The sequence below is a fragment of the Agelaius tricolor genome, unplaced genomic scaffold (assembly GCF_023055355.1).
Source record: "Agelaius tricolor isolate 1412-34295 unplaced genomic scaffold, bAgeTri1.0.p SCAF_34, whole genome shotgun sequence".
In the NCBI taxonomy this organism is placed as follows: Eukaryota; Metazoa; Chordata; class Aves; order Passeriformes; family Icteridae; genus Agelaius; species Agelaius tricolor.
Window position 1 is genome coordinate 820,435 of NW_027269294.1, and position 72,089 is coordinate 892,523.

A 72,089-nucleotide genomic window follows, 5' to 3' on the forward strand; every position below is an offset into this window, starting at 1 on the left:
TGCACAGTCACTCCCAGCAGATGTTGGCCAGCCTGGAAAGATCAGGCAGGCAAGGATAATCAGGAATTCTCCTGTCAGAGTTCCAGCTGGGAATGACTGGGTATGGTGTCAGTCATCTGTGCTCCTGAAACCGGTAGCTTTGTAAAAATAAGTATATAAACAGATCAATGAATAAATTCCCGGAAGCTGGATCCCTTCTGAACAGCCCATCTTCAAAAGTATTACCCAGGGTCTCTGATAGCAACCAAGCCCTAACAGCTTTTCCCTGAGGATGTGGAGATGCTCTGCAGGCTCTCCTCACATCACCAGCACAACTTTTTCCTCCTTGGTGCTGGTGGCTTGCCCCAGGTGCAAATGTGGTGAGAGAACACACAGTGGGAGACCTTGGGAAAGCACCCTAGGTGATATCCTGGCACGAGGGATGATACCTGACAAGATATTTGCTGTCCATAAATATTTAAGCAAGTACTGTAGGAAGGCGGCTTGGGGTTTCTTGCAATGTTCTATTTCCTTTAATTGTCAGTATCTCCTTATCAGCTGGTAGATGTGGTAGGTGTACTGTTATTGTCAAGAAAAACTGATCAAAATATGGGGGAATTTACATACAAATAAAAGCTGCTGGAAATGAACTCTAGTAATCCCAGTGCTCTGGTTTACCTCATCAAATTTCCTCTCCTCGCCAGTCTGAGCAGAGATGAAGAGATGTGGAATTGCATTCACACCTCCTTCAAGGCAGGAAGAAAAGCAGAGTGAATTCATCCCTTTTTCTCTTGGATGGAGCCACTTTTACCCAAGTCTGCAGCACCCAGGGAACAACTGCATTAAAAAAAAAAGACTTGTAAGAACAATGAAGAATTGGAAGGAAGGTTCAGCCACTGAAATGGAGGCCAGCCCACTGTGAAATGTCAGGGTTTATATTTTACTTTTCTTCCAGTAGCTGCTGCTTTTCTCTTGGGATATTTTTTCCCTTCTTTTTAATAAATTCTCTTCCCTGCCTCACTTGAGCCCTGGAGCTTTCTCTGGGGTTTTATTAAGTGGTACTGGAGAGGAAAAATACTTGGGGACATAACACCTCCACACCCCAGACCTTTCCCCTGTATTTGCACACCGGTACCTACCGTGGCCTAGACAGAGCTCTGGAGGGAGAATGGAGAAAATCCTCCCTTGCTGTAGCTGCTGGTGTGCAGGTAGAACTCTTTATCCAAAGTCTGCAGAATTCTGATGCTCTGCAGCAACATGCCAGGATCAGGCTTGGGTTAATGAAGCAATGAAACCAGCACTTAGCTTCCAAATTGATTTCCATGGAGACACCTACCCAGTAATAGTGTTTGGGCTTTTTTATTCAATAAAAGTTTGAGATATAAATATTCTCCATTTGCTTAATAGTTACAGTTGTAAAATATTTTAGGATAGCCTACCCGTCACCTGTCATTCAGCATCTCTATAAATGTCGTGAAAACATCATGGTGAAATAAAAACTTCTTATTTCCAGCCCACAAACCCTATTTCCACACACTCACAAAATCAAATCAGAGACAAAAAGGGGAGAGAAGGAGCTGGGGGGACGGGGAGCGGGAGGGATACAGTACAGCAGGCGACAATGCAGTACTTGCTACACAGTAGCAAAAGAAATGGGTACAAAATTTAGTCTGCTATAATGACAAGCTTCTCAGGACATTTGTTATGGACCAGCGTTGTCCAGTGCACTTCTGAAGGACCACTTGAAATCCAAATTCATTTTCATTGCTCTCCTGCAATTCCAGGCAGCGCTTGGATTTTCGGTTCTGGATAGGACCTCCCTGTAGAGATTGGGGCAAAAAGAAGAAGAAAAAGAAAAAGAGGGGTTTGTGTTAAACACTGACCTTGTTGCATTGCTCCTGCGGGGTAACAGAAGTTATAGAACATTCCAGTGTCCATCTACTGTGAAAACCTTTACAGTTAGAGACAAGGTGAGGATTTGCTGGATTTGGAATGAAGGTTCCTTTGTTGCAGGCTGGTTTAATCTCTGATGCAGTTTGCAATAGTCTCAATTGCCTGGTTTCCATTTCAGCAAATGGGATTTCTGGAATGGAGCTGTGTTTCTACCCATGCATTTTAACCATAAAAAAGCCAAAAGCTTTCCTGTTTGCTTGAGTTCCCTGATTTTGTGGTTCTGCTGCACTTCTGAACACCAAAATAAGGCAAAACACAGCCATGGTATGCTGCATAAATGATCAAATGCAAAAACTGTTTTTTCCTTGAATACTGAAATGTCTTTTATAATCTTTTCTTGCTAATTCTCAGTATTGATTCTGTTCAATTCCCAGCTTAATGCTGCCTTATTAAAGCCTTGCCTTCATTGTTGAGTTGCATCAAGCTTTAAATCTCTGCTATCGCACAAAAACCTATAGACCTCAATTACAATTAAATTGTCATGCAGGTGACATAAATTACATTTCCCCCTCTTGAAATCTATTTTCAGTTGGTTCTCTCCTCCTCTCTCCTGTCTAAGGAAGGCAACAGATAACGTGTACACATCAGGGTCTGGGAGGTTTCTGCCAAGATACATGGAGATAGAGTAGGGTAAATTGCACACAGGTCTGAAAGTGGCTTTCTCTAAAAAGGACCTTGGGCTTGTGTAGAGAATCACTGGCTGAATCTGTAAATCAAAGAAAGGATTTGGTGCAGATTAGTACACCTGAAGTATGGAAGGAGCAGAAGCATTCAAATCGCTTATAGGTACGATGGGAAAAAAGAGTTTCTGTAAAAAACCCAAACTGAATACCCAATTCCATACAAAAGCCCACCACCTCATAGCTCTGTTCAAGTCTGTGTTGTCCCTTGTATTATAAAGTCATTACAAAGTGGAAGGACATTGGCACAAACCCCACAGAAAGGCTGTGTGCTGTTCCCCAGCCAGGGGCAGCTTGTGCCACTCAGGGCAGGTTCTGCTTCATGCACACAGGTGGCTCAGGGTCCCCTCCTATCCCACCAGTAATGCTTAGCGAGAACTTTCTCTGAGATGGGACTTCTAAAATACCATTTTGGACCTGGTTAATGAAATACAGAATTAGGTTTGAAAGCTCCACATTTTAAATATAGCTTTGGACAAGAGGGACATTTCTAGAATAATCCACAAAAATTTGAAACGTGTGGCTCCCATAAATCCTCCTGGTAGGCCTATGTGCAGCCTTGATAAAACTCCCACTGATTACTTTGCCAGACAGACAGGCTTGCAGAGGCATTTAATACGCCTCCATAATGAAATGCTGAATGAACTGTATTTTCCCATTGCTGTGTAACTGTTATTGACATTTGTATTAATAACAGTAGTTAAATTTGGCTGCCTGGTGGGAAAATAAACTCCAAACTATCCAAAAGTAATAACACTGCATGACATACAAGAAATTTGAAGAAACTAGGATGAAAATTTTTTCAGTTCTGTATTATATGCCATTTCTTGTCTTATCCTAGACACTCACACTTTATCCCCTCCACCAATCTCATTGCCCCATTCCCTTTGTTACTTTGGCCTTCTGGAGATCACTGTAGTGAGGTTGATTTTTTTTTCTCCAAGTTAATTTAATGAGCTCTGAACCAGATTATTCACATGTGAAACTCTGAGGTAATGGATATTTTCTCATTGTGAAAGGAACAGTTATCCTGTTTTCTTCCAGAATAACATTTCTATCCTTGATGAAAGCTGTAGAGTGTGGTTTTCCACTGGGGAGACTCAGGGTTGCATGGCACCCAGGCTCAGCTCTCTTGGCTTAAACTGGCAATTGGGAATTACACCTTACAAGTGTTTCTGCCTAAAGCCAAAATCAAGATGAACTTCCCTGTGTTCTCAGCTGATGCTGGAGGTGCTTGTGTCGCTGTTAGCTATGTAAAGCAGTTTTGCATCTTCCATTTATTGGTTGTCTCTCATCCGACTTCTGGTGCTTGAGACATTCTCAGCTCGGAACCTGCACTGAAGCTGAGGAAAGTTGTCCCACTTTGTCTTGTTAGAAAACTGCCTTAGTTGGGGTCCATTATTTGCCTGATTTCTGGACTTGGGATATGACTCTGTGCATGGCACTCTTAGGCTTCTCCTGTCATTTCTAATTTACTGGCATAAGAACAGGAACAGAATTCCCTCTCTCCATTTTTTTGTGAAGTACAGCACTTGGAGCTCTGTTAGGTAGAGGAAGGCACAGGGTTAAAACTTAAAGACTGCCATGAGGACTTAGAATCTTTCTGCTTAATTCCCATTTGTGTCAGTGGTTAAGGGTTTCTTTCACTTGAATGGGCTGAAATGCCATGTGGATTTGGGGGCGGAGGAAGGAGGATGTTCACTGTGGAGACAACGTTTTTTCCTTTTTTCTAAATTTTGTAGAGCAGACCTAGGTGTTATAGTAAATGTGTTCATGAGAAACACTAATACAGGCAGCTACACAAACTAAGTGTAAACCATTCCTAAGGAAAAACAAAACAAACAAGCAACCAAAAAACCATATTAAAAGCCCCCTCACACTCCTTCACTCTCTCTGAAGTGCCCTCATGTAAAATCTGGCTTTTATTTAACAGAAACAAGGGAGTTGGGAGATAAAAAGCCAAGGAAGCTCTTTTTGATGTGGGGAAAGTGCTCTGCATTGGCTACTGAAAACCAGCCAGCTGAGTACATTGGAGCTGCTGTATGGAATACAAAGAGACACCAAAATTAAGTAGTGGTTCATGTGTGTGAATTGAGTATTGCAGGGAGCACAGATGCTTCTAGCAAGATGTGCTTTTTTTAACCACAAAAGGGAAATGTGAAGGCTCAAGCCCTGTGAGGAGCTAAGCTGTTCTGTTTCCAAGAGATGAGAGGCCTGTGCAGAGCCACTGCTTCAGCCTTCAGAGTGGGTGCAGTGCACACTTTACTCAGAGTCATTAAGAAAATTAAATCCTCCCCAAAGAGTTAGGCCCAAACATTCTGCAAGTGTTTTGAAAGCCAGTGGCTGCACTCTGCCCCGGGGGCTCTGGTGAAATCCAGCTGTGGTGATCGTGTGAGGACGGGGCTGCAGCACAGCTGGATGAGCACTCCCAGCTCACCTGCACAGCAGCTCTTCAGGGCACTGGGCAGATCATTTAAACCCCCACAGAGCCACTTGTTCTCCTCTGCACAGGGCCTTGAATGTGTCCTACAGCAATGGCCTGGGGTGCAGCAAGGAAGAAAGGCAGGATGAGCACGGCTGGCTCTCAGATCCACACAGACAGGGAGGAACAAGAGCAGTGCCTGGTTCAGCTCTGCCTCTGCTTTGGCTTTAGAACTGCTCTGAAGTACAGGGAGGAAGGTTTCTATACTCAATTCACACACATTACTTAAAATTTCCTGTTATTTTTCTACTTACTGTGTCTGTTTTCACCCCTTCATATGCCCAATCCAAGCCTGGGACAGTGGTACTGTCCTGTCAGCTCTGGACTGCTGACAGTGCACCTAATACAGGCTGCAAAGCCTGAACTAGTGAGCTGTGTAAGGATTAAAGCACACAAACTGAGTAACTCCAGGAAAAAAATGAGCAGGCAGGACTGAGGCATCAAAAGCTAACACTGTCTTGTGCTCCTCTAACTGGCCTGGCCTCCAAATTCCAGCATTCCTGAATGGTTTCTGCAGTCTGTTGCCATCATTAGCATTTGGAACCCTAAAGCCAAATGCAAGCAAAGGTGCCCTTTAAGTGAATTATTTTTTGCCTTTTTTTATAGTAAGCAGTTATCCAAACTTGTATAAAACTCTCATAATTGGATTTACTGCATGCTTGGCAAAAGGCTTTATTGTGTTACTACACTTCATGCTCACTGAAAGGAGAGATGCCCATCTGGGTTCCTTCCCCCATTCTAGGCAAGATCTCTACTTTCCAATTTAAAGGCAAAACTTGATAGCCTAGAGTAATGTCTTTAAGCATGAAACATTAAACATAATTCTGTAGACTGAAAGAAGTTTCAAGAGGCATTGTGGGCAATTGAACAGAATTAGGATTAAGAGCACTGATGATGAGAGACAGCTCAATGGCAGAAGGAGTCTCAAGAGGATAAATAAGCATCCAGGTCAACTCTTCTGTAAAAAATGGACTGAACGTGTCAGCACTAACAGGTTTGACTGGGAACTGCATGGTTTTTGCAAAGCAAATTGAAGCAATTCCTGTGAGAAACACAAATGTTCTCAGCTCCTGCTGGTACCCAGACACACAGAAGGCTGACTGGGTGATTTGTAAGTGTACTGTTAATGCTAACACTGTCCCAAGTCAACATCCTGTACACAGAGTGGAAAGCAACGCTTCTGACTTCCTTCAGAGTTACTGCACTTTCTGCATTTCTACTGGATGGAAGGGGGTTCCTTCCCAGTCCTTCACTAAAGCAGAATTTATCCAGTGCCATGGCATTTAAGGACACCATCTGCTGTGCCTGCAAACCCTTGCAGTACAAAGTTGTGCAAAGCAATCAGACAGTTTAGACAGGCTAGTTTTTGCTGAACTGTTCTATGGGATCTGTTTTGGTTTACTGGGGGTGGCAGATGCACAGGTACCAAACCTGATCACTCTGTAAGGCCCGGTCACTTGCAGAGAAGAAGGATGAGGGCTGGAGGTTGTCAGCATTACTGCAAATCAGACTGATGGCTGTTTTTAAGGACTTACTCTAAAGGGAACACTTTTCCTTTCAGAGTTTACACCTGCTTTTTGCTCATCATATTAAAGATCCTGTTATTCTGCCTGAAAGAGAAAAAACATGCTTGCCTAAACCTGGATTTTTCAGAAAAAGGTCCTTAAAGGTTAATAAGTATATCCAGCCTCCTATCACATACACTGTATAGATCACTGCATTCTCCAGTCTATTAATTTTCTATGTGGACCTCAACCAGTGACCTCAAATATTTACATGTTCACTCTGCCTTTGAGGCAGAAACTCTAATCTTTGCTGTTGCTTTGATACATTTGAATCAAAGAATTATGGTGAGGTGTATGAGACAATCTCCACTTCAAACAGAACACTTGAGCTCCTTGTGCATTTCCCAGGAATACTGGGCTACATTTTCAGTGACTCTTAGTACACCAAATTTAAACCTAAAGAAAATTACTCAAATTATACAAAAAAGATATATATTTTTTTCCTCCGTGTGATTCACCTCTGTATGGATGTGGAAGCAATAAAAAAATGTTCACAGGAAGAAGGGAATAATTTATCCCATCCAGTAATTTATGCATTTTCAGTATTGCCCATTTCTTAGAAATATTGGTGATGTTATTCAGTTTAAATTTTCTGCTTTTTAGCTGTATAAAGGACACAGATATATATAACATAGAGGAAATGAATTAACTTCTTCTTGAATGCAAAGAAGTATGACAAATTTTACAACTCTTTGTCTAACAGGTGTGCTGGAAGTAAAGCAGGCTCTTTAACATATCTTTTCCTGTTCAAATGTTTCATCAATTAACTTGAACTATTTTAATTCAAATATTTCTCACTGAAGTATACTGATAGCTGCCCTTACTCAAACACATGCTTCCTAATATATTTTAGATGAGTACTGTGAAAATGAGGTGCATTTAACTGCTTTTATGTATATGAAGTATCATATACAGCAGGTTTATATATTAAAAATATATTGTTATCTGTTCAGCTATTTGGATCTTTGTTTAAAGGGTAGCTAAGCACATGAGAATTTTTACAAGACTCACTTAAAATCTGAATTCATTTTTCCAGTACTAAACAAAACTAATTATGATGTACAATGTAAACTTAAGTAGTGCTATAGTAGGGATCAGCCAAACCATTTCTTAAGGGAAATGTAAACTCTTTCCCTCCTCCTGCACTCCAGTTCTGTTGTCAGGTAGCCACCCAAGCACTGGCATCCACTTGCTGGTACTCAGTGTGTAAACACTGTGAAACATCCTCTGACAGAGGGATCAGGCACACCATTCAACAGTTACACAGCTTCAATGTCTGCATCACAATTTTGTCTCATTCCTTTCCCAAGACATCTGAGTGTTCAGGTTTTACATGATCATAAATGCTACATTTTCCTAATGCTGCACTAAATTTTTAATACTGCAGCTGTGACAAATCAAATGAAGCAGCCTCATCTGCATGTCCAGAGCAGGATTTAATAACTAGACATCTGTGCAATCATTTTCTGTTTTCTTTACTCTAGACTGGATGGTCTGATTTGCTTACTCTCTCCAGGATGTAGAAATACACTATACTGTTAATTAAGGTTTTAAAATAAAAGCAATTAAACCTGGCACAAGGAAATGCAGCTTCATTCAGAGAATGTAATTGGAATAGAAAAGAAATTAGAGAGATGCAGCATAAAAATCAGAAATGGAACACGTGGATCTATACCTATCACTAACATTTCTCCACATATAAAAAAAATTATCACAGATTTATAACAGGTTGCAGTCCTGGTAATAGCAAGATTAAGAAAAATAATAACTTGAAAATAATTAAATTCAAGCCTTTACTGAAATACCAAGAAGCTCTTCAGGATATCACAGCTGGAAATGTGTTTCACTACAGAAAATTGGGATAAGACTACAAAACCAGAACTTTTGGAGAAGAATACATGAGCCAGACTAAGATATTTTACAGAAAGTAAACATGAATTATTACTCAATCAGCAGGGGCCAGGAAATCTTCCTGACATGCTAGAAAAACACGCAGAAACAGCTATTCTAGGTGTATGATGAGATTTTTGTAATTAATTACTGAACACTGTCTCAGGGCTGGGGGGTGGCTGTGGCAGAGTGGAAAGCAGATTAAAAAGGGAATCCTTTATCCCTACATGGCCCTGATAATGATGGGAAATGCAGAACTTAGAGCTGCATGCATTGTTGGTTTTTATGTGGCAGCAAACCCAGATGATGCTGGGTTGTGTTGATGCTCTGAGAGCCAGGGTTGCCTAGCAAGCCGTTTGTGAAAAGGAAGGACTGGCTCCATGCCCTGCAGCTGAGGATGCTGTGCTGGGCTTTTCTGACCACAGCTGTCCTGAGCAACCCCTACCAGCACTCAGCAAGAACTGCCTGGTTGGGAACTTGAAGGAGTAAGCTGCAGAGATGCATGCTGATAGGGGATGATTCACAGATGGGTATTTCTGATTTTATTTTCCTCATCACTAAAGGGGATGATGTTCACACTTGTCTTTTGTGTTTTCCCTTGCCCTAATCTGCCTGCTTATGCTACTGGGCAGCACTCAGAAACCTCCATATGCAGAACCCACCACATTCAGTGCTCACTGGCTACTCTGTGCTCCAACTCTGATACTCAAGCACTAAATTAGAACTTAAGATGTGTTTCTAAACTATGTCAGTTCACAGCAACAACTGCTACATTTTATACTCCCTCTAGTAGAAGAGTTGGATATAGGCAAATCCTGCATTTTAAACACTTCTGGAGTCATATGTGAGACTCAACCTATGGAAAATATCCAAAGTTAATGCTTTGCCCAATGTTTTCTGCAGGGTAATTCTTCTCTAACTAAACCCAGAATTCTTTCCTATCTTTTCATTTATTGTGCCATGCAACAGCTGCTTCTGTAGTGAAACAATACCTTGATACAACCAAGAAAAAAACAGGAGTGCTGGAGACATTTGCTTTATTTGTTTTAGCACTGCATTTTGTGAAACTCTCAGAAAAGTTACCTTTTTCATTCTGAGATTACATAAATTATTTCTGCAAACAACTCAGGCTTGATTTATCTGCTGTGATCTAGGCCTGCTTCAAGATGTTCAAAGTGTAAGACAGAGGAAGGCAACAAAGCTGTTTTGAAGTGTGATGGACTGTTCAGATGGTGGGGAATTACAAAATACAGTAACATGAAATAAAACCAGGACTTTGCTTAGTAGGGGAATGGACATCAGTGGGACCTGCCTTTAGCATTCCAAAGGATGCATACCTGTGAATAGCAGTGAGGAGCTGGTGAACAAAGCTTCTAAGGAAAAAATAAGTGTTAGGTTAAAAATTTGCTACAGCTATTGGTGATTTATCAGAGTACAGGAAACCTGTTGAATTCCCTGTCTCAGACATCAGTGTTCAGTGACTGACTAGATGTTTCTGATGGCTGAGTTAATTTTAAGAGTGCTGATAGCTCTTTTTAGGCATGCTGAGATGATCATTCAGACAAATCAAGCCTCAATCTTCTCCAAGAGAGCAAATCAGGGGTCAAGAAGGAAATCCTCCTCCTGGACTTACAGTGAATTGCTGGCTCACAACAGCTCATTTCTGTGAAACTGCAAGCACTGCCCATTGCCTGGGACAGTCTTCTGGATTAGGTAAATAATCCACTTCATTAATTTTGTGATCTGTGATGCAGCAAATTGTATATTCCTAGGTTTTGCCTTCCTATTTGGTTTTAATAAAAGTAATATCACTGTGGTACATAGAATTACAGAAGTGTCCTTTTAGATCATTGAGTTCAACTATTAATTCAACACTATCAATTTCATAACCAAACCAAACCATGTCCCTAAGTGCCACTTTTAGGTGTCTTTTCAATATCCAGGAATGGGGACTGCACCACTTCCCTGGGCAGCCTATTCCCCTGCCTGACAACCCTTCCCTGATATCCAATCTAAACCTCCTCTGGCACAGCTCGAGGCCATTTCCTCTCCTCCTAGCTCTGAGAAAAGATACCAACACCCACCTGGCTACAGCCTCCCCTCACAAAGAGCAATGAGGGCCCCAGGAGCCTCCTTTTCTTCTGACTATACACCCCCTGCCACCATGGCATTTTCTGAAAAATCCTCTTTGCCCAGGATTTTCTCCTGGGAAGCTGAGAAGCCTCAGGGAGGAAGGAAAACAATAATTATCTGATGGCTGCTCCTGTGTTTGCTGCTTTGGAATGTGGCTTGGGCATTGTTTACCAACAGGTGAATGTTTGATTGGTTCCACGTGAATTGTTTTAATTTAACGGCCAATCATGGTCCAGCTGTGCTGAGGCTCTGAGGAGTCTCAAGTTTTTATTATTATTCATTCTTGTGAAGCCTTCTGATGTATCCTTTCTCTTTCTTTAGTATAGTTTTAGTATAGCATTCTAGAATAGAATAGAATAGAATAGAATAACAGCATAGCCTATCATAATAAATCAGCCCTCTGGGAACATGGAGTCAGATTTTCATCTCTCACCTCGTCCTGGGGACCCTCACAAACACCACATCCCCATCTCCCTCAGCCTCGTGCTCCAGACCTGTCACCAGCTCTGCTGCCCTGCTCTGGGCACCTCCCAGCATCTCCATGTCCTGCTGACAGTGAGGGGTCCAAACCTATACACATTCACATCCTGCAGCTGCAGCTCATGCCTAGGAGCACCTCACTGCCTTGCTCTTTCTCTTTTTCTCTCCAAGGATGAAAATATTGTCCTAATATAGCACAAGTGATGTGAGGAACACAACTTCACATTGCTATTTACCAGCCTTAGCATAGGTTATACCTAGGTACTCTTCTTCAGCCAGATAAATGAGAAACTCCTTTCAGCACAACTAGGAAACCCAAGATTTTTATCTCTTTCCCAGACATGTTAACAGACTTCCAAAGGTTTATGGGGTTTAGATGAGATTATTTGTGAGAAATAACTCCCTTGGAAAACAAAAATACTGAATGATGATTTTATTTCGTTTGTGTGTGTGTTGTATTTAAGTAATCTAAGTTTTCTAATCTGAATGCTTCATAAGAAGGAGGCTTCATGCATTTTAACCCAGAAACTGAACTACTTGCATTATCATTATATGCTTATGATTAAACCAGTCTCTAGGGCCTAAGAAATAAATTGAGTGCAAAGTGAAGAAAATTAGGAAATGAATTTGCACCAGTATTTCAATTGATCTGCATATTCTAACATGGAATTTAGGCTGAGCTCCCTGGGACTCTGATCATAGTGTCTAGTTATTGAAAATGGCTTTTTCACCACTAACCACCACAAATCTGCTTGCCAGCACCTGACATGGCAAAGTTCCACTGTGTTAAACTTACCTTGGGAAAAACTCATCTTTCTTTGAAAAACAGAATTTGACTGTCTTTGGCTTCCAACCATTGGAACCTGTTTTGTCCTCAGGGTATAGGTTAGCCTGAAGCCAAAACAGGTTCCAGTGGTTGGAAGTGTTCCACTGTGGAAGCACTGAGATGCCTTGAGTCACCCTGCTGTTTCCTCTTAGCTAAACCAGAGTGATCTCCCTAAGTGTTGGAGCACCTTTTCCAGCCCCAGAACTTGTGTGGATTCTTTACTCTCCCTCATGTTTCTAAATCAGTTAGGAATGCAGACACCAGGCCTGGCCTTAGTGTCCTATCAGCATTCTCATCCCTGTGAAAGCACCTCCCAGCCTTTCCTCGAGCCTCTTTCTGCCTCTCTCACACTCATGTGTAAAAGCCTGAGCCTTTTTACAAAAGAAACTGCAGAACTAGCTCATTATGAGGCTGTTAGCACCAATGAGCCACTACCACCATTTGTGACAGCTACTTCTAAAAGAAAACCAAACAGATTTCTGTTCCTCTTTCCTAAATAGGTTACTTTGCATTTGACTCCACTGAAATAACCTTTTTTTCCACTCCCCATAACAGTGCTGTGCCTTAGGAGTTATTAATGGTGAACTCAGAAAATATAATACAAGTTTTGTACCCTACTGAGGTAGCTGACATTGGGATCAAAACGAAACCTGCACAGAGCTTCCTGGCTCTGTGCAAAGCAAGCGAGGATAAATCTGGTTCTGTTCTGCTAATAAACAGATTACTCACACTTCAACACAGAAACAGAGCTTCAAAACTTTCTGAAATGGCTGCTGGGCAAAAATTACCTGAGTAAATTGCCAGTAAAGCTTCATTCTCTTGGCTTTGGCATAATTGCATTCCATGAGCCTGGGCCTGCTGCTGACATCCACCAGGCATCTGTTGTCATCGTCGTCGATGGTGGGGCTCAGAACACCCACGTGGAGCTGCTGACTGCTCGTGTAATGAACATTCTGCAACAGGAAGCACAAACAGGATTTGTGGCCTCTACACAGAAGCAGCACTTTCACCCAAAAGCTAATGGCAAAGATAAATATGCTGAATAGGCTGACCCCATGGTGGCTTTGAAAGGATCTCCTTTCATGCAGGAAGCAAGACAACATTTTAAAAGTTGGTCTAAATTAACAATTAACTGCTTAAATATTGGTTAAGTATTTAAGAGGAAATATGCAAATACAACTGATTATTGTCTCATCATGGGACTTTTTCCTTCTGTTTCTGAGGGTCTTCAAAGAGGAAGATAGAGCCCCTGGGACTGGCTTGAATATGGCCATCAGCTCTGATTAGACTGTTTCATCTGAGGATAACACCTCACTGGAGAGGTAAAAAAAGAGAACAGCAGCACAGGAGTTCAGAGCATCTCCGTCTTTTATAGGACAGATACAAAGATAAATTAAGGTTTTCTGCAAACAAATGCTAAAATCCACACTTGAAGCAGATACTATAGAAAGAAGATATATATCTATAGATACTATAGAAAGAAAAAGTTGTTAGCAACTGGTGACAGATACAGGCATGAGAGAGAACAGAATGGCCACATTTCAAGGCATTTGTTCTCATTTGACATTTTCTAAGACAATACACACAGATACAAGAGACAAGGACAAGGGACAGACACTGGCTGCTCTGTATTTCTAGCAAAGAAGGGCCCTCAAAGGCCTCGGGGATTACACCTGGGACCAAAGACATGAGTTCATTATGTTATACAAATTCTTTCTACTCTGTTTGACTACAAAGATATGTGGAAGGTTTCTCTGGAAGAAAGGAAAGAAGGGGAAGGATGGAGGGGATATGTCCCCTTTCAGATTGGCAGGTTACGTGTAAGCCCAGGAAGGTAACACAGGATTATACCAGGACTGCCTGATTGCTAATCACAAATAGAATTTATTTTGCTACAATCAGACCTTTTTCTTGGAAGGACCATGAGAAAGATTAAAGGGAAACATCGTGCTCCAGGTTTTAAGTCTGTGGTAACTCAGTGGTGGCAGAGTCACAACAGACAAGAGTGGACAGAAGCACCAAATTAATGCCCCTGCCATTTACTGTAACTATTCTATTTGTCTGTAACAAAAGGGAAACTGGAAATTCTGCTGGGTGTAATTGGGAATCGTTTTGGTGCCCAGATTTTCCTGGTATTTGTTCATTGTTGGTGTTGTGAACTGTTTTATGTGTGAGTGTTCTCCTTTGTGAACACTCTGGTAAAATAAGAGAGAAAGCAGAAAAGCAGAACAAGCCAGGTCTGATGAAAGATTTCGGAGCTTCATGTAATAAATAAAATAAAATTAAAAAAAAAATGGAATGCTGTAAGTAGTCAATTCAGGGATTGAATACAACCACAACAAATGGTGGTGTTCTGGGCAAGACTGTGTGCCCAGTTTACCCTCCTGTAGCACTGCCAGGGCAGATGTAACCTGCCAGAGCTGCACTAAAGTTAATTACGTTACCATTAATGGTTTAGACTAAGCCCAGGTTTTGCCCCCTTAATGAAGTTTCATTGTTTTCACCCCACAGAAACAGTAACAAGCTTGAGCTGGCTGAAGTGAGGTGAGTGGAAGTTTTAAGAGGTTGAACAGAGAAAAGCTGAATAGTTTAGTTATGCCCTACAGGAGGAGAGCAGGGTAATAAAGGAACTGGCAGAGCACATTTCCAGAATGGATGGTTATGACTGAAGTAAACTCTAAGAACTATAACAAGATCACTCTGCATCCACAACTCAGGTTATTAACATTCCTGCAAACAAAACTGATGCCTTAGAAAACTGTTAAACATGAAGAATGCACTTTCTAGACAGGCCCAGAGCAACTATTTTAGACATGTATATGATCTATTTAGACATTTTTTTTTTTTGAGAAACTGAGGTAGTGACCGAGCAAGGCTAAAAGGTCAAGATGATCTTACAAAGGGATTGTTAGGACACCCTACAGATGAACTTTTTCTTGCAGCTCGTTTACCTCTTACCTGAAATTACTACTAGAAAACATAAAGGGAAATTGTTGGTTATTTAAATTTTTAACTAACAGGAAGGGATATTCCATTTCCGCATGTTGTCACTACAGAAAACATGATGTAAGAACATAAAGGGGGGTTGCATTGTTTTCTTAATTACACATATCAGTTGCTGGAAACAGATGAGCAGGCTTGGCTGTAACTCTGAGAAGTGCATTCTGTGGCCTGAGGTCTGCACAGAGAAGGCAGCGTGCCTGCAAACCCTCGTGGCTGAGCTGCTTTTATCAGATTACAAAATTAGAAGTACTCATTAAAGATGCCCCAAAGTTAAAAAAACAGTCAGTGTAAATTAATTACTACTGTGGATACAAACTAATTAGTTACCAGTATCTTTGAAATATATTTTTGGGAACAATTTATTGTAAAATCTTGTCATCCTTTGTCATTACCATTAATTGTTTACTGATAAAAGTAATGAGCCTGATGTTCTACAGACAAGTAGGAATAAGCTATGTGCATTTAATACCATAATCATTTTGAATCTGCATTTTTATTTTGGTATCTGGACAGGTGACTGCAGAAAGGACAGAGAGAGTGTCAGACACAAAGATCACTGAAATCAAGGCTCATATTTCTAGTTGCTATCAGTGGCTTTTCCATCACACCCTGGAAGTTTTTGGATTGTCGTGCACATTTGTTACTGGGTATCTGCCTCTGCAGAGCTAGAAACTATACCCACTGGATGGAATATGTTAATATTTATTTAGGTAATATCTCCACTGAATTCAGTTAACCTTTATTAATATGTCTGATCATCACACAATCCTGTCATACTTACTTTCAGGTAAACTTATTTATTTGTATGGAAGAACAGCCTTTTTTCATAACCAAGCTGACAGATTAATGTGAAACTCTAAGTAACCGACAAAAACACCCCCTCACAATCTAAAAGGCTTTTTAAAAGAAAAATAAAAGACTTTAACATAACTAGAGCTGCTCTTCAGTTTTAATATGTAAATTATCCCTTAAATCTAACTTTTGAAGTCATCATTAATTGCCTCACAGGCCTCATTTTACATTAATTGTGCCTTCATAGAACACTCTTATTGAAAACCTAATCCATGTAAGGATTCTTCACAAATTAAATGGTCATTACTTGTCTTCCTCTTTTAGCTAATTGCTTCCTTATGTACTTTTTCAATTGTTTTGTTCTGCAGGGATTAATTTTGCATGTATCTTCATGAGCTGTGAAACTGTTAGAGTGTACTGTTAAACTATGCATGGTGTGCTGCTGCTTGGAACTGCAGGAACCACTCTCCACCTGTGTTACTTGGAGGTAACACATGGCAAGGGTCACTTAGGGCCCCATCCAGTTCTCTGCCAAGTGTGTCCATCTCATTGCCAGGCACAGTCAAGAACCCACACATCAATCACTGCGTTGCCAAGTTGATGTTAGCAACAGGAAGTAAAAGAAATCACTTTTTGTCTTAAAAAGCACAAAAGGAGACTGAAAAACAGGATTGCCACTGGTTTAGTATTCATGGAGCAATGTACTGTGCTGGCCATCTTTTATGGCTTTACCTTTCTCTCCTTACCACAGCTACACTTAGCCTGATCAGTCTTGTTCATCTTGCACTGTGCCTAAAGCCTGATCATCGAATACAACATGCTGGGGTGGGAGGGACCCACAAGGATCATCAAAGTTCAATCACTGGCCCTGCACAGGACACCACAAGAGTCACACCACGTGTCTGAGAGCATGGCCCAAACACTTCCTCAACTCTGTCAGACTCGCTGTGGTGGCCACTTCCCTGGGGAGCCTGTTCCAGTGCCCAGCCACCTCTGTTGTCACGGTTATATTTTATGAAAAATCCCTTCACCAGGATTTTCTCTTGAGAAGCTGAGAAGCCTCAGAAAAGAAATGCAAACAATAATTATCTGATTGCTTGGAATGGGGTCTGGAGGTTGCTTACCAACAAGTGCATCTTTGATTGCTGCCATGTGAATTGTTTTTAATTAATGACCAATCACAGCCAGCTGTGTCAAGACTCTAGTCAGTCATGGGTTTTTATTATTCATTCTTTGCTAGCCTTCTGATGTCTTTCTCTTTCTTTAGTATAGTTTTATTATATCATTTTCATATCATATAACATAACATCATAATATAATAAATCAACCTTCTAAAATATATAGAGTCAGATTAATGTCTCACCTCATCCTGGAAACCCTCACACCTGATGTCCCCAGGCCAGGCCTGGCCCTCCTGGCTGGGCCTGATGCCCTCAGGACAGGCCTGGCCCTCCTGGCTGTGCCTCAGGACAGGCCTGGCTCTCCTGGCTGTGCCTCAGGACAGGCCTGGCCCTCCTGGCTGGGCCTGATGCCCTCAGGACAGGCCTGGCCCTCCTGGCTGCAGGGCACTGCTGACCCACATTCAGTTTGCCATTGGCAGGAGCCCCAGGTCCCTTTCCACAGCACAGTAGCCCAAATTCTATCAGTACTATTAAAGACTGAGGCAAGAGCTCCTGAAGAATTCCCTGTTCAGCCAGGCTGGTCTTTTGCCTCACTGCCTTGCCTTACAACATAAGGTGCTGTCACACACATAAAGGTGTCTGGCCTTCACACCTGTGACCTGAACATGCTGCATCCATCCTGGTGAACCCATCTCAGTCATCTACTCACTTCTGTACTACCACAACAACCCCTTGCTCTCCCTCACTGGTCTTCCTCTAATCTTTGTTAGATTACTAAATCAGTCTTGCAATATTAAAATATCTCAATGAAATTAAATTCTAGAGGAAAGCCACAAATATGGAATCTTCCCAGCTTAGGCCATGAAGACGTGGAATATAAGAAGGTACAATGGCAATTACACTATGACTTGAAAGTGCAGGAGAGCATTAAACATGAGGCTAATAATGCACTAATTAACTTGCATCTCACCTGAGTCCATTGATGTGTAAGTGTATATTGAGTTAAACTGTTTTACTATTTCCCATACTGCTATAAATAACACTTTCCTCTCATAAAACATAAATATATCTATATTACTTCCCAGTTGGTAATGTGCAACTACACATGCACAGTTGGTGAAAAAACACTTGTGAGAAATCTCCAAGTGCCTCCTCATCCTTCCTTGTAGGGTATAGTGATGTCCCATGTTAGCTGCTGCTGTAATACTTTTCTTTCCTGTGGGAGCAGCTAATAACATGTTCTCTCCCCAGAAACAGCAAAACCACAAAACTGATTCACTGGTAATGTATAATTACACATGCTGTAGCTGCAGATTACCTGCTGAGGCATTCATAAGAACAGAGGGAAAAACAATTATTCCAATGTAGGAGTGACTGAAACCAGAGCAAGCCAAAAAGCTCAGTAGTGTCATGACTGGCAGAATTTGGAGGCATGGTAATTACTTGTTTTGTTCTCAATAGAGCCTTTCTTTTTTTAACCTGTTGGCATTACAATCCTGTAAAGAGAGAATTTTAGTCTGTGTCATCTTGGGATTCAAATTGTTGACACAGTGAGGTACTTTGCAAAACAAAATTAACCTCAGGAATAATCCTGTGCACACAGATAAGCCACTGCTGGTTACACAGGGTGCTAGGCAAGTGCTTATGCCACACTTGCACTGCTAAGGAATTCTTTTTGTCTTGGTGAAAGTGTGAGCTATGAAAAGCATTGGCTACATCTTGTAAGAAGCAACATTTGGTCAATCTTTACCATCTTTTTCTTTCAGGCTTCAATCTAGAAATAGTCTCCTCTTAATTCACAAAATGGATAAAAGCAAAATAAACTTCTCTCTATTTAAAGCTTTAACGAAAATTTAAAGAGAATCATTATATGAAAAAGCAGTATTTAAAAGTTATCTCAGAGTAACAACTAAGGATATTTCTATTTTTGGACTTCTCAGCCCTTTGCCTTTACACATCACCAACCTTGTACTGTTGGCAGCACTTGTGATCACGTACTGAGGATGTTTTCTGTAGAGCAAATCATTCCCTAGTGGCAAAGGATATTGGCCTTCTTACTGAAAACAAGCTAAAAACATGGCTTTAAGACTACAAGAAGTGATGATAGCTGCAAGTGCAAAAATGGGGAACATCTTGATTAATTTTCCTGAGGCATATTTGGGGAAGATCTCCATTGCTCAGTGGAGTGCAATGGAGGTAGGCCCAGCAGCAAGGACAGAAAGGGACACCAGGCACACATGGCACAGCCCACTACTCCCTCTCCATGCAAACAGTCCCACAACACAGCAGTTGGGTGAAAAATCCCTTCAATCTTCTTGGTTCCTTTCCTGACATTTCTACCTCTTGGTGTGAGAAATGAAACCCTGGAGATGAGAGCTCTTTTTTAGAGAAGTAATTGCTAGTTGATGTTAATGAAGTGGATAGGGTCTTAATTTGAAGTGTTGGTCTGTTGTTAAACATCGAATGTCAGAGTTCTAGGACTTGCCTTGAGTTGCTGTTGTTCTATGTTACCATTTTACCCTGTATTTGTACCTCTCTCAGTCATACTCTGCATTTGTGCCCCTTTCCATCTCACCTTAGATTTGTATCCATTCCTGTCAGGAACCACTTCCCCTGCTCCCCTGCTCCCCGGCCTTGCACCCGGACTGAATTCAAATGAGAGGCTGTGGGAACTATATGAACCCTCTCAAAACAACAAACCAGCACATGAACTCTGACTTTAACCCCCCCAGAACCACACTAAATCACCCACCCTTGACCAGAGCCGGATTCCGTCCTGCCACCATAACTTTAATAGTGCTCAGCTTGGGTGATACCCCTGGACTACAAGCCAACATCATCTTCCGAAGGATTCTCTTGAGGGTGGAAGCCCCAGCTCTGCCGAGAGACAAAGCTGCACGCACCCTCCTGCTGCACTCCTCCTCCTCCTCCTCCTCAGCACCGTGCTGTGGGAGCAGCGGCGCTGTGTGTGACCCCTCGGGTAATAAAGGCCTTTTTAAAGGAGTCTCCTGGCCATATTTATCACACTGGCACGCCAGCCCGTCAATCTGCCTAACAAAACAGTTTGTGAGGCAGCAGGGCAAATCACGAGCTGATTAGCATTACAATTAACCCTGTATCTGAAAGAAAATAAAAGTTTACTGAAGCAGAGGTGTTCAGAGGCAGCAGTGTGGGGCAGACCACTGTGCTGGCAGGCCCAAAGCACTGGTGAGCTGCTGCAGGAACTAGAACAAGAGCATGGCAAGGAGAAGGAGAAAATGTAACCCAGTGTAGCCTATGTGCTGTGAAACTTCACTTGAGCTTGAACACTGTTGGTGCAGTTTAACATTATCCTCATCCTAAACCCAAAACACAGCACTGTACCAGCTTCTAGGAACAAAATTATCTCCACCCCAGCCATGGCCAGGACAGCTGTGCAAAGGCTTTCCTTAATAAAGTCAGACATCTATTTACATGCAATATAGTCACAGTTTCGTGTCATTTATGGCCTGTGTTAGGAACACCGACAGGTAAAATTGCTGGAAACTTCCAGGTAAAGAGGAAAAAGGGTGACATGTTTCCCCACAAATATGGGGATTTGGGGCCAAGTGTAAGTACCTTCACTTGCCTGTGATTAACAAAAAGAACACTAGCCCAAGGGCAATATTGTAAGAAAGATCTCAGGTGAGAAACAATCAGGATACACACACACTGTGGACTGGAAATGGCTGGAACATGTAAGCAGCCATCAGTTTCTAGGCACCAAATGGGAGAGACTCACTTAACTAAGAAGCAATGAAAAAAGCAATGAAAAATCACGATCCCAGAAGCATGTTGTGGGGAGGGGGTTAAAGAAAAGACAAGATAGGTAAGACCCAAAGACCCAGCCCAAAACTAACAAACAAATATTAACTTCTGGAATTCCAAAACAATAGATCAGAGAGAGCCATGACAGACTTCACATCTGCTTGCTTTGCCACAGAGGGACCCTCATGTATGGAAAATACCCCAAAGAACCCTGGGACTATTTTTTGCTCAAGTAACTAATTTCTCCATCTCTATTCATTAACTGCATTCCTCCAGTTCTCCAACATCAGAAACAGCACGAGATTCACAAAAGGTCTGCAGACAAACCACCCGACTAGCAAGAAATGAAGCAATTAATTTCACTACAGAAATATACTACACAAAAGTAGTGCGCCACACTCAGTCTAACTATAAATGCAATTTTCCTCCTGGGTCACCTGATGTAAAGTCCTGATATAGCATTTAGTTGGAACAAGACCCAATCCCTTAAAGAGCTTTTACCTTCTAATAAATTTTCCTCTTACCCACTTAAGAGGGCCATTATATCCTAGTGAACACGAATTCATCTGCAAGCACAAAGTCTTTGTGACACACAGAATTACTCTAAGTCAAAGCCTGGGCTTGCATTCCCAGGACTCTGATGATGACTTAGTCTGGGACCTGAGGTAGATCACGGAGTATTTGTTAGGGCATCCCTAAAAGTGGCACAAATAACTTCTTGTAACAGATATTCCAGAGCTTTATCAAGTATGTAGGCTGCTTTAAAAGACAAAAGAATTGCTACAGGGTTGCTTTTGATAGAAAATCTTCTTCTGACTTCAGTAGGAATTGGAAGAGGCCTTTAAGAAGCCTACTGCAAACCAGACATGAACCATGCAAAGCAGAACCTGGCTGAATGAATGCAATTGATGGCAGAGGATTTGTAGGGTCTCCCACGGCCACAAGAACTGCTTGTGCAGGCCCAAGCCAGAAGCTGAGCCCAAATGACACTGAGAAACACCAGCCTTACACTCACATTCTTTTAAGGCAGTTACCAACACAGTTCCTGCTTGGGCACATGGATGAAAATGTGATTCCAATCTGCCCTCCAAATGCAACCTGGTAATTTAAAAGCACACTTAAGTCCATTCAATTGGGAATGATTGAACAAAAAAGAAGCACCACTCATTCTAACTTGATTTTATAAATATGATGCTTCTTGACAGTAAATGAATCTTTCTAAACCCCAGTTAAAATGATTGAATTGCTCAAAGAGGATTCTATTAAGTCTTGCATCAACCAGCCTGCCTTTTTTTGTCTTATGAGGCAAATAAACAGATTTACAAGAAAACATTTGGTTGAAGAGTAAAGAGTTTCTTCTAAGAATCAAATCCATTCATGTTTTGAACTCATCTGCCAGCTTCTAGCTCAAGGCAAAAGATTTCTATTAATATTTATTTAATAATATATGTTTAGTATTTTACAAATGCTGTTGCAAATCCATAGACAAGGGTAAAAATCTTAGTCGTTAAAACAGTATTCCAAATCAGAGACCAACAGAGCTGAGTAGCAGCTCTGAAGCAAATTCAGAATCAAGAGAACAATCCTCCAAAGTCCTGCTCTCTGTGGCTTGTAATGGTTTGCCAGCAATGGATCCTTCAAATACAGTTTCCAATAGTTGGTGATTTTCTTGCACTCCTATAACATAAATAACTAGATATTTGTGCAGATGATGAGGTGACAAACATAACTCCTGGGTGAGGATAGTGGGAAAAGTCTCCATTTGTCAGGGTCTAATTCCTCACAGAAGTTTTACATCCTCTGGAACAAAATCAGTGATATATGGACATGGGACCATGTTCTACCCACTGTGTTTAAGATAAACAGGTAGCTCAAATGATTCTAACATGTGCTATTTCTGCAGTCAAAAATAAACTCTCCAGTTCTTCCTCTAGATGTTTGCTCTTACAAGCTTTTGCATAAAATTTCCCTAGCAGGCCATTTTGGACAGACAGTGTCTGCTTGTCCATTATCCTGAATGATAATGCTTTTCACACAGCAGAATACTAAAAAAATCTAGATACTTCTTTAAAAAAAGGAAAACGACAATGAAAGAGGAGGTGCAGTGAGCCTACATAGTCACAGATTGGAGAGCAGCATTTTAAAAGGGAAACATTATTTATTGCACTAATACTGTAATTACAATGTCGTTTTTGTAGAACAATGACTATTTTGATTAAGGCACTCATCAGCAGCCCCACAGCTGAAAGCACCACAAGTAATGTAGAGATGTTCCAGTGCCCAACCACCCCTGTGAGTGAAAAACCTTTTCCTGATATCCAACCTAAACCTTCTGTGACACAGCTGGAGGCCATTCCCTTGGGTCCTGCCCCTGGCCACGCGAGTGAAGAGATCAGTGCCTGCACCTCCACCTCCCCTGGTGAGGATATTGAAGACCACACTGAGGTCTCCCCTCACTGAGTCTCACCCTTGTATGATCTCAGACACACTGAGGATTGTCAGAAGAGCATTAATAAACTGTTAAACAATCTGTAATTTATTACAGCTCTGGAATTTGTTTTCATACAGGCAGATCCAAGCCAGCATAAATTCAGATAAGGAAGCACGTATTATGTTACCTTGCACACTACACTCTGTTACAGATGAGAGTATTTTATGTAGGTCAGGCACTGCTTCCCTGGAGACAGAGAAAAAGCCATAAGGAAATCAGAGCAGTGTCAGGCCTTATTTCAGTGATCCAGCATACTCCAAAATTTCAATTATGCAGAGATTGTGTCTCTCTGGCCTTGTCTACCAACATACCAACATCAACTCCTCCAAGGCTAAGTGCTGCAGCCCAGACAGGAGACATCTCATGATGCAAACCCAGAGACAACTCCTTGCACTCATGAGGAAACAATAATGTTTTGTCAGTTGGAAAAAGAACAGAAAAACCAAAGTGATGGTAATTTTCAACTCATTGCAACACTGAGCTGCAAAATAAGTTTTTGGGAGCAGAAGGCAGCTCTCTGGCCCTTACAGTGAGAAGAACAATGTTATTAAAAGAAGCAGCCTTGCATTTCTCTCTCCCTTTCCTTGAAAAAGTGAAAGAGGGAGAGAGAAAGCTGAAAGAGGGTCTGTGCTTCACTCTGGCTGAAAAACCTCTTTATCTCTAACAGGCGGAAGAAAAACAATTTCAAGAAGCCAGAAATAAAAATGAGTATTTTGTGTTCTATCTTGCTGTCTCAGGAGATAATTATCTATTCTTACAGTAAGTTCCCCTTTTTTTGCTATTGTACAACGGTATGCTGATATTCTGGCAGCTAAAAGGCTCAAAACACAATGTTACCTCTCCCTTACCTTTCCTAGCAGGGCTCAGAATTTATTTTTATAATACACCACCCCATTTTTCACTACCATTATCTACCTAGGAATTCCACCCTTATCAAAAACCTGAGAGATTCTCAAAGAGAACAGAAAGGTGTTAAACTGTGAAGAGATACAGAAAGAAGTACACAAATCACACACAATACTGCATTATAGTAAACAGGTGAAGAGTGTACAATGGAAAAAGAAAATATATGCACTCACAATATATTCACATTATGAATACCTTAATTCCCTTCTGTCTGGAAGGCAGCATAAATGCCCCTATATTCTACTTTGCTCCACAGTGATTTTGCTAATTTAAATAAACCAAGTAATCTAGAAAGGTTTTTCTCATCACACCTGTGAGAAACTGTTCTTACTGAGTCTGGGACCACAGGTAAGCAGGGAAATTTAGCTATCAACTCTGCAAAACTCTGTTGAAAGAACAATCCCAAATTCTACACATCTACCCTTGTCCCAGATTAAGTTCTGTAAAGAGAGCTATTGCTCTTTTTTCCCTCCTCTCTCCTCAAATAAATGTACATGTCTGCAGAGCTGTGGATCTCCTTTCCATGCCATCATCCATGGTTTGGACTGCTTTCCCCCTCTGCAATAAGAAGTAAGCTATATTTTAAATGTAAGCCACCAGTATGGGCTAATTGTTTGCCTTCCTTACCCTGATTCCAAGCTCCACATTCTCTCCTCCATATACTTCCATGCCTTCATCCAGCAATCCAATCTCTTGGAAGTATTCTCTGTCCACTATGAAGCATCCAAGCAGTGCAGGACTTCTGGAAGAATAAATCATCAGCAACCAAAATTAGCAGATAAATTATGAAGAATTTTATTTTTCAGGCACAGATTGTATTTATCATTGCTAGGTAAAATGATGCAGCAAAACAGATTCTTAAGAAAGTATTTCTCAAAGAGCTTTATTGAGCCTTGCCTTCTGACATTCCTAATTCTAAAGTGAAATGAGCACCATTGAAGGAAATTAGAGTCAAATTATTGGACATAAATATTCACCAGAGCAGTAAGGATTTCAGTGCTAGTAGTGTGAGATCCAGGTGCCCCAGTTTTGTTTCTGGGGCACCAGCCAGTGTAGCCTCTGTCCTTGCTAAGTCCTCAAGGCTCTTGTCTGTGACAATTGCAAATCATGTGCAGTTCTGTGTGTTTAGCTAGAAGCCAGGTTCAGCTAGAGCTAAAAACTTGTGTCTGTAAGCTTACCTAAAGAAAGAGATTATTTCTTGAATAGGACCATCCAGATACATTTTTTTAATACAGAATCAAGCAAAGCCTGCCTTTACCAGCATAACATTAGTCCATTACCCTGAGCCAAACCTAAACAAATCACATAGCTTTACTGGATCAGTAAACTCTACTTATGTCATGGTGGGAACCAACCAATTTTTGCTACACAGAGCAAATTTTAGTCAGGTAAGAGTTCAGCCACAGAGGGTACAATTTCACCTTATGAGTAGAGAAGGATACAGAGTCATTTAGCCTTTTCATTTTTCTCCTACCTTATAATCCACAATTGCAAGAAATAAATATGTGTTTTCAGATTATTATGCTGGCACTCTGGTAATGACAAGATATTAATTAGCAGTACAGAAGAAATCACCCTGCTTTTATGGAGAACACTCAAGCTACAGCTAGTGGACACATCTGCTTTCAAACAGATCATAGGCTGTCTTAATCACAAATTCTACAGTTCTACAGAAATCTATATATGCCTCCAAGTGCTATAGTACCCGTTTTATAACAATGAAAGACCATCTTTGATGTATTTATTAATGAAGAAAATAGCAGTTAACATCAATACAAAACTTATGCTTCATTTATGATAGGTACTTTTGCCTTTGTTGTTGTTTTTAAGTGTTTCTCAGTGCACCTGCTTCCCTTTGCTATAATTCTAAAAGAATAATGGAGGCAGATAGAAACCATCCATCAAGTCACATGGCTTTGTTTGTTGGTGTGCTTGTTTTAATTATCCAACACACACATGCAGCATATTGCACTGAATTAAAAAATGTGCCAGGGAAAGAGCTAGGGAACAAACCTGAAATTCATAAAGTACATGCACTGCCCAGTCCTCATGTGGAACAGAGTTTGGGGGTAAAATGGAAAAGTCATTACTTTGTGTTTCACTACTTTTAATTTTAAAAATCATAATGGTTACTCCCTATAATTAATCACAGGATCATAGAATGGCTTGGGCTGGAAAGGACTTGAAAGATCATCTCATTCCAAACCCCAGCCATGAGCAGGTACATCTTCAAACAGATGAGGTTGCTCAGAGCCCCCCATTCAGCCTGGCTTTGAACACCTCCATGAATGGACATCCATAACCTCCCTGGCAACCTGTTCCAGTGCCTCACCACACTCACAGAGAGAATTTCATCTCAATATCTAACATAACCCTGCCTTCTGTCAGTTTAGAGCTGTTCCCTCTTGCCCTATCACTACCTACTTCTGTCCCTTACCAGTTTTCTTGGAATCACCATTTAGGTACTGGAAGGTGCTGTAAACCTCCCTGGAGCCTTTTCTTCTCCAGGCTGGACAACCCAAACTCTCTCAACCTGTCTTCACAGGAACATATTTATAGTGTCAACAGAGTTCATTAACAGCAATAACTATTTCTAATGATGTGGAAATTAACCCCTTTTCACGTTTGTCTTTGGCAAACCTGTTAATTTTTATCTCCTGCTTTCCAATTCTAGGTTCTGTTCATAGGTCAGTGCAGTTCAGAGGGTGCTAAACTGACAGAACCTGAGAGAAGTGCCTGCCTGCCAAGATAGCTGCTGGATGAAAAACAGCTGCCAGTGCTGTTTGAGGTTCTGCTTTCAGGAGGTAAGAACAGCATTCACACTTCCTTTCTGCAGGGAGCTGGAGCACAGGTACCAGCGCCCTCCTTGGAATGAATGTGTGTCTACAAGCAAGGCCTGTACTCTCAGCAGAGCTGCTCAGTGGGTTCAGAGGGTACTACTCCCCTCCCTGAGACAAAGGGATTGTTCTGTACCAGGCTGACAACACTCTGGACATGGGAACAAAGTGCAGACCCAGACTGTCCCAAAGCAAGGACCCAATGCAGCCTTTGCTCACAGTGTCACTGACCAGACATTAACTCCTGGGACACAGCACAGCTGTGCACCTACGTGACAACACTATAAAGAACACAGCTGTCAGGTCAGCTCTGCTTATGCAATGTAACTGCAAAGAAAATTCCATTTCTGGCCTGTAAGCACTAAATTAGCAGGCAAGACATTTGGAGAACAGAGTGCTGCTGAGCAGCCCTGCCTACCATTCCACTTGGGCAGGAAACCTATTTAAAAAGACCTACTGAAAACAAAAGTTTCCTTTAAAAACATCTACTGAAAACAGGAGTTTTCTTGATGACTGTGTAGGCATCAAGGACATTTAAGTATTTGAAGTTTACAGTCAGTAAAACCTATCACACAGCTGAGCCCACTTGCCCCCTGTCACACCCAGGAGAGCTTTTAGACACTGTAATTTAGTTATTTATTACCTTATTGGAGCAGTTGTGTTCTCCAGTTTCCACCAGGACTTAGGAGGGTTCAGATACCTGCACCACAGCTCCCAGTCAAAGCCTTGTGCTGAGAGGGGATACTCCTCTATTTCAAAATTATCATACTTAATGTTATCGAATGATGGAGAAATTACTCTTTTCCTGTTTTCTTTTATCCTCGTGAGCACTGGTTCAGCCCTAAAAAAAAAGAAATACACCGTTAAGATTACACCAATGCAAGCATAGCACTGATGGAAATCATGGAGTAGTTTGGTTTGGAAGGAGCCCTTAAAGAGTATTTAGTCCACCACCAAATAAACAATATAGCAGCTAATGCTGTATTTTTCAGAAGGAGCAAAGTCTAGAGCTGTTACCCATTCAGAGCCCTTTCTGCCCCAAAATAATACACTGCAACATATTCTCTAGGAGGCTCTGTTGTTAACCTTGATTTGAGCTGGTGGATGGAAGAAATGAGTATCTGCATATCATAGAGCATTTATACCCTTGCTACCCAGTAATGATAACTTCAGGCTCTCAACACTACCAAGGACATCAGGAGCAGAGTTAATAATAGATCTATCCTAGAGACAGAAGCTCTTGCCATTTTACCTCACTTTTACTTAAGGAGCAAGGGAGATATTAAATCCAGACTGAACACGGTAAAACACATTATTTTAGTTATGTTTACTTTTGCAGAGTGGCCAAAATAACCAAAATAACGCTTCTTTGTTTACACTGCAGAATGTAAAAGAAACATAATATTTTTTAATGAAGATACATTCACCCTCATGGGCAAAGGGCTACATTACTGGAGGAGATTTTTAATGTGCAGTTCTCTAATATGATTTAACTACCTTGTAATTAGATCAGCAGATTACTCAAACCATAAAAATGTATCTAGATCATCTTACACAGCACAAACACATTTTTCCTGCTCGTTATTAAGTATATGAGATAAGTGAAACAATTATCCCTCACACATCAGGTTCACAAGCAGGGTTAACCCTCACCTCCCTGAAAGTGCTCAGCAGAGTATTTTTGCCAGCCTCGGAGACTGACAAGCATAAATGTATGTACACATGTACAGCATATACAGATATATATACAAGTACTTAAAAAATAATAGGCATATATATAAAACCACAAGCAGAAAGGAAAGTATTACCTCACACCTCACCCCGCGCCACAGCCAAAAGCAAAGGAGCCGCAAGGGGAAGCAGCACGGGCGGGCCGTAAACACCCCCTCAGAGACGTTCTCCTCTTAAAACACGAAACATAACTTTCCTGAGAAACAGGACGGAAGAAGCACCTGCCAGCCGCACGCGTTCCCAGACAACAAAGACCCACCAAGCTGCCGGAGCCCGCCAGCACCTTCCGGCAGGCGTGAGGAACGGGGCCCCGGCCACACCCTCACAGTCGAGCAGCACTGAGCAAAGGAGCTAAAAAGCCTCTAAAAGGGACGGAACGCCGCCCGCTCACAGCTGCCGCCCACCCCCTCAGAAGTCCTCAAAAGAACGAGGAACAGCTGCGCCCCACAGCTCCCCACCCTGCTGAGGATTTCTGAGGGCGGGCACCCGTGAGGGGAGGGCTCTTCCCGCCCTCAGAGGCCTGAAAACGGGCGGGAAGCCGTGAGGGGGCGGCGTTTCCGCCCTCAGCCTCGCCTCCGGGTCGGCGAACAGATGGACACGGACCGGCGGAGACTTCCGGGTGTCTGCGCATGGCAAGTTAATTTTTTTTGCTATCTTTTTGTGCGTTTTTTTTCTATGTGTTTGGATTTTTGTTTTGGTTTGTTTTTGAGTTTGGCCCCCAAAGCCTCCTCAGAGCCCTGCGGGGGGAGCCGGGTCCGTCCTGACGGACGTGAGGGTGAACCAACCCTTCCGTGAGGTGCCTCCCTCAGACCCCAAACCAAAATAAAACACCCTCAGAAAGCCTTGTTAAACACAACGAACAGAACGGCCTTTCAGGTGTTCTTAGAATATTTCAGGAGAATCTTTTCCAATATTTCTCAAATATAAGAACTGTTCCTCAAATGGTGAAGGCTAATCAGCACAAAAAAGTGGTTTAAAACCAAGTTGGCATCACTAGATTCTCAGTCTAAGTAAGCTCTGAGAAAATATAAAGAGAGTGATAACAATGATTTGCATTGCTTGTGCAAAGTCCGCTAGAACAAGTGTGAATGGGTTTCTTTGTTGTAGAAAACTGTTGAAATGGAACAGAGAAATACCATGGCAGCATTGGTGTGGAACTTAGGAAAGAAATGGGTTGATTTATAGAATGTGTGCAGGTGTTTATTCTGTGGGGTTTTTCGTAAAGCAAGTTATATTTATAAAGCATGAATTTTATTTTAAAAACTTGAAGAAATGGGGAAAAGCAGAAACTGACAATCTGCTTTAAATCTAACATAGCATCTCCAACACCAAATGCTATCTTATGCAATGTTTGCTTTCCTAAGTAATTTAACCAATACATTTTGACACGTGCTGTCTATTATCCATCTCCTGCACGTTTAATGACTGCTCTATAGTTAGAAGTCTGGAGGATTCTAGGAAATTTCTTCTACATGGTTTACGAATCATCTTACTTAAACCCCAATTGTCCCCATTTTCAGTCTGAACCTGCAGCAGTCTGTGGCAGTTTCATGGCAGAGTTGCTTTGTTGCAGTCTCACAGGCTCTCATCTTTAGTAAAAGACAAGGAATTGGTTTGCATGTCCCATTTTTCTCTGATAGTGTTGCAAGCAAATCCTTTTTACTTCAGTCTGGCTGCTTTTCACATATTTAAAAATGTGCTCTTGCTTTTGATTGCTTCTCAAACATCTCTGTTAGTGTTTTACCCATTATATTCTGCATTTGTGATTTTTCTCCATTCAGACCCAGCTAACTTTACTTTTTAAAGGGGTAGTTTTATTCATGATGATTCCCAGCCAGATGTCATTTCCTGACCTAAGCATTCCCCAGCACCTCTTAGATTTCCCAGATATTAATGAAAGTACTATCTTGGTATATAAAACTGGCACTTGTTTCTAGCAGCTGAGGTATTAATGATAGATGGAGTAGGTTGTTTTACCCCAAGGCGTTGCTCTAATTCCAAATAAATGTGTGCTTTTCTTTTTTGTGCTGTCTCTTCACTTTTGCCCTGAGCTCTTGGTCCAGGTTCAGGAGAATGAGCTGCAGTGCTACACTGATAGATCGTTGTGTCTAACAGCAGATACAAGGAAGCTTTTAGTAACTCTAAAGCTTCCCTGTCGTTCAAGGCATCGTTTTCCTTGTATGTGTCCCAAACATGGGAAACACAGCTGGAAATACCAGTGTAGGAACATGGGAAGCTTCTGCCCAGCCGTTTAACCAGTTCAGTTTAGCTCTGTGCTGATGGAACTGTGAGATGTGTTTTCTTTGCATTCCTAATGAGCACAGAACAGAGGGGAAGGCTGCTAGTTTAAAGCAAAAAGCTTATTTTTAAAAGTCTGTGGTAATTCCTCACTCTTAAAGAAGTTTACTGTGGTCTATGAGTGTGTGTGGAAAAAAGGTTTGGGTTGTTTGGGTTGTTTGTTTGTTTGTTTGTTTTTCTTTGCTTGCATGTTGCTGACCTAACATTCTACATAATTCCAGTGTGTTTTCAAAGGTTCTTGCTAGACTTGAAAAGTTTCCAGAGAAGAAATTGTCTGGTCTAGAGTATGAGTTTCATCTAACTGTAGAGGAAAGATCTTATGAGATTTGTAATACTCTCTCAGGTTCTGAAAAACCTTTAGATCAATTTTATACTGATAACTGGGTTTAATACTCTGCTTTTCATTCACAAAAACAAAAACTTGGGTTAAAATTAACGTGTTGCAAAGTAGGTCTACCTCGGTTTATTGGTTCTGTCAAAAACCTTATTATGTACTAACAGATATGTAATGTCCTTTTGAAACCCTGTCCATGAATTCCATGTTGGAATCCCCTAGTTCAGGAAAGCCTTTTTGGGGAGTCTTGGTGAGACAATTTTGTGTGAAAGCTTAACGTGTAACCATTTCATCCCTCCAGTGTTACCTGTGCAGATCGGCAGTGGCATTGCACTCTAGGTCTGCTGAATCCATTTCCTGTGCACAGAAACCACAGCAGTCACTTGTAGGTGGAGTAGGTCAGGAGTGTGGACATGGGCAGTGCAGGGGGTGGTGCCAAAAGGAGGAGAAGAAGAGAAATGAGGAATGTAAGGAACAGCTCTCTGGCTTTAGCTGTGGGTGTCCCTGAAGGCTGCTCGAGCAGTGCAGCCACACGTGAGGGAAAGGCTTTCCCTGCAGCCACAGCACCCAGGCCATCATCACACAGGAAACTTGGAAGCACTGCTGAACTTGGTTGTGTCAATGCCAAACTGCTGGATCGATTGATGGGCCAGAAGTGGCAGCTTGGGGAAATATTTGGCCATCCTCTAAAGGAGAAAAGTGAGGGCATAAAACTGGCGGTGAGAGGGTGATTGTCTGTTCATTAGAGACTGTGTGATGTAAGAGGTTTAAAAATGGCTTGTTCCTGAGTCAGTGGAGCTTCTCTGAGGCAATCTTCTCACACATGTTCTCTGGTGCTTTTTGGTATAAATGCCATTATTCTCCAATGCAGCATTCAGTTGGGCTGCAGGTTTTAGTATTGCTTAGGTAATCAGAGCTTTGAGAATGTATTTCTGGACTGGAGTAGATCTGCTGGTGTTGACATCTTTGAAAAGGTTGGCTGCTTGAAATTCAGTTTTGCCTGGGTGATCCTGCCATTTTCTAGAGAAAAGGAAAGTGTGATATTAGCCATTTTTAACATTTTGTTACGGAATATTTTATTATAAAATTGTGACCGTGTTCACAGGGGTTCTTGGATGAGGGAAGAGACGAGGATCTGACTCCATGTTTCAGAAGGCTTGATTTATTGTTTTATGATACATATTACATTAAAACTGTACTTAAAGAATAGAAGACAAGGTTTCATCAGAAGGCTGGCTAAGAATAGAAAGGAATGATAACAAAGGCTTCTGTCTTGGACAGAGAGTCTGAGCCAGCTGACTGTGATTGGCCATTAATTAGAAACAACCACATGAGACCACCCACAGATTTACCTGTTGCATTCCACAGCAGCAGAGAATCATTGTTTACATTTTGTTCCTGAGGCCTCTCAGCTTCTCAGGAGGAAAAATCCTAAAGAAAGGGCTTTGCATAAAAGATGACACCTTGAGTATTCTGTATTTCAACCAATTATTACTTGGGATGCATTTTGCTTTTGAATTCACGGGATGATGTTTAATTTAATATTCAGTCAGAAGTACTCGGTGCCGTTTACCATGACAACCAAAAACAATGAATAATATATTTATGTCATCCATTAATAACCATCCAGCCATTTAAAAGTTTCATCCTAATGCATTCTGGAAATCTGCAAATTAATTATGGAAAACCCTGAATGAATATAAAATTGAAATGCTGAAGAATTTAAATGATGCAATTAAATGCTATTGCGTGTAACTCAAAGTTATTTTCTTCTAATACTTACTCATTAATCTTAATTTCAATACCAGCGTTTAGCAACAGAATCAGCTCTTATATCATCTCGAAACATTGGAATTTCAAGTCAAGATTGTGTTCTTTTTCCTTTGGTTGCATTATTTCCAGGCACAAATTGAAAGTCTTTATTTAAACAAAAGTGGTCTTTTTCAAGACAGATTACAATGCTTATCAAATTAAGGAGGTTGAGGTCAGAGGTGTCAATTCTTGTTGTTTAAAAAACCCCAATGAACCCAGTTATGGGAACTGGTCTCCAATCACAGGTACCTAAAAATCCTGATTAAACTCTGTGGTGCTGGCAAATCCATACATAGCTAGTACTAATAAGTAAGATTTGCTGACCAGGCTGCCTGAGAAGTTCATATGTACATAAATATCTTTATCCTTATCACAGTTAATGACCTGACAATAGCCATTGAAGAATAGTTTGTGCCAAAACTAACTTAGACTCAGTAAAATCCTGAATGAACAAGAGGTCATGCAAACTGTATCCCAGTTAAAAACCAGCACAGTGGTGCAGAAAATCAAAGCTGTTGGGTGTGTACATCGGGTGTGCAGTGAAATCTTCAGGCAGGTCAATTGCTTTGAAAATGAAAAAAAATTGTGATTTGAGGGAAGGGCCAATTTTAACAGCAATAGAGAGAGGGTATAGGATCCCAAGGAAAAATAGCTTGGAGCATCAGGAAATCTTTTATTTGCTTATTTCTGTTTGTTTCACTGATATCAATGCTTTTGTATAAGCTCAATCATTTTGACCAAGGCCAAATGACTGTGCTTAGGTAGTTCTGTTTTAGGTACTCTAAAATCTGAGAAATAAAAGACTCTGCAGGAATGTATTTTTTATCAGAAGTTCCACTTTGTGTATCCCTTTAAATCAGCAATTAAGGGGAGTGAGACAGTTTAAAATCTCTTCATAGTCTGGACTGGAAGGCAGCCCAGGAACCTGAACAATGTCACCTCACTGAGTCACCCTCACTGCTGACAAATCAGCCTGGAAATCCAGGTTCTGAGCCAAAACAAGGAGAACAGAAAATAAAAGCGCGGGTGAAGACAAACAGTAGAGTAGGCAGGGCTGAAAAGTTTTTTACTAGGCAATCTTGAAAATAATTTTGTTTAAATAATCTGATTTAAACTCTAGAGATAATGTTTTCTTGAGGGTAAATTCATTGAAACAAACATTTTGAAAAACAAGTCATGAAGGGTATCCATCTTATAGAAAACAGATTTGTTTTTTCTGTATTCTTTTCCTTCTCTTTTCATGAACAACAGTAAAATACATGTATTACATGTAAATGATCAGATTTGGCCGTTTCAAGCCAAATTTAATCCAACTAAATATGTGGGGAAAAAGTAATAACAAAGTGAAGCAGGTTTTTAAAATTATGTGGTTTTCATCAAATAATGCTTATTTTGACATTCCATTATCTGGTCACGTATTTTGGGACAAAAACCATTAATTATTTCTCATATATCCTTAAATAAAACCAGCCCAAGTCTCTCAGTACAAACACTCCTGCTTTAAATTCTGAGACCCTGAGTGTTTCATGCAGTTTTGCAGTAATACAGGTTTTTTGGAATATCTGATTATGTCCTTACATTGTTTTATATGTATCAGAGGAAATCTAACATTTGATCAAGGTGCTGACTGTGATTTTTTCATTTGATAGCTGTCATAAAATTTCTGTATGACATTATTTGGCCTGGGGTTTTCATTGATTAGTTTTGATTAGATTTTGGGGGTTCCTTTTGTTTTTTAAATTTAGTAAAAAAAATCTGCTTTTATTCTAATTCTCCTATCATTTTGAGAGCAGAGCAGTGAGTCGGGCAGTACTCCAAGCTTACAGAGCTGTGTTGTTGCTGATAACAAGGGGAGGTTTTCTCTTTCTCTTTCAGTGCACGAGAGGGGAGTGCTGGAACCCTTGGCAGGAGGAAGCCCTTCCCTGACACACGGACGTTGGCCGAGCGCTGTGGCACAGCCCCGGGCTCTGCTGGAAAGGTAATCCACGTCTGGGCTCAGTCCCAGCAGAGCTGTGCAACCCCATCAGGAGCACGGGGATCAATGTTCACCTTCCTTCCCTGATCCCCCACCACCGAGGCTTTCTGCATGCAGGGCCTTAGCCTTTGCACCAGTGTATGGATCTGTCCATGTAGGATCTAGCTTGCCTCAGGGGCACTACGAATACAACATTGCACAAGTCCTGCCATATCAATATTCATTTGTTTTTATTGATTAGTTGGCACTTGTAAATTCTGGGTACTGAATTAATGGGTGCTGAATAACTACTTTGATTAATGAAGCTAAAATTGGCTTTAGCATCCTACACTAACTACAGACATTTTTTTCTATTACAAAGCTAATTATTAGCTAATTATTTCTTTTTTTATGATCTGCAGCTAATTTACTTATTTGCTGATCCTTGGCACCTCACTGGAAGCCACAGAGTAATGAAAGAGAAGCTATTTATAAAGGTTCCTAATTTACAGTATTACACAAGAGCATCCTTACTCTAACTCCATATTTAAACATTAGAATTAATAAGTGAATTTCACCAAATGACTGCATTTCAGAGGGTAAAATTTTAGAAGATTAATTTGAGGTGCTGCCTCTTTTGCCACTGTTTTGGCACATTTTGTATGTGTCTTATTCATGCACGTAGTTATTAGTGGAGACACAGCATAAGGTAGGTGAACACATTCTTGAATGTGTGCTCTGACACACAGTCCACGTGTCATGGTGGTGTTGTCTTTGCTATTTCCTTTTTGCACAGAAGTTCTTTGTCTGATTTTTATTGAACCATATCTTTTGGAAAAGATATATTTTTCTTTCTTCCTTGGTAAGTATAATGGGGCCCATTTTTTCTTTTTTTGGAGCCTTCTCTACACAATAAAAACCCCAGTGGAGGCGGACAGTGCTCATCCTCCATAGCTGGTCTGGGGCCTAAGCAGCAACATTATGAGAGTCACTAGCAATGTGTGTAAGAAACAACTCACCGCAAGGGAAAATGAGACACAGGCACAGAAATCCCAGATCTGTTTAGCAAGCTACTTTTTTAGAGCTGCTTGGAGAATGTGACACGCAGTGGTGACGTCCTTGTGTCAGGTAATGCAGGTGACCAGCGCAGACACAGCAGGAGATGAGGACTCCAGACTGTCAAGCACTCGCACTGTGGGGGTATAAAAACCCAGGGGTTCCTTTGTTTGGGGCTCCTCATTGCAGGCACCAGACTGGAGCTGCTCTTTTTCTTATTGCACCATGAATAAAGTATTTTAAGGGTCGTGATGTCTGAGGCTCTCCTGTGGGGATCCCGGGATGGAGCCGGTGAAGAGACCTGGTCTGGCTGTGAGTGTGGAGGGCACAGGTGAGAAGGGGCCTCAGTCCCAGTGCAGGAGTGACTCCAGGATGTCCAGACAGGCATGGTGCCTTAGCAACTGCAGTTCACACCTCTCAAGGTTTTCATTAACTTTCATGGGAGAAGTAGCCCAGGTAAGGTATCTTTATCCATTGCAGTATTTGTTCATGTCCTGGACTCTTTTGACTAACCCGATGCTATTGGTCTTTGAATCGGATGACAAAAATGCAGAATCATTTGGAGAGAGAATCCAGGAGCTTGAAGGTGTGATAATTTATTGGGTGTGTTGGGCTGAAGTTCTGCAGGGTTTGTGATAAGGCATTATCATGAGAGGTTCTTTTACACAAAGAAATAAAGCCATCACACCTAATCTTGATGGGTTTATTTAGATATGAATCTATAGAAGACATCAAAGAGTATGACTTGCATGTGTATTTATAGTATTATAATCCATTGTAATGAACATTTTTCCAGTGGGGAATAAACTTAGCTCTAAAGTGAAAAAAAAAAGGAAAATGTTAGACTGTTCCTATCTATTTGTTTACATTTTTGTACTGATAATAGTTAACTATCTTTTGTTATATTTTTGATAGTCTTATATTCTTGGGTTTTTTGTATTCTCACTTACCTGACAGTACAAATGATATATATTTCATTCCTCATGGAGGGATAAAGTTATGTCCAGTTTATTCATGCATTTCTAGACTTCCCTAACAGGAATATTGAATTCTGGGATTTTTTCTTCTCATTAAGCTGTTAGATTGTACTGCCATGCTGTATGGAATGCCTTCAGCTGATTTATATAAGTAGCACGGGCATGGGCTTGCAGTGACTGGGGAGGTCATGCTGTGTCTTCTTGATTTGGACACAAAGATGTGATGGCCAATACAGACCCTGCTGTGGGAAACTGTCCTCAGGCAGAATTAAACTCATAAAATGGAAGGGCAAAGGCTCCTTTTGGAGACGGATGATTCTTAAATGTCAAAGTTTGGGAGGGACCCAACAAGACCCAAGCATGTGCACTGCATTAACAAATAGAAATGGGAAGCTTTGGGAAAACTTCTGAAACATTTTCTTTTCCAAACACCACCATTTCACTTTTGCTTAGATCAGTTTCCACCAGCTGCTCTTCCAGGAGGGGATTTTCCATGCTAGTCAAATACCCATGGAGGAACACAGGCTGAATGTGTTCCTGTTACATGGCCAATAAAGTGGTACAGCAAATGACACAGAATCAAAAGGAATGGTGTAATGCTGGCAGATAAAGCAAATCCTGTCTTAGGGTTTATCCCCAATGAGAAAATCTCCCAGACTCTCCCAATCAAGTTTAGGCACTTCATATCAGACAAGGATTTCATCTTCTGACTTCTCAAGCATCTCAGTAATATGAGTGTTTGTGACATCTCCTCTTAGCTACATCACTCATGCCTCAGTGCATGGCATGATGGATTGTAGTGTAATGTGATTGATACAGCCTGATCTGCAGAGCTCCCAGTGACAAATGAGCTTGGGGAATGGGTGAAAAAGGAGAATTGCTTTGATGTTATTGTCAAAGAAAGAGTCTTTTCTGCATGAGCAACTGGTTTAAAGAATTATCCAGAAGTGAAGAGGATATGCTGTTACATTAGGTATAGGTCAAGAGTTTGGGAGTTTTTAGAAATAATTAACATTGATAAGAAGTATTTAAATGACAGTCTAAGCGTGTTCTGCTGTGCGCACATAAATCTCATCCTGGCTTGGAGGTGTAACTCAGGCCCATGGGGCAGAAAGATGGGGCTGTTCTCGCAGCAGCTTTGCAAAACAGAAATTCTCACCAGCTTCTGCTTCAAAGAGAGCCTACCTGGATCCCATTCCCTCACACACAAACCCAGTGTTGTTCTGGAAACCTGCCTGTTAAAGAACAGGGTATTCTAATTCTGTCCCAGACACACACTCTGCTTTCAGCTGCCTTTTATTCCTAAACCTTGGCCTGTTCCAGGGAGAAAACTCATGATTCCTTTCTAAATATCTGCTTGAACATGTACCTCAAGAAACAACAAACAAACCCCAACCGCAGAGAGATTAATTGAATCTATCTAAATTTTATCGTATTAATGTCTTGAACAGACAAAGTCCATGAAGTCATTGCTGATAGAGGATGTACAGACTTAAGCTTTTATTTTGAAGTCTGTAATTTGCCTGTTGAATAACCTAAGTATTTCATTATGTTATGCCAGAATTACCCCATTTATAAAGTACTGATACAGATGCTGCTTACTTTGTAAAAGGCTTTCAGATCTGTGGTTTCTGTCAGAGGATTAGTTTGTATTGCTGTCTGCAAACCTACTTATATTAATCAAAATCCCAATCATAGCACCAGTAATTTTAAAATTGGGGTTTAATTCTTTCATTAAGGTCAGTTGTCTGTCAGTCTACAGACACCACCACAGGCATTGACATGTCTCAGAAGCTACTCCATCTCTTCCCAGCTGCAACTGTGTGTTGTGGTGCTCCTTCTCCCTCCTGTTCCTGAGAGAACTTCCTTTCTATTTCAGTGAGTCAGACAAGTGTTTCCAAAACAATCTATGGATGAGGGCTCTGTTAGCAGTTAAGTGAAAAGGGAGATGTGCTGTGCAAAACTTCTTTGTTTATTGCTTTTGCTGACTGGCTGGAAGTGGGGTCACAGTAAGCTCGGAGGGCTTGATATGAATGAAATAATTTAACCAGAAAATACATTGTAGGGAGATACAATATAAGAAAATAAAGGTAGTGTAGAAAGTAATCTTAGCCCTTAAGGAGTTGCAGCTGAGCCAATTATTAGAGATTGGCAACAGGCCTGACTTTACCAGGCCACAGCTGTAGCCAATAATAAGAGTGTTATAAAAGAGTGGATTGGTTGGTTGAGGGGAACTGGAGTCAGTTGGCTGCTGTGAGAAGAAGGACGAGTCAGTGCTTAGAGGAGCTGCCTACGAGAAACATCAAGGAGGTACAAAACTTTAGCAATACGGAACTTTTGTAATATAATGACAACAAAGCATCTTAAGGAAGGTGACTCTGCAAAATGCCATCCTTAACCAATCTCACATTTGTGCCTTTAATAGTTGTTATTAAAGTGTGATTTTACGTAAATGAAGATGTATATGGTTTCCGGATTGATGGAACTCAAGCATGGGATTACTGTAATTTTGCACAAAAATGCACCAAGGTATTCTCAGCCAGCATCAGAATTAATGAATGAAAGCAAATAATTTCAGTTCTTGGGGCCATCACAACTTCAGTGATATTGGGAAATCTCCCAGTGGCACAGGGCCATGAGATGGTGGCAGCATTCCCTTAGTGCTGCTGGCACCACGAGGGGTGGCTGCACAGCCGTGTGTCCTTTGTGCTGGCTCACTGATTGCTGTGGCTGGGGATGCCTTGACATGAGCAAGAGCAACAGTCTCTTTTAGGAAGTTCAGGAGCCGTAGGTTATCAAATATGGTTTATATTGGCTAGTTTAACTGTTGAATAAAATGTAGGTGATATCTGCAATTCCTGTGCCAGGAATCGGGTGTAGAAGTGCAAAAACGCTTGGATTTTAGCGTATGGCGTTATACATCCCAGTACAGTGTGTGTAGGAAGGTGGATGCCAGGTCACACACATTTTCAAAAGCAGGGATGACTAACTCTCAGGCTGGAGAGCAGAAGTCAAAGTTTGCTTCTGTAATGGGCTGTGCAGAGTAGCAATATTTTTGTTCAGGTCTCTAGTAACCTGTGCATTAGGAATAAAAATTACAACTTAGCTGTTTAGGAGTCAACAAAGAACAACTGCTGTCCTGTTTCTCTGTGAGCAAGGGCTGAGCTGGTGAGTAATGACTTCTGGATCAATGCTGATTTTTATTTGCTATTTCCTGATGCTAAGCATGAGTCTCCTTCACTTTCACTGCTTGAAGTACGTATGCCTTCGCTGCTCTGTTTTTCATGATTTCTGCCTTCCCACTGAAGCTTGATCCTTTTAACAAGACCTGTATGGGGTAATTTGCAGTAAAAAAGTATGGATTGTTTTTGGGAATCTACTTGTTTCTGACTTGCACCTATTGCACTGAGCCATGTTTGTAAATGTGAAGCTGAAACGTTAGCAATATTGCAATACTGTACATTTTTACTTGTTATTCAAAAGTACTATTAATAGTGTCCTGTTTATGGATGACTAAGCAAAAAAATTGAAATGCAAGTGAAAAAACATTTGGCTAAGAAAGAGCAAAGTCTTGCCCACATATGCTTTAAAATAACAGTGTTCTGAGTGGTGGCCTCAGGCAAATAGTTCGACGTGGAGTGATGGGAGCAGACTACTGGAAGTAATTATAAAAAATTGATGAGTTGATAACATAATGCTATAAAGCACCAGCTTCATCTGTAGCTTTTTAGAGTACAGGAAACTTTGACCCAAAAAGGTTTAGAATGGCTGGAAGGCATTTGATTGAAAAAAGGGGAGCTATAAAGCTTAAAATAAGAGGCAGATTCAAGTGCTGGTGAAGTTATCATTTTAACTGAGCTGACTTTTAGTAGACTGAATTCCTGTAAACCATCTAGTGCATAAAAATAAAGCAAAATGGTAACTGAAACTATATTTTGTAGCACAACATCTTTTATTTCAGTATAAGTAAAGGACAGTTTGAACAGTAGAAGTGGAATTTTTAGAGGAAGGGTTTTGCTTTAATGCAAGTTTGGAGACTAGAATGTCAGTGGTGAACAGTTTGAGAAAAGCGAACATCTTTGATTTGAAGCTATCAGGATTTTTTGTTCCTCCTTGTAAAGAAGAAAATAACCAGAATCAGTCACTAAGGTTCCTTTGAAGTGCTCTAGCAAGTTATGAACTGCACATGTTGGTAACTGTCTGCGTAGCAAAAGTGCTTTCCTTTTAGGAAGTGGGTGAGAGAAATAATTTGAAATTTTCATTTGCAAGATGATGTTCATGGTAGAAATGGCTATAAGTTGTCCTGGTCTTTCTAAAAAATATTTCTTTGACAGACCTTGTCCAGATCAGGAAAAAGAGTCACTAACAATCTCAATTCACAAAAATATGTTTAAAAGACCATTAGTACTTTAAACCAAGTTTAGAGGTATTCACTTTCAACCTACCATTGCTCTTGTTCCTTTTTGCAATAATAATAATACCTTCAATAATAATAATTTCTTTTCCATATTCCTGTTTATTGCTGTATATATGGCACCATAGCTATGCTTCTTTATTTATTGCTGTAACAAACACCCGGGAAAATTGTGCAGTACCTTATTCTAAATGATATAGTAACCTGGCCAAAAAAAGAAATTAATTCACACTGTGCATACAGTCTGAGTGAAGAGAGCACAGCTCTGGTTTTGGTAGGTAATGCAGATTGGTACAAGGTTAAGAAACAGGTTACCTTTACAACCTTACAATTTTTGTGAAAGTGTTAGCACTTAAAAAAATTTTTTTCTGCTTGGTTTTTTAAGATGTAGTGAGACTGCAGGAGTTGGAGGCATGCCAACTTGTCTTGTGCAGGAACAGGTGAAAATGATTTTAAAAGCAATATTTGTGTTTTACTTCATTAGCTTTCTCTTACTTACTGGTATTCAGACTTGGTTCCTACTCATGCTTACCTGCACACCACCACCAAAAATCCCCCACACATTCCCTAGCCCTGTGAGCTCCCAGGAAAGCGCTGCAGGAATTCATCAATGGAATGAACAGCTGTCTGAAGGCTGCCCACACCTGCACAGGGAACTGGGGTTTAGCTCTTATCCCACCATGCTTACTGTCTCCTGCTTGCCACAGATCCTTGCCTTTGTTCTGGCTGTCAGAGCTGCAGGAGGAACGTTGGTTCCAGAGGGAAGTTTGTGCTTCCTGGGTTCTTTGCACCAGGCAGAGAATTCTGTCATTGCTGGGAGCTTGGCCATCAGCAGAGCAGAGGGACTGATCTCCTGGGGCTGGGGTCAGCGTGATCCAGGGACAGGGATACCAGCAGTCAAAATAGAATCCCAGATGTGTTGTTTGGTAATGTGGGAACCCCAGCAATGAACATCTGAAAGGTGCTTTTCAGAGAAGGATTCTCTTTTACCAGAGTTTCCATTCAGAGGTTTATAAGGCCTGGTGCTTGTTTTGGAATTTGCTAATCTTCGATTTTCTCTGGCAATTAAAATGTGCACAGTCAGTGATGGAAATAGAACAATTAAGGTTGTGTAAAGACCTGGCCTACTCAGATTTTTCTTGGAGAGAAAAGAGGTGTGGGAGGGGAATTAGCTAAAGAAGGCAGTACTTCTGTCACCTACAGCGTACATGAAAACTCTTGCTTATTTAAAGAAATAAGCTGTCACTGTAACTTTGGTGGATGGGGCCCAAAAAGAGGATGAAATTCAGGCACTTTTTCATACACTTGTGGCATAATGAGTGGCTGTACTTCTGGCAGGGTATCACAGTACATAAAGTAAGTTCAGGTTACCTGTAATCTTTATATCACAAATGATCTAGTATGGGTCATAAATCCTGTAAATTTGAGGTTGCCTAAAATAGAGAGCAAAATGATCAGTCATTCTCATGAGCTGACCTAGCCTGGGTAATCACAAGGAAGAGTTGTGACAGGAACTAAAGGAAAATGCGGTTCATTGAATCTTTCATAAATTGATAAACTCTTGCAGCTTTAAAGGAATGACCCTTTCAAAGCAAAATAATGAAATCCATCTCTTGTCAGTTTGGGGAGATTTATAATTGTAAGCTGATGAATTTTAGCAATGCTGTCAGTCTGCTTTTCAGATCGATGCCAATGAAATATTTTGTTTACGATTTAACCTCCAGCTCCCCTGAAATTTGTGAGTTTTAATACCAGAAGTAGTTATGTCTAACTCTATCGATCCACTGGTAAATTAAATGGCAAACAAAAGCAACCTTATTATTTTGTCAAAATGCTCTCAATAGGAAGCAAAACTCTTTATTAAAACAGGATATGTTACACTGAAATGAAAAGGAAGTTTCATTTCAAGAACCATCTTCTAAAAAACAGAGCAAGACCTTCACACAGCTAGATTTATTTGATGGGAATAGTACAAAGGTAATAAAACTGCAATTGTATATTGAATTTCTTTTCCCTGGAATAAAGACAAAGGACCTAAAAAAAGATCTAAGACCTACCTAAAATGCACATATGATAAATTTGCTCCAGCAATGTATTTTCTTTTTTTTCCTTCAAGTAGCTAATGAATAACTTTTCTTTTTGAAATTTTAGGGCTTATGTATTTCTATTTCATGTCGAATCCCCTACTGATCTCTGAAATATGTTGTGCAAACATACATTGTATGTAGGTTATATATTCACAGTGACATTACTGTGGTGCAGGAGCACAATGAACGCAATCTTTAGGGGGGTATTTCCAGTGCTGAGTAAGTTAATATTTCAGCCACGTTCCAGCCCATGGAATCATTTACTTTTGAAAAGAGCTTTAAGATTATCAGTTTAAAGTTATCAAGTGTGCTGACCCTGCACTGCCAAGCCCACCACTAAACCATGTCCCCAAGTGCCACATCTAGGTGGCTTTTGAGTAATTCAGTAGGAGAGTAACTCCTAGCTAAGGACAGCCACATAAATGTTTTTTCTTATGTGGCATGATAATTCCATAAAAGAACCAAGTTGTTAACAAAGTAATAATATATTTTTAAAAAATCCAAACCTGCACGTAATGCTAAACCATGATTTTAAGTTTTTTTCTTGATCACACCAATCTGAAGTGCTTGCATCACTACCGGCCTCTTAACAAATTTCTAGAGATTGAGATTTGTGCAGCTTACAAATGCCAGTGGTTCTATAGTTTATCCATCTCTAAATACCTCCTTGAGATGGTATTGGCTATTTAGGCTTGAGGCAACATGAAAAAATGGCTCTTTTTATGATTAAAATCTACCTGCTACAAATAGGACATGAGAATTCCTTTGCAAGGCATTCATCTGCCTTTGGGATGCTCCCATCTGTCTCTGGGAGCAATATTATTCTCCAATAAGTAAAAGAACCCCAACAAAATTAACTTGTTTATAAATCCTACATTTTAGACTCTTTTAACCTTTGACATGATGGTTTTCAAAGCAGTTTTTTTTTAATGTTTCCTCAAGTGCTTTGCTGTGCTGAAGCCCTGGCTGGAAGTGAGGCTACATGTCCATGCGGGATTAGATGGGCTCTGACTGAGGAGCTTTTCCCCGCTGCTCCAGGTGTTAGTGCAGGTTTTGTGCTGCCCCAGTGGCAAAGCCTTGTCTCCCCAGCCTGGGAGAAGTGTCAGTGCTCTAGGAATTTTCAACCATTCCATCACCTGGAAATACAGGATGAGAATGCTATGGTAATATTATTTAAATTGAAGCTATTCAGCATTTCAGCATTCTGGGAGCAGAATTTGAAATGTCTCTTTGAGGAGACATTTCTGAAGTAAGCCATACACCTTGTGGTGATCTGGTGGAAAAATCTGTGTACGTTGGGTAAGTTGCAAAGGCTCTCAGGCGAAATAGTGTCTGCATGGTAGCACTTACTGGTAATATTCTCCTTATGCCAATACTCATTCAGAGAGCAGGGTTCCATTGATCCAGAGGAATGGCAAATTAAGTTTCCCAATCTACTGTACAGGCGTGTGTGGGATGTAATCTGTAATAGCAGTGTGTAATAATTGCAGGAGTCTCTCCTGCAATCTTTCCCTTAGAGGCTTTGTGAATGTTATCTTTATATTTATCAACTACTTGTACTAATTAATAGCAAAAGCTAAGCATAATATGATTCAAAACAAGCAAACAATTTGTTTGCCCTGTAAATATGACATATTACAGAAACATTTATGCAAAGACCTCAAATTTCAGGAGTAGGTATAGCTTAGTGTGTTCTTTGCTTTTGCTTTTCAATGTGATTTCCTGTTGACACTGGTAAACTCTGTTCTGTTCAGCATGGGGACAAGAACATGACATGGCAACTTGCAACTCTACCCAGCCCTATGACAGGATGAGATGGAAATTTTTTCTTGCTGTTTCCACCGATCTTATTGATCTGAAAAATAAAGCCAATGGAAGGAACAGGATTACTGTTTCACAGCAAACTTAGATTTCTACTCCTTTCAATTTTGGTCTAGATCTGCTCAAAGTTGCCATTTCAATTTTCCCTATTGACTGAGAGCAGGTAGAGTTCTGTTTCCAAACCACCAAAACACAAAAACACATAATGAAGCAGCCCCTGCTGTTTCGTTGCCATTCTTGTCAGAGCTACCGCTGCTATTAGCAGAGAAGCTGACAAGAGCACCAGTGCCACTGAGCAGGTGGGTTGTCCCCAGAATGTATAATTCTGGGCAGTTTATCCCAAAATGACCACAGTCTAATCCACACTCTTTTATTTGAAGCCACCATCTCGAAGGTCTATGAACTTTTCACTTCCTTTTTGGAGGAAGGGAACTGTGCTTTGAGAAACACCAGCATTCAGATGGATTGGCTGGATAGAATATATTATACTGTCCCCTTGTCACAGAGCTCAAATTTCTGCCATTACCAAGTGTTAATGCTCCTCAGAGTTTCAACAAGGTCTTTTACAGCTCTTCCTGACATGGGCAGATGTTATTAGTGTCACTGATGGAATGAATTGCCTCTGCCTAGGGCTGCCATGGCCTCTGAAGTCTGAGATAGAAATTTTCTGTCATCATAATGTAAAATATACAAGCACTGCTGAGAGAATCTGGAGATTTTTGTATCAGAACATGCAAATTTTCATTTATTTTCACCCTCTGCAGTGAACCCTTTGTCTCCAGCGAGAGAAAGGGCAAAGGTGTTACAGAGTGGCACCTGCAAATAGCCAGCAGCCTGTTGCTGTCATTTGCTCTTAGCCGTGCTCCAGCTCTGCCTGAGCCTACAGAGGACACCTCACCTGGCTGTGTTTTTCTCCTGGGCTGCCTGTGCCTGATGAGCCATTCCCTGTAGGACAGATCATGGACACTCCTTAGGAACTCTGATAAACTGTGGAGAGCAGCTGAAAGGAGCCTTTGCAAGGGGATGCGGGGATAGCAATAATGGCACAAACACAGCTGCACTGGGGGAACACCCAGAGTAAATATTCTGAAAGTTACTGGGGTGAGACAGTCCCATTTCACCGGTGACCCTGTGAGGCTGAGCTAAGGTTGACTTGGCTTTCTTCATTCACTGTAAATGTTCGTCCTCTCTAGGTTGTGATTGCTCATGGTCATTACGGGCATGTATCTGTCTGCTGAATTAGATTTCAGAGGTAAGCTCAAGACCTGTAACAAAATCTCATTTAGTCTTTTTGTGATTAAAATAATCTCCCTACCTCTTTCTTTCCCTTCAGAAACAAATTGATTGCTGTAGAAGTGTAGGTAGAATCTTTTTTAAGAAGATGCCTGCTACTGGAATAAGATTGAAGTTGAATTTTTGACTGTAGGTCCTTCTAGCTGAGGAACAGATTATTAAAATACTTCTAATTATAGAAATTGCTTAGGTGTCTTACACTATGAAAAATAGTATTTTACAGGGGGTTGGGCAGTGTCTCCTCAACAGGAGAATTCACACAGATTGTTCTGCCCGTTGGGATGCCAGTGAGCCAAATTGATTCTCAGCAAGTTCTGATGTGCTTAGCACTGAATCTGACTCAACTTGACAGTTCTCTAAGTCAAGTGGGATTGATAGCCTTACAGCAGCTCCACTTGTTTTTCTTTCTCCTTTATTTAATTGAATAAGAGTTAGTGAAATTCTATTGTCTGTCTCTGCTGTGCAGACCCACAGTGTAAGTATAAAGCTGTCTTTGATGTGCTATGAGCTCATGATTTTAATCTAGCCAGATGAATTGCACAATTATATATTTCATGACAGTCACAGTAGCTGGGCTACAGGAGTTGCTTGAGAAGCATAAATTAGCCATATGCCCAGGTATTTAATTAACAAACATCCTATTCTGGATGTTGCTGAATCTGGCATCTCAACTGTAAAAACAATGAGTTATTCTGTTATGCTTAGATGTGCACTTTGATTTTCAGCAGATAGAGTTATTGAGTCTTTGACAAATAAATTAGGTAAATAAGCAGCTAAGTATGTTAAGAAGCAGCTCCTGTCTGCTGTAAATTAGTCTGGATTTGCTGACTTTGAGAGAGGAGGCTCCTGCCATCCCTGCCCATGCACGTTGGCGTGCAAACAGCCCTATCAACTTAGCTCACATGGTGGAACCCAGTGCTCTGCCCTGTATGGTAGCAGCCAGTTGAAAATATTTGTATACAGACAGGGCTTAAAGGAGCTGTAGAGCAGTCTGATGGTGCTCAGGTAAGGTTGTGTGATTTGGGAACACAATCAGAGACAATTCAGAGCAGCAGTACACTTGTGTTTTCCAGACTTCTGCAGTGGCAGGACTATAGAAATTATCCCTGTGTTAGCTAAGAGCTGACCTGCTGTTCTTATGCCACTAATACTGACATAGACACAGATAGACGTATTTGATCCTTAAATGCAAGACTGAAATTTTCAAAAATAAAGCTACAACATCTAAAAATAAATAGGATGCTGCGTAACTCAACATCTGTCTGTTGAAATCAGAGCTGCAGAAGTTTATAGTATGAAATAGTTATGTGTAATATTTAAAAAGGGCAATTTTAGAACTGATAATCAGCACTTGAGGTTATGTAAACTGAAATAAGGAGCATGCTCTCATTTTCAAGAGTAAAAGCTACTTGCTTATGAAAGGCATGGGAGCAAGAAGAAATTTCTTCACTACTCCCATCACAGTTTGCTTGGAGGTAGATGATGAGCTTCCATCAGGGAAACCATCATCCTTCTTCCTTTTTGCCCTATGTAGGCCCTAACCGTGGATCACAGGATTTAGCAGGGCCATTTACAGCACCGCAAGATAGATAGAAGGGAAGGTGTAGCAGTTATTGTAGACAGCACTGGATAATCCATCACTTGGATAAGTGAGCAGCCTGTTCTTCCTTTCTATTCTCTCCAATAAGGACTTGACAGACAAGAAATTGTCCTCTGTGGTACCTAAACTATAAAAAGTGTGCTGGAACTATTGCTGGAGTGATTGAGCCTTGCTTTGTGCTGTTTCCTGCTGTGTGTCATGGTCTGCATGTTCCAGTTCTCTTCCCCTGATATTAGCCCTTGCCAAGAGGACCATCAGTTGTGAGAAGGTTCAGCTGTCTGTCACACATGAATGAATTCACCTTTTCTTCTAAAACTCAAAAGACAATAAGGCATAGATTAGTGTTTAAAAAGTTAGATAGTGTACTAACATGGTAACTTTCAGGTAGACAGATATTCTCAAGCTATGTTATAATGATCCCTGAATCAATTCTTTAGTGAATTATTGAAGTTAACCCTCACCTTAATTAAGGTCATGGAAAACTAAGTTTGATATCAAAATTTATTTATCTCTTAAATCTTTCTCAAGATGTCACATCTGAGATAGGAATCAATAAATTAATTCACAATGCTGATAGATTGCAACCACTTGGCTTTAAGAAAAGAACATTTAAATATTTCCTTATCTAAGTATGCACACACTCACCTGAGTTTATTTTCAATGTTACTCATTAAAAAAAAATCTCTTGCCAGTGTTCAGTGCTCATGAACAGTTATGGTTTTCTGAGGAATCAGTACTTATTCCAGCACAAGTGTCTGGGTTTGGAATGGGATCATTTCATTTCTTGAAATCAGAATATGAAATCAGGGAGTTGCAAAACAGTATTTGCCACTTAATGGAATCTGTTTCTGCTTTCCAGTGTGTTAAGTTTTTAGATCTGAATTTTCATCTTGATAACTTTTCTTTGATTCCTTACTGAGGTTTATTGTCCAGAGAATGTGTTGTGTCATCAATCTAAGCACGTGCATTATTCTTTCCATTATTTTGCAATAATAGAAAAAAGTCTAAGTAATAGTCAGTCTAAAAATCTTTCTAATCTCATCTTGCTTATTCTGTTTTAATTTTATCTTGCTTATTCTGATAGAATTGCAAAAATCAAAACTCACTTGTGTATTAAGGTATTCTCAAAATTGCAGAAGAAGCTACTAAAGGTTTGGAGAAATTTTCCAATCCTTTTAATTCCATTAAATTCTTTTAATTCCATTTACAGAGAATGATTTTGTAAGGCTATACATATTTCCATTATTTCTGAAGTTGATAGAATGAATTATATTCTAGAGTTGTTAATCTGTTTTTGTGGATGAGTAGAAATTATCAAAATATTTTTAAATATCTTTCACATCCAGTGATGGTCCACGTTCATCGCGTTACCTGGGTAGTTAGCTGGAAGCAAATAGGCAATTTTGTATTAATTTGTGAACAAGCAGTGTTAGCATTGCAAATGATGCGGATGATGCAAATACAGAAAATGGTCTTTATAAAATTAAAATCACTGACAGTATACCAATATTGCATTTTGAAATATTCCTAATGCAGCTCTACTGGTGTCTTGAAAATCATCTAATAAAGATTATTGCTCTTTGAACTGTAATAACAGACTAACCATTTGAAACATCTGCTATTTCCCTGAATCATTTCTTACAAGCTGTGGAAGACCTATGGGTGAATTTGAAAGGAAAAACCCAAACCTGTTGGGTTTTATGTCACTCTCATCTAATTAACATAAGCAGGTGTCTATTTTTTTCTGTAGATGTTATTGTGTCACTTTACAGAAGTGCATGCATTTTATACATACAAAAATGTTTTAAGAAATCTGTTTTTCATGTTATGCTGGAATTGGTTCTATATTCTCTATTTGTCTTGTGTTTTACGCCTGGAAGGCCAGGATGAGCAGTTGAGAAACTCACTTTGCATGGACTTGACTTTTAATGGCAGGTAAATCACTTTGTTGAGATTCTATTTAAATAATTAATATTGTGTGAAACTGAGGCCACTACAAGATGTTGTAGCCAAAAAGTGACTTTGAAGAAAGATTCCTAAAATGTAGTCATGCAGAAATGTCACAGAGGCTTGAAAAATCAGAATATTATTGGCAGATGGTTTTAGGTCTTCATTTCCTTCTGGACAGTTTTTCAGTCTTGAGATGGTATTCTCAGTAGAAAAAGGACTTTCAAGGATTCAGGTCTCTGAAGCTCTTGATCTTCCTTCCAGTTCCATTGAGCAGTTCTGATATTCTGTAGCTCAGTATCAGAGTATCAGTAGCTCAGTCTGAGTAGAACTCCCTCCAGATCATAAGTTACTTAGGCGGGCAAAAGTATTCCGAGAACTTGAATGATACCTTTTCTTGGATGTTTCCAGGTTTTGAGCAGGGAAACCATTTTCCCACTGCCTGTGATACTTTATCCTCCCCAGAGCAGCCAGTGAGACATTGGAGAATGGTAACGTGCATAGGTGGTAAGCAGTTGTAGTTGATGAAATCCAATTAAACTGGGTAGCAATTTTCTTCCATACCTTTGCTTCTCCTCCCCAGCTCTGGAAGTACAAAACCGGAGGCTGGGCTGGTATCCAAGGAGGAACAAATTCAGCTGGGCTTCATCCTCCTGGAGTCAAGATTCAAATAATGGGTTTGTGTTTCATTAGTAGTTTGTCTTTATAAACCGAGTTTCTTCAGGCTGAATTTCATACTGAAAACAAGGGTTAAGTCAACACTATCTTGGTTGGTGTTGCTTTGAGAAAGATTGATTCTTTCATTCATTCCTTTGCTCCTATACCGGCTGAAATGCATTATTTGCCCTAAAATGATGGGTGTGTGATAACTCTAATGGGCAAAGCCAGGTAGGTCCATTTTTGCTCCTCACTGAAAGAGTAGGAAAAAAAGGAAGGAACAAAAGAAATAAACTTCAATGTGTGCTTCATGTTGGTTTTGGAGCACTGGGAAAAACCCATTTAATTTTTTTTCCTCTTCATTTTAGGTTCTGAAGGAAATGCTCACCTTTTTAGCCAGCAGATGGTCAATAAATATTCTTTTAGAGTAGAGGAAGCAGTGTAGATCTATAACAGCAGTTGTCTCCATCTGTTGCCTTTCCCTCATTTTGCATTGTAATTTTCCTTTAGTATGGAGTTGCTGTCCTTCTTCCCCTTCTGACCACCCTCCTTTATTCTGGATAGCATCCTGGACAGGAAGACAAATATGGCTTGTGATGGGGAGAAAATGCTGTCTGTGCTTCTTTTTTGAGCCCTGAGAGCAATTTCTGGAAATTTATTAATTTTTTTAATGCCAGTTTTTAAATAGCCTAAGTTGGAAACGAACTAGGGGAAAAAAATAAAATTCAGTGTTGTAGTATTGAATGTTAAGAAAACCAAATTGAGGCTATGGAGCCTTACCAAGCTAATAAAGTGATTCTCATTTACCACAGTAGGGATTTTTAATAACCTTTTCTATACACATGATTAGATCCTTAGCAGAAATAAGAAGGTGCTATGGCCTCCCAGAAATACCCAGGGTTGTTTCAATGGTGGTCTGAGGCTCACTGAGTACACCAAAGACAGAAAAAGCTCATGGGGTATTGCTGAGATGGTTAAACTGCAAGTTTTCCCTTTATTCCTGAGGTTACCAAGTGAATACTTGTTACAGATTTCTGTGTCATGTGAACAGTGCTGACAGACTTGATGTATCAAATCTGACATGTCAGTGAGTGATTTACCGGGGAATGTGTGGTAAGGAAAAGTAAAATCAAGGGAAAGTAGTAAGTAATATTTTCTAGGAGACCCACGATTTCTGGGATTCTCAGGAGAAGTGTGATTTTAAATTCTTGTCTGTGGGAAATCCCTCCTTTGTGTGTTGTGATTGACCTTGATATTTTCTCAGATGGGTTCTTGTTACTGGCAAATGCTGATCAGGATGAACTTAGGTCCTAAAAACCCAAAAATGCTAGTACTTTTAAGTGATTTTACTTGTAGAAATATGAAAGTAGAAACCTTCCTGCATCACACATCAGATTAGGGATAACGGCACCAAATAACTCCACAGCCCTTCAAAGTTCAATTCCTGAGTGTTCCTTTCAATCCAAAGGTACTTTTCTGTATTCTCAGTAAAGCTGCCCAGAAATTATATCAATGCAGATGTAAATAAATATTATCAATGCTTTAATCCTCTAATAGAACTCAACTTCCATAATCTGCTGAGGGAGAGCACCGCAGGGAAAAAAGCAAGTTTGAGTTAGGACTGGAAGTGTAAGCTTTGGAGTAAGAGATTGTTAGAAGGTACACTGAGCTTCATAGGTAATGTACTCAGTGCCAGGAAGCTGCCAGCTGAGATTTCAGTGAAATATGAGGAGAAAATAATATCAAACAGTATGATCTCTATATGCTTTTACAGGCCAAGCACAAATAAAAATAGCACTCTCTGTTATGACAGTGTGAAATATAAAATGTAAAGCTGAACACAATATTCTGGCAAGTAAACAGAGGAGACAATCTTAGCTGAAGTGAGTGTATCAGGAGGTTCATGCGGTGTTTCAAGCCTGTAGTATTTGAGGGGATCAAAGTTCTGCAGACCTTTGTTCTCTTGTTCTTTCCTACATTGCCAAAAGCTAACAGAGAAACGACAGCAACTAACATTTAAAAGTATTTAAACAGCTCTGTATTCAAGTAGGTCTGTGTTAATGATTGAGAATGACAGAAACACTTGAAGGAGAAATATTCAGGGTGCCAAAGATACATCCTGTTCAACTCTTCAACTTTTCTCACTACCTAAAAAGTGGAGTTTGGGAGCCAACAGTTTTAATTTAAAGAATGCTGCAGATGTGCTCTGTACTTGTCCAGTAACTCCAGGAGAGGTAAGCAAAACTCTTATTCCCCAACCTGCAGACAGGGCTGGGGAGTGACAGATGAGCTCTGCTTGCTGACAGTGTCATTACCAGAGGCCAGAGCAGGGACTCTCTGGGACTCTAATTATCAGCATAAACTGATAATTATTCATGTACAGCGTTGCATGGGTGATTGGATGGGTTACGCTCTCTGTCAAGGCAAATGTTCAAACTGCTTGAAGGTGGGGAATATCCTCATGGATACACTTTTTCTCCTTAAGGGACTCATTCAAAACTGGTTCAAGTGAGTGACTGATGAATTTCAGTGTTTTTGAGTTTAGTATTAAGATCTGGAAAGTGCAGGGTGCCTGAGTTTATCTTTGTTTCGTTGCAAGGAGTGCAGAGTACACTCTAAGTGGTTTATCTCAGCTAAAGCCTTCACCTTAGGGGGCTGTGTGTTTGCTCTACCATTCTCTTGTTTGTTTAAATTACTCCTACACATTTCCACGTGTTCTACATGTGTTAATGGGCTTATTATTTCACAGATGAAACACTGTCTTCCCTCTGAGGATTGCCATTTGCAGAGAATCATTCTTTTCAGTGTATTTCTCTTCTATTTCCTCAAGTACCACCCTGACCTGCCATGTTGGACCTAGACCACAGCCTCACATCAGAAAGGTAAATTAATGGATTGAAAAGGCTCCTGGAAGGACTCCTGGCTTAGCTCCTGTAAGTACCGTTTTCAATGAGAGTGGAGGGAGAGGGGAAACTGGAAGGATGACAAGACAAACTATTTATAGGCATTGAAGTTACAAATTGTAGTCTCTGTGCGCAGCACATCAGAGAACAGCGTTTTCTTGTAGTTGGAACACCAAAATCCAATTGCAAGTGTAGAAAAGGAAAGTATTTGCATTCTTTTTGCTTGCCTCAACTGAAAGGTCTTAGTTCTTGATGGTCTGAGCATTTTTACAGTTCAGAATTGGTCACTAATATTAGGAGATTGAGTTCTGCCATCTGACATGTTCTGAAAAATTGGCCTGTATAGCAGCATAGTGCAGATCCTCAAACCTTCTCAGCATAAAGAAGTGACAGACACCACCTCTTCCCTCTGTCTAAAGCTAAACATCTTATGTGAGAAACAGAGAACTTGGCCTGTGTTAGTCTCTAACAGCAGCTGCTTAAGTGCCTTGGCTGCATAAACACTTGGTGTAAGTAAAAATGGATTCAGATCTGACCCCCTGTTCCTTTGGATCTACTTTCCATGTGTCTGCTGTTTTAATGGTTCAGTTCTTGAACAGAATTTTTGTAAGAAACTGAACTTATACAGAGCAGTTCAATTTTTTTCCTTTTTCTTCCTCCTGGCAAGAAGTATTCTTAAATTAGAGCCATTAACATCTATTGTATTGCGGAGAGTGCACGTGCCAGACATTTTTTCCCTCACCAATGTGGAGTGGGAGAAACAGAAGTTTGACTACATTAATGGATTGTGGGGAGTACACTCGGCTACCCACCAGCTTACAAGGCAAAATGTAGCAGCATACAGAACTGTAACAAAAGGAACTGAGCTGCAGGAGGCTGTAATAAAAGGATGGTAAATGAAATCTAGCTGCATATCACCATGACAAGTAATTCCTAATGGAATTCACTGATCAAAATTCTGCTGGCCTGTCTAAGGCAAAGGAGCGGTTGAAGCCTGCCCTGAAGGCTTTGTGCTGATAATGCATAGGTGAGATAATCACACTCAGTAGTAGGGACCTTCCTAAGTGTTAGAGTTACACATATCAGAATTATGCTTGTGTTGGGAACGCTGGGATCTGCAAGCATTTCCCTCCAAATTTCACATATTGAATCCTTCTGTTAAAGATAAAAGCTTTTTTGGCAAGCCAGTACCCTTTTAATTTCCATTATTCTTTTAAAAAATAATCGAAACGGTCAGATGACTTTGACATACTTACCTGTTTCATAGGGTACAATTAGTTGCATGCATTGAAAGATGCAAGATTGCCATCAGAACCATAACTCATGGTGTGAAAATAGATTCCAAGTGAAAGAAATTAATAAATCCATGCTGGATTATGCTACTGACATTTCTCTATCTTCAAATGTTTCTGTGAGAAAACAATGATGTAAAACAAGGAAAACTTAGCTGAATGAAAGGAATAATTTCAGGATGACTCCCCTTATGAAAGATGTCCTAATTAATTGTTGTACAATATTTAAGTGATGAGAGGAAGAATTGTATGGAATGTAAACAAAAAGTATTTTAAAGCATTTTAGAAGTTTTAAAGTTATTTAACAAAGGTTTAGGTATTGCCTACTTCGTTTTCTTTTTGCAAAGGCAAAGGGGAAATTGGCATGCTGAATCACAGTAATTTGTGTCATTAAGCTAATTGTTACCCAGGCAGTGTGGCAGTAGTCACTGTTGGAGCCATTCCTGGCCAATTTATCAATATTAGAGTCTAATACATTGATTAAAATCAGTTACATATGTCAAGTGAAACCTTGGTTTTCCTGCTTCACGATGCTAACTATTTGCCAAAATGGATCTATAGAGGAGTTTTCTTTTTGGCAAGTTGAAAATGTGTCATATCGAGGCACTAAGCCAGAGACTTTGAATCAGCTGGCAGAATGACAAAAAGCAGAATTACGTTGAAGGGAAAGAAGTAAAGTTTCTCTTGGATGAAGGATCAAAATGATTTCTGGCAAGAGAAATAGCTATTGCCAAGGAGATGTGAAGGCCCATCTCTGCTCTCAGCTACCAGCACGTCTGGTGCGGCTGTAACAGCTTCTTCTGCTGTGGAGTCATACGTGCCGCTGTGGCCTCTGTCCTTCTCATCAAAACAGCCTTAGTTCTCTAATCATTTCCATGAGAATGACCATTCCTGGTTCTTTTCTGAAATATTCTATTTGTGCATAAACATTTCTAAACTCTTAATAACCATTCTGTAGTCCATGTGCCTGATCTGTTTTCACTTCTATTCAATTTCCACTCCCCAAGGGAGAAAATTGAGTCCTTTCTCAAAGCATATGACAATAAAAGGATGTAATATTTTGGCAAGCCTCATTACTGTCAGGTGACCTGCTGATCCTCATTTATCAGGAGAGCACGAAATAATAGAAATAAAATATTTTCAGCAATTGTAAGTGGTTATACAAAGACGTACTGTCACCAAGGATGTAGGTCACTTCAGAAATCAGAGCCTCAGTAAGGGAGTACCTGACCTGAAAATGAGCAAAACTTGGAGAAGTTAGACTCAAATGATTTATTGTAGTGGTCCAAGCTGACTTAGGTGGCACACAACATGCATTGCTTTGGAGTAATCACCTGCAATGTCATGTAGGAAGTAGCACAGGAGAAGGGTTAGGAAAATAATAATGGAAATGAAAAAATGACTGTTCCAAGGCCAGCAGTATGTAAAACTCTGCAGAGGATTGGTTTATCACTGCAGGTAATACAATAATGCAGACACACACACAACAGGTCTTGCCAAACCATATTGGGGTTCTCCATTCTCCTTATTGCCAGCTTCCAGCTCCCAGTTCACACTGCTTTTAGCTGGCACTTGAGTTTACATTTTGAAAGGTAATGGAGATGCAATTTTGTGGTTGGCCAATCATTCCTTGACCTTGGTACAAACCTGGGAGAGAAGGGAGGGTGGTGGGAATGCAGTGATCATCCACCTGCTTGTAGCTGCTACCTTGTAATGTCAAATCAGGCAGGACTTGTGCCCATCCAAGAAGGATTTCATCAGGCCTAGCACAGACAAGCTGAACGTGTCCTGCCCTCTAATCACAGATCTGGGCCTTTGTGTTATTTCAAATTATTATTATTAGTGAAAACAACACTAATATCAACATAACAGAAAGCAAAGTAATATTGCTGAAAAATAACACACCAAATGTTGAAATTCAAGGAGAAAAATAAAAGGATTTGCACACTGGTCAAGATGTTGATTGTGATTTCAACCAGAAAGTGCAATAAACGTCCCTGAGGAAAAAGTTTTTGTACTGATATGTGCAGTTAATCCACGTCCTCACCTCTCTTTCCTGGTCACAGTGTTTCCCAATTCGATTTCTATTTCAGTACAGTTTCTATAGCAAAGAACTTGCATAAAAGAGAAGGAGGGGGAGATTTTCAAAGTCCCCTTGCTAATTAGGTGTCCAGCACTCATGGATTTGGAAGAGGAGCTGGGTCCCTCAGAACTCTTCATGCCTTTGAAAAATTGTCCTGTAATCTCTGCCAGTTCCCTGTACAGCCTCCAGCCTTCAAAGACTTCAAGCCCACAGAAGAGACAGTGCGAGATGCCTGGGCTGCATTCCCCTTCCTGTCAGACCTGCTATTTACAACTGGAAGGTTTCAAAAGGACAGCCTATATGTTGTTGACAGAAAGGAATTTTAGGGCTCTTAATGTTTTGCACATGAACTCCTTACCTGCTGCAATGCCTGCTTTAGTGTAACTTTAAACATAGGATTTCAGTAGGTCTGTGTGGAATCAATACATGTGACAATGCATTGAGCACCACTGCTCAATGCTCAGGGTTTAATCAGTTTAAGAAACATTAAGTCAGAATCACAGCTTTAAATGACTCTGCTGTTTTCTAAAACTGTGACTCATTTGTTAGGCCAGACAAGCTGGGAATTAGTTATTCCATGTACCATGCTCAAATTCATTGAATCAGCAGTAAGAATAGCAAGTTATTTTAAATCATTCATCTCCTGGCTCATCGGCAGTCAGAATGTCTTTTATTTGATCTTAAAACTAGCAGTGAGGATTTAAAGAAATTTCTGTTAATAGAAATGAAAAAATACTGTCTGATTTTTACTCGACAGAAGTTCTTGAAATGTTAAGTGCATATTTCTCTTTTTCACCACGGCTGTTATGTGGGTATTGCTGTATTTTCTGAGCTTTCAAAGGCATAAAAAATGAAAGCCTTACCTATGTCCCTGGACTTTGTTAGATAAATAATTTTAAAGGATTTTTTTATGTTTTTAAATCACCTGGGTTTGTTTGGAAAGAAAGAAAAGATATGGTACTGCCACCTTTGTGACTGGGACAATCATTTTTACTGCAATTTTCCAGCTAACCTGCAATGTCTGCTCTGAAATAATGAAATAGACACGATTGCCTGAGGCCTATGCAAGGAGTCTGAATATGTCTTTTGTTCTAAACTTTCCAAAATAAATTGAATGGAAGCCCAGTGTTTGCTGACATTACAGCTGTAAATAGAACATGGTGTCTTAGGGCAGAGTTCAGGAAAGGGGAGAAAAACAGGGAGCCTTTTTCAAAGTTTTTTTTTTCATACATTTTCAGGTTTGCTTACATCAAAGATTGCCCCCAAGCCTGCAGGAAGGAATTTCATTACTTGCTTGTAACATTTTATGGTTTCTAAAAAATATTGCCTTGATGTTTGATCCAGCATTAGGGAAAGAATAATTTCCATTTCTGGTTCTGCATCATTTGATCTTCCTGAGGTAAGGAAATTGAAAGCATTCTTGCAGTCATTGTAGGCACACTACGCAGGTTTCTTCCAGGAATGCTACTGATGAATTCATTTGGTTAAAAAGAAGCTGAAGTTTAATCTCCCCTAACTATAACTAATACAAAGATCACAAATACAGATGATTTTCTAGATTTGCACTTAGAATTTCTCTCTTTTGATCACAGGGGACCTTGGACAGCTCCTTCCTTAATTTCTGCTCTAAGTGTTCAACAAAGTGAATCTTCACTAGTTCTGTGTCTTGATAGTGACTTTTGATAATAAATAAACATTCTTTTTTTTCTAAAATACTGTAGCCTAAGAAAAAAAGGATGATCAAAAAATTACCTCTAGGTTTGTGGATACAAAGGTAAGTTGTTAATTTTCAGGTTCTTTTGTTTACTTGAAGCAATGATTGACGCCTCTGAAAACCAGCACATTCTGTTGACTAAATTCACTGGAAGGGAAAAATTTACGTGTTTTATACAGACCTAAGTCACTGGCATAGAACAAACAAGGTACCACAAGTGAATATATATTTCACTTAATTGCAGGAGATGTGTGATTCTTTGAGGGGAAAAATTCAAATAGCTAACACTTCAAATGCAGGGAACTTTTGCTTCTTTTAACTATTAAATAATTAATAAGCTAAATATAACCCCCCCAAACTTTTATTATTTTCATGACTAGAGGGTGCTGATTTGTCTAATTTATTTAGAACAAGAAACATTTTAAAATGTTATAGCTTTGGTTTGCTCAGTCTGATTTCTTAAGAATTCTTGATAACCCAGAGTGAGGGTCGAGGATAAGAAAGGTAGGAGGTGAAGATGGTAGGGCAGTATCACCAATTCAATTTAATCTTGAATTCTAAAAGCCTGTTCAAAATCAAATCAAACATAGAAGGAAAAATTAGCATAAGAATCACCAGCAATAAAAGTAAAGAGAAAGAATAAAGTAATTGCTTTTCACTAAAGTTTAAAGCAAAGCAATAACAGAGAAAATACTGCAGCTTAAAAAATGATTTTCCATTGTGATGATTCATGTCTAGCCGCTAATAGGTGTTATTTCCCTGCTTTGCAGTAATGCATTCATTACATGCCCAATTTAGAGCAAAGTTAGCCGCAGAATTCTTTATAAATATCCAACAGTCACTCTTCAGCTCATCTTCAATGCTACATCAGCACCACAACCCAGATGGTAACAGTGCAGCAGGACAAGAAAATGTGCACAATCCTTCTCTAGCACTGTCTTATTAGCTGAAAGAATAGGCAAAAATGACAGCAGTTCATTGTATAATTCCTTAGTCCAGTTTCCAGTCCCTTTGGAATCAGCATTAAAATGCTTGTTGTTTGGGAAGAGCATTTGCTTTTCACAGGCACACCCTGGATAATGGTTAGCGCTGTACTGGGAGCACTGGTCTGGTGGAGGTCTTTGTGTTTTGGCACGCGTCACACGCTGTGAGTCCAAACATGTCCTGTCAGGCAGGAACCATGGGTAAGACCATTCTGATCTAGAAATACTTCCACACAGTCTTTGTGTCATATACAAGGTGAGGGAAAGGTGCGTCCATTCAGGCCAATGAAATTACACTGAGGAAAGGTGGGCTTGGCTGAAATTAAACCCAACAGCAATTTACCACTAGAAATTGGTAGCCATTTAGCGGTTACTGTCGCTACATGAATTCAAAGAAGAGGAAAGATGTACTGGTTTACTCAAGGTACTGAAGAAAGAACCTTTTTAACTAATGTAGTAGCTAACTTCAAGTCCAGGAATTTCCAGAGTACTCTACAGTGAACAGACAGCAAGGAGTTTTCAAAGACATTTCTATCTGACTCTGCTGAGTGCCTATGAAACTCTCAAATTTATTTTCATTGCCCCAGTCTTTAGGGAACTTAAAATTTAGGTGAAATCTGGGTACATTTGTAAACACCTCCAAAACACTACATTTTTTTCAGATGAGTTGATTATGATGCTCATTTGCAAGAAATTGTGAAGAGAAACATTTGAAATCAAACTTTTGTTTCAGGAAGCTTTTAAAGCACCTGTTTTTTTACAGGTTATCAATTGTATATTGCATAGGTACTGACCTGTAAATATGAGCAATGCAGTTTGTATGTTTACAGTTTAACAAAGAAAGCATTATAAAATATGTCACTCAAAATAATAGTCCAAAAAAGATTGATTTTGCCACTTTGGACATGCCTTTGCCAACTGTCATAAAATGATTTTTAGAGCACTCTCAGTTCCTAAGGATTGTCTGTTGAAGCAATAATATGAGGAAACAATCTATCTGTCTGGAAATGCCATTGTCAAAATAAACCAGACATATTTTCAACTCTGGGATGTAGCAGTGATGAAAATGTAACAGTGCTGAATCAATGGCAGAATTGTCCATGAGTTCAGCAGGATGGAGGTTTCATCTCAGAGCTTCTAATTTTCATGAGTTTATATATTCATTTTCACCCCTAAAAGGACACATCAAGAAATACAAGCATTTAGTTATTCTGATGCACAGACTAGGAGAGCAGGCCAGGCCATCTGGCATCCAAAAAAATATTATGATTACTGGGGACTTGTTTCCAAAATATCAATTGCTGAATTGGTTTTTTCATTCCAGCAAAAGCAAACAGGTTAAGAGCTTTCTCTCTGAAGGTGATGTTATTTCTGCACAATACAACAGATGGAAGTGCTTTTCACCCCACTCATCACTAAGCAGAAGCATTGAGCCTTATTTTGAGAAGTCTACCAGCTGAAGTTTACAGCTTCATCAGGAACATATTCTAACTTCTGCTATCATTTCTTGAACAAGTTACAGCTTTGTGCATTGTGTTTTGTCTGGGAAACGTTCCAAGTTTCAGAGACCTGCTCTCCACTAATTTAAAGTGGATGTTGTGTGAAAAGTAAAATGTCTTTGTAATACGGGGCTGCAAAGTCACAGCAAATTAACGCAGCCAGCAGTGCACAGAATGACACATCTGTGCCAAGTACACCTTTGTGGCAAGGCACTGGCTCTCAGTTTGCTGCCTGGGAATCTCTGCTGCTCCTGGACAAGGTCTTCTTCTGCAGGTTGGCTACAAAATAGAAATGCTTTAGCCTCGTTTTTTGAAATAAAAAAAAAATACACATGCTGTTAACCCACTCAGCTGAAAAAAAAGCCATTGGCTCAGCTGCCACCATTGGGCTCCTGACTCTTAGACATCCAGTGTAAAATCAAACCAAATCATTGAACACAGAGGGCAGTGGCCTCAGGTCCAAGTCAGATTCCTCCCTTAATTCCAATTGTATTGTCCTTAATAATTGTATTAAGGACAATAATTCATTTTTTTTCAGCAGTCAACAAGTGCGTATATGTCGCAGACATCTTTCATGAAAAATCCTTTCTTAGGATTTTTCCTTGTGAGAAGCTGCAGTTTCAGCAACCAAAAGTAACCAATGGTTATCTGCTGCTGTGCAATGCAACAGGTAGACCCGTGATTGGTCTCCTGTGGATGTTTGGATTTACTGACCACTCATGGCAGAGCTGGCTCTTGCTCTCTGTCTGAGACACAGATCTTTGTTAGTCCTTCTTTTCTATTCTTAGCTTAGCTAGCTTCTGAAGAAACCTTTTCCTTTCTATTTCTTTTTAGTATAGTCTTAATGTAACATATATCATAAAATAATAAATCAAGCCTTCTGATCATGGAGTCAACATTCTCATCTCTTCTTCATCCTGAAAACCCTTGTGACCATACATATAAGTCACACATATAAGTCATATCTGTACCGTCCATATTTCTAGGCTGTTAAAGAGGGCTGGACAAATTATTAACTCTTAACGTTCTTACCAGCATTGCACAGCAAATTCCATTCTAATGGGCAGGTCATGAAAGGAGCAACCTGATGTGGTATTGGACTGAATGCCTAGATTCACAACATTGGGAGGGGTGGTAATAATAATATTTTGTGTAGCTGTAGAATACGTAAATGTACAAAGAAAGAGCAAAATAGAACAGAACCAAACAGAAATAATAAGACCACATTCTGATAGGTGACAGTATTGAGTATCCAGTTATGAGAGCCATTTTTCTAAGGTGTGTAGAAATGCTGGAGATAGTTATTTAAGAGTTTCTGCTATAAAAGTTTAATAACAGAGTAATATTATGAAACTGAGAAAACAGGCTAGCTATTGAAATTACCATCATAGCTATATAAATTTGGCTGTAGATTGCTATTGCCAGTAAAGGTAACAACTCTGCACTCAAGTCAATGAAAACTTTTTAAATATCAAGTCCCACAGCAACCAAAGCAGAAAAAGTTGAGCAGCTCCAGGCGAGCCAATAAATACCACTGGATTTTATTACTCTGAGAACTGAGGAATGAAGAAAGTTGCACCCTGAGCTTTGTGAGCTTTGAAGAGAATATTTAAAAATTAGGTTGAATTTTTTTGGGACCTGAGCTTTGATGCGTGGAGTACAATGGAAGTGAATTCATATGAATTTTCTTTGTTACAAGCCTTGCTTTGCTGGCTGAAACTGTAACCCAGGCGGAGAAGAAGAAAGGCATTGGAAAATCTCTGCCTCCTTCTGCCCCTCAAGTCATTACTTGTGTAAATACTTGGGAGAGAAGAGGGTACTGTAAGACACACTGAGACAGAAGACAAGTATTTTATGACAAATTAGCTTCAGATATTATAGGAGTCTCTATTAGGAAAATAAAGGAATGCACAAAGATCTTACCAGGGCAGCCATTTAAACCATGCTGCAGCCTGGCTGAGTGCTCAGGACTGTCCTTGGTGCATTCCAGTAGTACAAGGACTTCTGTGGTTTGTCATTATTGATTGGTGAGGCACAAAAGATCAGTTTATTGTGATTTCATTTCTCCAGCCCTAGACTGTGGAAATGAGCAATCCTCAAACACATTTACAAAGGGCTGTAAATGCAATTAATAAGAAAAGCCACCCTGCAGTATAGGTGGAAAAGCCCACACCTTAGGTCAAAGATGCTCAATATACTTTCAATCTCATCTAACCCATTGGAACTTGCAGATTTGTGTTTCCTGAAGGCAAAATCTGAGAAACGGAAGAAGTATTTTCACTTACTTCAGTTTAAATAAGAAGGTGGTCTCTGTTCTCAGCTTCTGCAGCCATCTGTGTATGTGGTCATATCAAATCCTACTGATACTAATTTCGATGGCAAAGAGTAATATAATGAAGAGTTAAGTTTATCAGTCAAATGGATAAAAATAATCCCACTTCAAAAGAAATGATTTTCTAATTCTCTAATGAGTACCTGATTTACATGTAAACAATGGTTATGGTTAATTAATTAAATGTCACATGATTGTTCAAAGTGCACTTACTGCTACTTGTGATGCAGTTTAGTCATAAACAACACAGCCAAGGAAGAATACTTTGAGACACATTTGCTTGGGCTTGCTGCTATTGGAATATCCCTGCAATTGCATTTTGCTTCCTGAAAATGGGACCTACATGGGTAGGTCCTTTTGTGGCTGTAGTACCAGCATAGCAGCAGGGCTGCTCTCCTTTCCTGAGAAGGGAATCTGCAGTGTGTGTTTGAAGTTATTATTGCATTTCCTGATTTAGAGTGGAGATCTGTAGCACAGAGTGGCAATCTTCTCACGTTGGTGTTTTGGTAAACCAGAACTAACTGTTGCCAAAAGGCTTTCCTGTGTTCTCACTGGTACAGTTGGTGTCTCCTCCTTAGGCTCGCTTTGTGGCTAGAAAATTTTATACTGACAGCTGTCTTATATGTCTTATTTTTGTTTGCTTTGTTTTCTCATGTTGATCTTTGCTGATTCTTCCCTGCAGTGTATCCTTGAATTAGAATCAATAGACAGTTTATTGTGGAGGAAGAGGAAGAATGTATGCAGACGACAGAGAGGGGAATCTGAAGGCTTTGTGGCCGTTGGATTCTGTCATAGCAATTTCATTTCTAATCAGAGACTTTATTTATTACCCTGGCATCACCTGTCATCCTGATGAGGATAATGATTCAAGTGTGGTACATTTGTACTTCCTTTAAACTAAAAATAGGCTCCTTTTAGTTCTGTGTCTTTTCAGGATGTCTTTCATTTTTCTTTGACAGCTTAACTCTGGTTTTCATTTTAACTCAGGAAATAGTTCATAAAATACAAGTAGACAAATTCTTCCAGGGACCATGATTTTTAAAAACATTTAATGATGCAATTTTTGTAGAGGGACGGCACTGAATGTTTTGTGTGTAAAGTAGCTATTAATCAAAAACTACAATATGTAACAAACAAAGCAAAACAAAATTGAATTCACCTCTTTTCTTAAAAAAGAGCTGTTCCTAATGATGGAAATTAGAGATACTTTAGCAAAATTGAATGCTCTCTATCACAGAGCTGAAACCCTGGAAAATGCACTAAATGCCGTGAAACCCAACTGGAAATTCTTGTTTTCATAATCTATTACAAACTTGATGGATAACAAAGTCATGGTTGACCTTTCGGGGAAAGCAAATCAGATGTTTTTTTCCAGAGCATTTATTATGTCCCTACTGGATTCCTTATTTATCTGGTGTGAAGAAATCATACACATGACTTCTGATGAAGACCGGGTGTAACTGTATCTATTTCTGCTTGGGCTGAGGTTTTCCCTTTATTGGTACTATTGCATAGATCACCTTGTTGGGATGTATTTTTCCATGCAGAAAAAGAAAAAATATAATATTATGTTTTTTAATGTAAGGAATGCAAGTTTTCCATATCTTGAGGCTATCTGGAGCATTATTTGGTTTAAAGGAAGCATTATTAGGGTTAGGATTCCCACTTTGAGGCAATTGGCCTGTGTTGATCTAAAGGATTAGGGACTGTAGCATTTTCAAAACCGTTGTCAGAGGTTTCTCCCCCTTGTTTACTTTGTGTCACTGATAGAAATGTATCATTTTTGGAGTTGATATTTGTCATACCAGACTATGTGCATTTAGAAGGGAACACCCGCATTCAGCATCACAACAAAACCTAAACACCAGCAAAGTGGTGACAATCCTTGAAAGGAAATTGTAATTAAGTTTTTAATTATTTATTATTACTTCTATAATCATTTCATGTCTGAACAGTAGCTTATGATAAAAAAAATCTCCATCACCTGGAGCTGTGAGGCAAAGGCTTTCCATTAGTCATCATACTCTGCATAATGAGCAGCATTGCTAATGAGACACAAAACACTTCAAAGTTATTCAATCAGCAGTCTGAATAATGAGATTTTACACAAAAATGTAAATAGTGAGCATGCAACAAAAGCAGTAAGGTGGATTATAGCTTTTTCTTTTAAGCCACCATGAATGGATAGATTGAACGAAAATTAATTACATTTTATAAATAATATAGTGTTCCACAGATTCCTAAGAAAACAGAATAGGCCAGGGCACTTGGTGCTTTAGAAGAATATGAAATTAAATATGAGACATAGCTGCTATGAATAAGCTTTATTGGAATCTCTAACATTGCCTTTAAATTTTTGTGGGAAACATCTGCAAAATGTTTCTTATAATAAGTCAGAAGATTATTAATACCATATTTGACAATTAGGTCAGACTTAGAGATCGGCCTGTAGTATACATTGATGCAAATTACATTAAAATATATATTCTATAATATAATAGGCATCAAGCCTGTCAGAATTCAAGGGGCATCCAGACAATGCTCCAGTCATGCTGCTTAACTTTAGGTGGTCCTGTGAGGAGCACAGAACTGGACTTGATCCTTCTGTGTCCCTTCCAGTTTGAGATATTCCATGGTAGCAAAATACCACGTCACATAACAGCAACCTGAGAAAGGACAATGGGTGACTGAGAGTTGAACATAATTTTTTCACATGTACAATCATATGGTTTTTAATCCTACTACTTGAGAGAAGCAAAATTAGAGGACAATGTTTCAGTTTTATTTAAAATGCCATGAAAATCAGTATCAGGACTGGTAAAACTAATGGCAGCTTCGTGATAGATATTACTGAAGAATAAAAATTTTTACTGATGGAAACCAGGAACATTTGAGATTTGACTTTGGATGCTTTGGAAGGTCTATGTTGCAGGATCATGCTTTTTTCAGAATAATTCCTGTGTTTTTATATGAAAGAAAAAATGTCTTTGATGTAAAATTCTGCAAATGTTCAGGTGGAGCTTTATAAATCAATCAGTAGATTATGATTATGAGCAGTAGCAAACTCAGTTTCAAAGCAGTGTGCTCCCTTTATAATCATGTCAGCAGGGAAAAGCTTTGCTGCTGGCCATCTGCTGTTCAGGCAGGCTGCACTAACCTTCCACCTGCCTGAAAGAATAAAGGTGTTCTTTAGAAAGAGACACCAGAATTGTATTTAAAATTATTATTCAGAGCTGCAAAAAATTGTCAAAGTCTGAACCAGCAATGGATAGAATATAACTTAGAATTACTGAATTATGTTGCATTGAAGAGAAATATATGATATGGGTCTCAATTTCTTACAAAATCTATTATCCCTTATGGAACAAACAAACAAATGAACAAGCAGACCCAAAATAAAACAAAAAAATTGTCTGAAAAATAGATAAATTTCTAGTGAATGTTTTTTACATTGCTGATTTCACTAATTCTGTTTTAAATATGTAAGCTACTAATTATCTCTGGTTATCAAACCAGATTCAGTGGCTAGGAGATGAAGTCCAATGTATTCAGACTTTAAATGCAAACCATGAAATGTTTACAATTCCCAGTTTGGTGAGAAACAACAAAAATCAATAAATAAATTTCAGTTGTAAGAGACTTGTACAGAAGAGACTGGGATTAGGATTTTCAAGTTTATCTGTTAGAAAGGGCAGAAAACTACAAAGGGCAGAAAACTTATTGAGCTTCACTTTTTGCTGCACATAAATATCTGATGGTTTAAATACCACTCCTCCCAAGATTCATTGCTCCCAATGATGAAATGTATTTTTAGCTCAGCAGCACATCTCCCAGTGTGGGATAGGTAGCTGTAAACTGGACCAAGACTTAAAATAATGGCCCTGTCATTTTTAATTGTTCAGGAATAATATGAATCATTGTGAACTCATTTAGTATTAATTTGGTTGTTATAAAATGCTTCTATAGATCCTCTCAACTAATTAGCTTGACCTTCCTTTTGAAGGGTAACCGGTGGCTGTCTGGTGTTCAAGCTTGACTTGGAGCAGAAGGCAGGCTGGGAGCAGACTCCTGAGCCCCAAGTTCAGCCTTTCCAAGTTTCCTTCCCACCCTTTGACAAGAACTTGGTTGGATAAATGCAACAATGACCTGGTTTGCTGGTTGCATATGAATAATGAGACTTGATGTTCAAAATGAAAAGCTTTTCTGGATCTCCTCTAGCTGTGGATCTCCTTAATTGCTGTGATGTTTGAGGTAGTTAAAACTTCTCCACTCTTCTGGGAGTAATGATGCTTGTGCATCAGCACAGGAATGTTTAATGAAGAGTGTCTGGGATGCAAGCATATGCCTTAACAGCAAGTTTAAAGAGAAAGAAAATAAACTGTATTTAAGATACATTTCTTCAAAAGGGGCAACACCACGCCAAGAGGGAGAGACAAATAATTCCCTGAAAAAACAGTGATTTCATTTGTCCTACATGACTTCAATGAGATCATAACTTTTTTTTTTGAGAAATAGTGATGATTTTGCTAAACTGAGCTTTTAATGCAGAAGCCAGTGACCCATCCTATTGACAGAGATGGATACTGCAAGTGCAATAATTTGATTGCCAGAATATGACACAAAGTAGATAAGGTATTTTATCTTTTTCATCCACTAGATTATGCATTCTCCTTACTTTGGTATTTCTGATATATTTTCTGAGAATCAGTTTTGTCTCATGTAAATGGTTCTCTGGAGAATTTCATAACTAGAGGCAGCAGAAATAAAAAATAAAACCTGTCATTAAGGAAAAAATATTTTGCATTGTTGGCACAAAAATAATCCAAATATGCACATGGCCAGGCAAAGCAGTGGAGCAGTGGTTGAGTTTGTTCAGAAAAATGTCCCGCTGTTCTGTCAAAAGCAGCACATGTATCTCATGTCATTGGGCAAGATGAGCAGGCCAAGCTGTAGACTTGTAGTAAAATACCCAAAGAAGAGGTGCAAGTCTAGGATGTCCTTCCAGGAAATTTTAAATCTATGTGCAAGAAAGAGGAAAATACTGTCTATTTTTTTATTTTTCTAAGGTGATGAGTTAATATTAACTGTTTTCCTGTTTCTGCTGCTGTGCTTCCCCCTTCTGTGCAAATGTGTGCAGAGTTGCTGCTGTTACATAAAGAATGCAAAGCAGTAGTTTATTTTCTTCTTGCAAATTAAATATTCTGTACATTTTTTTTCTGGTGTTTTTTTTCCCCTTTCCTGAACATCCTTGTTGCTGTTATTGTAGGCAACATAACCCTGGTTGAAAAGAAATCATCTGTACAGAAACAAGAAGAGTGGATTTGGGAAGAAATTGCTGCAAAGAATAAATGCTAGACTGATGTTTTCAAAAGAATAAATGCTATTTTCAACATTTTTGGCATTTTTGGTAAGTGCACAAGTAATATTCTGCTGTAACCTATTTCCAGAAATCTTTTGCATTGTGTAAGTCACTCCTTTGAATGTCTGTGGCTGGGCAGATCACAATATTGTCAAAAGGTGTTCAAATATGATTATTATTTCAAATGTAATGGATATTTTCTGAGCAAATGAATTCTTGAAAATCAGAGATGTTAAAGATATATGAAGACTGAACCCAGTAACCTGCATCCAGATTTTGATGTTTAGTCAGAAACATGTCGTAAGTCAAGAGACATTGTAATTACCAATGGATATTCTTTACCAAGGTGCGATTATTAGTTTAATTTTTAATTTTTTCAACTTTGCTCATTCTTACTTAAAGGAGTTTAAGTCTTTTCATTTTCTTTTTGTAACTAACATTTAATATTCCACATCTGGTTGCCAAAATGGAAAATGTGTATTATTTGCTTACAGTAGAGGTGGGAATTATTCCTTGCCATAGCACTGGTATGAAGTTTGTTTTAAAACATGAAAGATCCATTTTAGATTCCTGAAAAGAGGTATTAAAATTTCTTGTTAGATATTGCTGATTGTGATTGAAAACCACTCCATTCAATTACAGTAGAGGGAGATGAAGGACATCTTGCAGCAATGAAAATGGTTGCAAATTTAATTAAAGCATTAAATTATTGTTGGAATAAAGGTCATAATCATAAAACCTAATTGAAGGAAGTACATTAGCATGTACCCTAAGGTATCCTTTCCATTTCCAAATATCTATTACATATTTGACATTTGAAGAGGAAAGAGGTTCCATTTTATCTGGATGGATGAACGGCGATGGGGAGAAGTGTTATACATAATACAGTGTAAGAGCCCCATTTTTCAAAACATCATTTGCTCCTTGCATAGGTGCAACACTCTGATTTTATGTCTCTGACTGAGGAAATTCCCCTTATTTATTGAGCATCATGGACCTGCATAGGGCAGAGGACATCATATCATGTACTTAGACTTTTCCCTGTGGAAAAAGTGGAACTTAACTCCCTTTAAATTTGACAAAGCCTCAGTTACCAGCTGTCACCTTGTTACCTAGGCTGCCTTTGTGAGAGATGTGTTGCTGCCTGGAGAATGGGATGTCTGTGTAACATCATATGAAATGCTTATCAAAGAGAAGTCAGTATTCAAAAAGTTCAACTGGAGATACCTTGTTATAGATGAGGCCCACAGGATTAAAAATGAAAAATCAAAGGTAATTTATTTTACACTAAGCAAGAGATCTGTGTGGGTTATTTAGTTGATGGTGTAGGGACTAGTAATGTTTAAATATATATGTTTGATATTTGGTCATGTCTCACTGTCCTTCAGTTATCAGAAATTGTAAGGGAATTCAAGACTACCAACCGACTGCTATTAACTGGAACTCCACTTCAGAACAATTTTATTTACATGATTTTACGTACAAAATTTTACATACAAAATTACATGAACTCTGGGCACTTCTCAACTTCCTTTTGCCAGATGTCTTTAACTCAGCTGAAGTAAGTCTTTTGTTTCTGAATCAAATTAATTTTGCTGGTTTTCCCAATTTGAAAGTAGACCTGGATATGTATAGTTAGTGGTGTCAGTTACTGATAAGTGATAGATTGAGTTGGAAATGTTTGTTATAAAGCTTTTCATAAAATAGGCCAAATAAGGTCATTTGTTCTTTTACTTCCTGGCCATATGAGAGTTGTATTTGTTCACCATTGTGATGCTATTGTACCTTGAAAGGAAGCCTCTTATAAACCAATGATTTTGTTGATACAGGATTTTGATTCGTGGTTTGATACCAACAACTGTCTAGGGGATCAAAAACTGGTGGAGCGCCTTCCTATGGTGAGTCCTTTTGCCTTTTATACAAGGGTTACATTTACCTAAGTTAAATCCCAAACAGTTCTTCTAATACTTCTTATGATAGACTATTAGGATGAGAGAGATTATTCCACAACTTTTCAGTCAAGCAAAATTAAGTCCAAGGACACAGAACCATGTCAAAGATCATTTTGACCTAATCTTTGAGTCTTTCAAATAAAGCACATGTATATCCTATGTATAGCAAATAATTTCTCCATATAGGTTGCTTTTTTTTTTTTCAGATTGTCTAACACTAGATCATGTATCTGTGATAGAGAATATCTGCTCTTTGATTCATCCATTGACCTGATCAGTGTTTCAGTTTCCAAGATGCATTTAATGGTGAACCTCTTTCAGGTGCTACGACCATTCCTTCTCCGTCGCATCAAGGCTGATGTGGAGAAAAGCTTGCCTCCAAAGAAGGAAGTTAAAATTTATGTGGGCCTCAGCAAAATGCAGCGAGAATGGTAATTAATGCATGTGCTTGACTGGGCTGTGGTTCAGGCTCAGAAGGAATGTGCTGTCTGTGACTTGGAGGTTGTGTAGAACTCAATTTATTCTCTCTGGTATACTCCCAGTTTATTCCTGTTTCTTTCTGACACTGCTATGACAGAACCATGCATGTCAGGGAGATTTACCTGATTAAATGAAGAGAAGGGTGAGCTTTAGACAGTATTTGTAGCCTAAAGACTTATGAAAACTTGCTTAACTTCTTGCTTAAAGAAGAGGAGGTTCAGGAGGAACCTTTTTGCTCTGCACGACTCCTGGACGGGAGGGTGCAGCCGAGGGGGTCATCAGCCTCTTCTCCCAGGCAACAGAACAAGAAGAAATGGCCTCAAACTACACCAAGGGAGGTTCAGGTCAAGCATCAGGAGGAATCTCTTAATGGAAAGGGTTGTCAAGCATTGGAATAGACTGCTCAGACAGGTGGTGGATTCACCATCTCTGGAGGTATTGAGGAAACAGCTGGATGTGGCACCCAGTGGATGGTGGTGTTTAGCCTAAGGTTGGAACTGATGATCTCAGAGTTCTCTTGCAACCCAATCGATTCTGTGAGTCTGTGCTACATTTCTGACTTGCCCAGAGGCAAAAGAATGACACCC

At 39.7% G+C, this 72,089-nt stretch overlaps 2 protein-coding genes across 2 annotated transcripts in view; one reads left to right on the top strand and one right to left on the bottom strand.

The window, feature by feature from the left end:
• Positions 1-1,322: 1,322 nt before the first annotated feature.
• Positions 1,323-28,063, bottom strand: LOC139602459 (polypeptide N-acetylgalactosaminyltransferase 18-like). Its single transcript, XM_071452328.1, has 5 exons — positions 27,942-28,063; positions 27,568-27,765; positions 24,715-24,829; positions 12,777-12,941; positions 1,323-1,799 (listed from the first exon to the last, which is right to left on the bottom strand). The coding sequence occupies exons 1-5, from the start codon at positions 28,061-28,063 to the stop codon at positions 1,653-1,655; spliced, it is 747 nt and encodes a 248-aa protein (XP_071308429.1). The 3' UTR covers positions 1,323-1,652.
• Positions 28,064-69,073: 41,010 nt separating this feature from the next.
• The window catches only part of LOC139602553 (SWI/SNF-related matrix-associated actin-dependent regulator of chromatin subfamily A member 5-like), a 12,541-nt gene continuing 9,525 nt past the window's right edge, over positions 69,074-72,089 (top strand). Inside the window, exons 1-6 of the mRNA XM_071452477.1 lie at positions 69,074-69,118; positions 70,187-70,342; positions 70,459-70,530; positions 70,572-70,631; positions 70,900-70,968; positions 71,344-71,453. Of these exons, the coding sequence (XP_071308578.1) occupies positions 69,089-69,118; positions 70,187-70,342; positions 70,459-70,530; positions 70,572-70,631; positions 70,900-70,968; positions 71,344-71,453 (497 nt within the window). The 5' untranslated portion in view covers positions 69,074-69,088. The remainder of the gene's footprint in view (positions 69,119-70,186; positions 70,343-70,458; positions 70,531-70,571; positions 70,632-70,899; positions 70,969-71,343; positions 71,454-72,089) is intronic.

Coding starts and splice junctions, on each gene's coding strand:
- LOC139602459 (XM_071452328.1), bottom strand. CDS start 28,063: ATGCTCTATGATATGCAGATACTCATTTCTTCCATCCACCAGCTCAAA. Junction 27,766..27,941: donor GCAGAAAGGGCTCTGAATGG/GTAACAGCTCTA, acceptor CTTTTTTTTTAG/GGCTGAACCAGTGCTCACGA. Junction 1,800..12,776: donor TTTACTGGCAATTTACTCAG/GTAATTTTTGCC, acceptor CAATCTCTACAG/GGAGGTCCTATCCAGAACCG.